Below are 72,089 nucleotides of genomic sequence, written 5' to 3'. Positions count from 1 at the left end.
GTTGAGGAGTTGACATGATTTCCTACTTTATTTGGGTATGCTGGGTTCTTTTCTGTTAGTAAGGGAATTTTGTTTTGCTAATATGCTTTGTTAGTAGGTGCTGATTTGATTGATGTTTGAATGGTTTGCCACGGCTTGGTTAGTTTTGGAAAATCTGTATTTTCTCCTATCTAGGTTTGGCCCCGAATTAGGAAAAATGAGTTTGATTAAGTTTAACTAAATTCGATATCTACCAGATGGTTGTCTCTATGTTGAGTTTGATTCATTTGCATCGGGGTTGGTTGGTTAGAGAGGGACTAATCTCAAATTATCCTCATCTTGTTTCATGTCGATTGACGCTTGTTTAGTTTTTGAATTGATAGATTAGGACGGTTTGGATAGTTTTGGATTGTTTGGATTGATTTCAGCTACGGTCTTCTTTGATGGCATTGTTATAGGAAGCTAATCTATTGCCCTGGTTGGATTTTTTAAATAAAGAGGATAATTTTTTCCAATGTTTCTATTTTATCGGTTACGGAATGATGGTTTGGGCCAGCATGAAATGGTTGTGTTGATTCAAATTTGGGTTGGTCATGTTCGCTTTTGTTAGTGCTCTGTTGTAACAGACTGTATTGGGTGGATTCTTTTAAAATGCTAAGAGTGATCGTTCTTTGTAGTTTGGCACTAATAGTTTAATGTGTTTCTCGTTAGGATTTTTCTCATTATGAAATTGCCGGTGTTTTGAAATATTTCGATATGAAATACGGAAATTTCTTTTTTTATCATTAAAAGGTTATGTTAGTTGGTTTGGCACATCCACATTTACATCGCTGGAAATGGATTAGTTGGAATCGGTTCCTATAAGTTCTGTTTGGCACTTACAAGTCCGAGTGAGTGGATTTAGTTTATTTAGGGAGATTTAAAATTCGTCTAAGTGAAAGTGGTGATTTTAGTGGGGTAATATGCTTAGTATTTGTTGGTTGATGTGATTTATATCAAGTTTTGTCTCAATTATTTTGTAGGTTGTTTAAATGGGATTGTCTGGATTGGTCGTTTTTTATTTGCTTTGTTTTGATTTGAGTAGGAAAGGTTTCACTTTTTGATGGAGTTGAATTGATTTTCCAAAATCTCTAAATATGATGGTTTTGTTTAACTTAGATTTGGGAGAATATCCGGCCCGTGGTATAAGTTATAGTGGGTTTGTTTAATTTACAAAAATGTGATTAGAATTTTAATAAGATCTATTCTTGTGGGTTAATTTGATTAAGTAAAATTTATTCTTTTGTTTATTTTAGATGGTGTTGACGGGACAGTTTGGATCGATGAACGTTTATTTGTTTTATTTTTCCCTCGAATTGGTCTATTTTATTTTGTTGGGGACTTGACCCGATTTCCTACTTTATTTAGGTATGCCGGGTTCTTTTCTGTTAGTCGGGGGATTTTGTTTTGCTAATATGCTTTGTTAGTGGGTATTGATTTGGTTGATGTTTCAATGGTTTGCCACGGCTTGGTTAGTTTTGGAAAATCTGTATTTCCTCCTACCTAGGTTTGGCCCAGGATTAGAAAGACTGGGTTTGATGAAGTTTAGCTATATTCGATATCTATCGGATGGTTTTTTCTATGTTGGGTTTGATTCATTTGCATTAGGTTTGGTTGGTTAGAAAGGGAATAATTTCAAATTGTCCTAACCTTGTTTTGTGTGGATTGACTCTTGTTTAGTTTTTGAATTGATAGATTAGGACGGTTTGGATAGTTTTGGATTGTTTGGATTGATTTCAGCTACGGTCTTCTTTGATGGCATCGTTATGGGAAGCTTATCTATAGCTCCGGTTGGATTTTTTAAATAAAGTGGATAATTTCTTCCTGTAATTCTGTTTTATCGGTTACGGAATGATGGTTTGGGCCGGCATGAAATGGTTGTGTTGATTCCAATTTGGGTTGGCCATGTTCGCTTTTGTTAGTGCTCTGTTGTAACAAACTGTATTGGGTGGAATCTTTTAAGATGCTAAAAGTGATCGCTGTTTGTAGTTTGACACTAATAGTTTAATGTGTTTTTCTTTAGGATTTTTGATGACTTTTCTCATTATGAAATTGCCCGTGCTTTGAAATATTTCGATATGAAATACGGAAATATCTTTTTTGATCATTAAAAGTTTAGGTTAGTTGTTTGGCACATGCACGTTTACATCGCCGGAAATGGATTAGTTGGAATCGGTTCCTATAGGTTCCGTTTGGCGGTTAAAAGTCCGAGTGAGTGGATTTAGCTTATTTAGAGAGATTTAAAAGGTTCGTCTAGTGAAAATGGTGATTTTAGTGGGGTAATATGCTCAGTATTTGTTGGTTGATGTGATTTATATCAAGTTATATCTCAATTATTCTGTATGTTGTTTAAATGGGACTATTTGGATTGGTCGTTTTTTATTTGTTTTGTTTTGATTTGAATAGGAAAGGTTTCACTTTTTGATGGAGTTGAGGTGATTTCCCAAATTCTCTAAATATGTTGGTTTTGTTTAACTTAGATTTGGGAGAATATCCGACCCGTGGTATAAGTTATAGTGGGTTTGTTTAATTAACAATAGTGTGATTAGAATTTTAATAAGCTCTATTCTTGTGCGTTAAATTGATTAAGTCAGGTTTCTACTTTTGTTTATTTTAGATTGTGTTGACGGGACGGTTTGGATTGATGAACGTTTATTTGTTTTATTTTCCTTCGAGTTGGTCTATTTTATTTGGTTGAGGAGTTGACCTGATTACTATTTTGTTTAGGTATGTCGGGTTCTTTTCTGTTAGTAAGGGGATTTTGTTTTGCTAATATGCTTTGTTAGTGGGTATTGATTTGATTGATGTTTGAATGGTTTGCCACGGCTTGGTTAGTTTTGGAAATTCTTTATTTGATTCATTTGCATCGGGGTTGGTTGGTTAGAAAGAGATTAATCTCAAATTTTCCTCTATCTTGTTTCGTGTGGATTGACTAGTGTTTAGTTTTTGAATTTATAGATTAGGACGGTTTGGATAGTTTTGGATTGTTTGGATTGTTTTCAGCTATGGTCTTTTTTGATGGCATCATTATGGGAAGCTAATCTATAGCTCCGGTTGGATTTTTTAAATAAAGTGGATAATTTTTCATATGCTTCTATTTTATCGGTAACAGGATGATGGTTTGGGCAGACATGAAATGATTGTATTGATTCCCATTTGGGTTGGCCAGTTTGGATTTCGTTAGTGCTCTGTTGTAACATACTATATTGGGTGGATTGTTTTAAGATGCCGAGAATGATCGCTGTTTGTAGTTTGGCACTAATAGATTAATGTGTTTTTCGTTAGGATTTTTGATGATTTTTCTCATTATGAAATTGCCCGTGCTTTGAAATATTTCGATATAAAATACGGAAATTTCTTTTTTGATCATTAAAACTTTAGGTTAGTTGGTTTGGCACATACACGTTTACATCATTAAAACTTTATTTAGGTATGCCGGGTTCTTTTCTATTAGTAAGGGGATTTTATTTTGCAAATATGCTTTGTTAGTGGGTGTTGATTTATTGATGTTTGAATGGTTTGCCACGGTTTGGTTAGTTTTGGAAAATCTGTATTTCCTCATACCTAGATTTGGCCCAGGATTAGGATGAATGGGTTTGATTAAGTTTACCTATATTCGATATCTACCACATGGTTTTCTCTATGTTGAGTTTGATTCATTTGCATCAGGGTTGGTTGGATAGAAAGGGAATAATCTCAAATTATCCTCTTCTTGTTTCGTGTGGATTGACTCTTGTTTAGTTTTTGAATTGATAGATTAGGATGGTTTGGATAGTTTTGGATTGATTGGATTGATTTCAGCTACGGTCTTCTTTGATGGCATCGTTATTGGAAGCTAATCTATAGCCCTTGGATTTTTTAAATAAAGTGGATAATTTCTTCCTATGCTTTTGTTTTATCGGTTACGGAATAATGGTTTGGGCCGGCAGGAAATGGTTGTGTTGATTCCAATTTGGGTTGGCCATGTTCGCTTTTGTTAGTGCTCTGTTGTAACAGACTGTATTGGGTGGATTCTTTTAAGATGCTAAAAGTGATCCCTGTTTGTAGTTTGGCACTAATAATTTAATGTGTTTTTCATTAGGATTCTTAATGATTTTTCTCATTATGAAATTGCTAGTGCTTTGAAATATTTCTATATGAAATACGGAAAGTGGTTTGGCACATGCACGTTTACATCGCCGGAAATGGATTAGTTAGAATCGGTTCCTATAATTTGCACTTACAAGTTTGAGTGAGTGGATTTAGTTTATTTAGGGAGATTTAAAATTCGTCTAAGTGAAAGTGGTGATTTTAGTGGGGTAATATGCTCAGTATTTGTTGGTTGATGTGATTTATATCAAGTTATGTCTCAATTATTCTGTTGGTTGTTTAAATGGGATTGTGTGGATTGGTTGTTTTTTATTTGCTTTGTTTTGATTTGAGTAGGAAAGGTTTCAATTTTTGATGGAGTTGAATTGATTTCCCAAATTCTCTAAATATGTTGGTTTTGTTTAAGTTAGATTTGGGAGAATATCCGGCCCGTGGTATAAGTTATAGTGGGTTTGTTTAATTAACAAAAGTGTGATTAGAATTTTAATAAGCTCTATTCTTGTGGGTTAAATTGATTAAGTAAAATTTTTCTTTTGTTTATTTTAGATTGTGTTGTCGGGACGGTTTGGATCGATGAACGTTTATTTGTTTCATTTTCCTTCGATTTGGTCTATTTTATTTTGTTGAGGAGTTGACTCGATTACTACTTTATTTAGGTATGCCGGGTTCTTTTCTCGTTAGTAAGGGGAAGTTCTATTCTTGTGGGTTAAATTGATTAAGTAAAATTTCTTCTTTTGTTTATTTTAGATTGTGTTGACGGGACGATTTGGATCGATGAACGTTTGTTTGTTTTATTTTCCTACGAGTTGGTCTATTTTACTTTGTTGAGGAATTGACCTGATTTCCTATTTTATTTAGGTTTGCCGGGTTCTTTTCTCGTTAGTAAGGGGATTTTGTTTTGCTAATATGCTTTGTTAGTGGGTATTGATTTGATTGATGTTTGAATGGTTTGCCACGGCTTGGTTTGTTTTGGAAAATCTGTATTTGCTGCTACTTAGGTTTGGCCCAGGATTTGGAAAAATGGGTTTGATTAAGTTTAGATATATTCGATATCTACAAAATGGTTTTGTCTATGTTGAGTTTGATTCATTTGCATTAGGGTTGGTTGGTTAGAAACGGAATAATCTCAAATTGTCATCATCTTGTTTCGTGTGGATTGACTAATGTTTAGTTTTTGAATTGATAGATTATGACAGTTTGGATTGTTTTGGATTGTTTGGATTGATTTCAGCTACGAATCCGGTACACATCCGATATAGCTACATTTAATTTAGGACAATCTTACAAATCCCATGAAACCGAGTCTAGCCAAACCTAGATACAACCAACTACACCATATCCATAACTATCCAAGCCATCTAATCGACCACCACTCAAATCCCGAACCCCTAGCCGAGCTTAAAAGAACACAAAACCCCGTATTTAATTTAAACGAAACTAGCATGCCTCGAAGAAACTAGGAAATCAACTCAGCTCCTTTAAAAGATGGAACTATCCAATAAACCTGGATCATTCCAAACAATCCAGCCTATACAACCTAAAACAAATCAAAGCAAAAACAAGAACTTATTCACATTAACCAACAAGAACCACACTTATTTCTACTCTAAACTCACTAACTTAAACAAGCCCAACATATTTAGATAAACTAGAAAATTAACACAATTCCTTTATAAGATTAAAACAGACATCTTAAACGAACCATAGATAAACTAAATCCACTCACTCAAAATTATAATTTCAACAAAAACACATACAAATAGGTTCAAAGTAATCCCCACTGGCCGCATAAACGTCCTTATATCAAACAAAATCTCCTTGTCTTCTAACAAGCATATAAAGAAGTTTCATTATTCAAACAACTTATAATCACTCAAACCGAAGAATTATTAAAAGCCAAAGGATATTATCAAATTATCAGCTGAAACTTAGAAACGAATCCAAACCGAATTCATTACAACACAGCCTAAACGAATCCAAACATGGCCATTGCAAAGTAGAACCTATACAACCACACATTGCCGGACCAATCTGTCATTCAGTAACCAATCCAATCAAAGATACCGAGACATTGCCAAATCAAAACCATCGAAGCAAAACATAGATAAAATCAATCCAAACAACCCAAGATTATCCAAAGCAACCTACCTATCAAGATAATGATAAATCAAACTCAGCAAAATTGTGACTAAATGCTAACAATTTTATAGTACTTGCTTTCATCGAAACCTCTTACAAAGCTTAACCAATCCGGTGCACGTCCGATATAGCAAAACTTAACCAATTTGTTGGTTCTAATTTGTATTGTTCATGTTTGGTTTCGTTTGGGCTTTGTTGTGATGGATTCGATTGGGATTGTTCTGTTAAGATTTTGGGAATCAATATAATTTATAGGTTGCAGCTGATAAATTGATAACTTTGGTTTTGGAGAACCCTTGGGTTTGAGTGTTTATAAGTGGTTTAAATAATTATCGATTTGCATAATGAAACCTCTTTATAGGAATTCAACTTTGACCAGGACTAGGAGACTTAATTTGTGTTGAATTGGGAATTTGCACTGAGAGGCATTGAGGGGGCTGAATTATAAAAAGGACCATAGACTCAAGGCAAAGACACACTTCCCTAGAGAGAATTCGGCAAAAGAGAAAAGAAGAGACAGTTTCAGCATGCTTGAGAAGGAGAGGAAGAAATTGAATCTACAAGGGAGGAAAGCTTAGTTGCTGCATTTGTCTTCCACCTTCAAAGGATAAAGTTTTCTTGTTGTTCTACTCATTCCTTGATGTGTTTTTGCTGGGTTCTTCTTTTAAGATTCTTGAGTGTTAAATTTAATTATATCTAGATAAATTCTCTTAGCTAGGGTTTAGATGGATTTTGATCTTAGGATTACATTGTTATTTGTTTAATTCAATTCAAGACATTATTATTTGCATGAGGAGTTTTTATTGTTGTGCTTAATGCTTTAAAAGAATTGGCCAATCTTTTATTAATTCGATGATTTATGCATGATTGACTAAAAGATTGTAATGAATTAAATCCCTAGGCAATAAAAATCGCATGCTAGACTATGATATTGAAAGATGATTAGCTCATGTATGGGAATTAAGGAAGCTTAGTGAATCAAATCTCCTTCTAAGATTAGAGGTTTCCAAAGAACTTAATTCTTATTTTTCCTTTTGACAACCACTTAGAAATTTGATGGTAGAATTGGATTAATAAAGGATTAACATGACTTGAGAAAGCTTATTAATTAATTTAGGGAAATCCACAATCACATGCAAATAACTTTAATATACCTTAGTGTAATTTTGGTCTTGAGTTGGATTGAATAAGTAATTATATAACCTTGATTTAATGAAATCTAAACCCTAGCCGCATTCATTCATTGATTTAGTTTTTATTAAGTTTTAGATTTGCATTAATTCTTCTTAGTTTTTATTCACTCAATTGATTCATGGGTTCAACTTATGTTATTTTAAAATTGATTTAGTACTGTGATCTAGTCTCTATAGGATCGACACTCATCTCATTGTTATACTCATATTTGACTAAGGTACACTTGCCTGAATTAACTATGCATAAATTTCACAATAAAGGATGGAGCCGCGCTTCAAGACCTATGATCAAGAAAGATGTCGGAGGCCCAAGGAGTTATCCTTGAGTAGGTACTCCGACGCTCAATTCAGTAGGAGGTAGCAGAAGGTCGGGCCAAGCAATGAGAGTTCTGGGTTGAGCAAAGGGAAAGTCCAAGTTCTAGAAGTCCGATGTCCTTACCTCGAGCGGGGAATAACTTTTTATAGCAGCAAGTCTGTTTCCTAGTTGGATTAGGCTTTTGGGTTTGTAGGGGTGAGGTTTTCTGTCGAGGTCTTAGGGATAGGATCCTAATCTCCAGTGGAGTTATCCTCATCCTTCTCCTATTCTTGGTCATACTTATCTCGCATGTCGTGGGGCTGACGTGGATGAGAGGATAAGGTAGAGGGGGTACAGAAGTAGGGTAGCACGACCCTTGCTATGGGGTGTGTGTATGCCATAGATCGAACTGCGGTGGCCCATATGCCACCATATGCCAATGTTGGGTGGCCAGTGTTGGGTAGCCAAAGTTGGGTGGCTAGTGCCGGGCTGCCTGTGTTGGGCAGCCGGTGTTCGGTGGCCGGTATTGGGCAACCAGCGTTGGGCGGCCAACATTGGGCGACCAATGTTGGGCGGCAAGTGTTGGGCGGCCGGTGTTGGGCAGCCAGTATTGGGTGGCCAACATTGGGCGGCCATGTTGGGCTGCCAATTTTGGGCAGCCGGTATTGGGAGGCCAGTGCCAAGATGCTTGTGTTGCACGGCCTGTAATGTGTGTGTATGCCGCCGTATGCCCCGGAGCTTACTAGGCAATGCCGATGTAGGCAAGATTATTGGTTGATGATTGGGCGACGTGTCATCTAAGGCCAAGTGCACACATACTTACCCTAGCCAGTTCTAGGATGTCATGGTCAGTTCCACGATGCTGCATGCTCCATGCGAAGGCCCTGGAAACCCCAAGCACACACATACTTATCCTGGTCGGTTCCAAGATGTTGTGACTAGTTCCACGTTGTTGCATGCTCCATGCGAAGGCCTTGGAAACCCCAGGTGCTCACATACTAACCCCGACCAGTTCCAGGATGCCATAGCCAGCTTCTATGATGCCGCATTCTCCATGCGATGGTCCTAGCAACCCCAAACACATACATACTTACCCCGGCCGGTTCCAAGATGTTGTGACTGGTTCCATGATGCCGCATGCTCCATGCAAAGGCCCCGGCAACCCAAGCACACACATACTTACCTTGGCCAGTTCCAAATTGTCGTGGCTGGTTCCACAATGTCGTATAATCCATGCGAAGGCCCCGGCAAACCCTAGGCGCACACAAACTTACTATAGGTACATAGTGCTTGCTCAATCCTTTAGAGCACAGAAGACACTAAATTGATACCATATGAACGCTTGCGATCGGTTTGTAGTTCATCGGTCGCCTGTGATGAACTTATAATGCATCGCAAGCTCACGACGAATACATGGTAAATCACACATTTGCGATGGACTTGTGTCCCGATACGAACCCAAAAACAAGTTTCAATTGAACCCATGATGAATTTTATATGCATGCATTATGGCGATGAACCGTGGTCGTATACAGCTTTGCGATAAACCTCATATACATGTAGTCTTCAATGAACTTCGAAGGAGTACAGTCTTGTGATAAACCCAAGACCATTACAGAAGCCGCGAGTCACTGAGAACTAGACTCAAACATCGACTGCACGTGCAACCTCAAGTTACACGCAAGGTGAAGTGCCACGAAGTTTTAATAAAGGGACCACCCATTGTGCAATGACGTAGTTGGTGCCATGCCAGTTAAGTAGGATGCAAAAGGTAGTAGCACACAGTGGATTATGAGGATCCTCGATTGAAAGGTAAGTAAACCTTTGAGAGAACTCATATGACACGTGGCGAAATCCTAGTAGTGTTCCCTAATGACCGATAACAAATCTAATATTGTCTTTTCCCATTAGGAATCGATCACTTTTTGACTCCTTTCCTTCTGGAACCTCGGGATCCCTTCTTATAAATAGAGATCATCCCCATAACGGAGAAAATTCATTCGACCATTGATTCACTCAATCATTGGACTCCCTGTTTAGTTGTCTCAGTCACTCCCCTTTCTTGCCCTAGCCTTCCCGGTTGATCCAGATGTAGAATTTTTATCATCTAGGTCTGATTGGAAATTTCCTTTCTTGGAGAGAGTGACTCCGTGCCTGAAAGGAACATTTCCTTTCTTGGAGTTTTCCATGTTGTATCTCTTAACTATTTTGTCAATGTAAGTAGATTGGGATAATCCTATTATCCGCTTCGATCTATCTCTATAGAGTCAAAGACTCAGTATATAGGAGGCTTTTTCCAAGATCTTTCATGGAGAATTGCTATGATAGCCATACTTTCACCGTAGTTAACATTTCTACATCATTCCAAATGAGTAGAATGTCATCTACATACAGAACCAAGAAGGATAACCATATCTCCATTGTACTTCCTGTAGACACAGGGTTCATCTGGATTCTGCCTCGAAGTCAAATGATTTGACAGCAGAATTAAAATGGATGTTCCAACTTCTAGAAGCTTGCTTTAGTCCATAAATGGATCTGTTAAGTTTATATACCATGTTTTCCTGTCCTGCAGCAATGAAGCCTTGCGGGCTGCTGCATATAGATATCTTCAGTAAGATCTCCATTCAGGAATGCAGTTTTGACATCCATCTGCCAAATCTCATAATCATGGTATGTTGCTACAGCTAGCAGGATCCTAATGGATTTAAGCATGGCCACAGGTGAAAAGGTTTCCTCATAATCGATGCCCTCTTTCTCAGTGTACCCCTTTCGCCACCAGGCGAGCTTTTGAAGGTCTCAACCTTACCATCGGGGGCCTTTCTTCCTCTTGTAAATCCATTTGCAACCAGTTGCTTTTACCCCGGAGGGGTGGATCTACTAGAGTCCAGACTCCATTGGTCTCCATTGAGTCCATCTCTGCTCTCATGGCCTCCACCCACTTCTGGGAATCTATGTCCAACATAGCTTTCCGCGTAAGTCACGGGATCCTCCTCACTAGTCAAGGTTTCACACTAGGGTAACTATCCTGGTCCATAACCATAACGGATTGGTGGCTTGGATACCCGAGTGGATCTTCTAGGTTGGGTCACTACCTGGGAACCTTGTGGGACATCTCCCACTGCTCCTGAGCTCTCCTCATCAAGGACAACTTCCCTGACGATGGGTGTCCAAGATATAATCGGTTTCCAAGAATTGTGCATTTCGACTGCAGAACACTTTCTGCTCACTTGGGTCATAGAATAGATAACCTACAGAGCCTTTTTGGGCTAGCCTACAAATAGGCAACGGCTGGTCTTGGATTCCAATTTGTCTGCACTCGTTCTTTTAACGTGTGCTAGACAACCCCAAATCTTCAAGTGTCTGACACTTGGCTTCTTTCCGGTCCAAAGTTCATATGGAGTATTCGAAACTGATTTGGTTGGAACCCGATTCAGCACATAGATCGCAGTCTCCAATGCGTAGCCCCAAAAGGATGTGGGTAACTCTGAGTGTATGAGAAGCGACCAGACCATATCCAATAAGGTCATATTCCTCCTCTCTGAAACACCGTTAAGTTGTGGTGTAGCAGGAGGAGCTAATTGTGATACTATCCCATTGTCCTTTAAGTAGTCCCTGAATTCGTCAGAGAGATACTCGCCACCTCGATCTGATCGAAGGGTTTTAATTTCTCTCCCTAACTGTTTCTCGACTTCTTGTCTAAACTCTTTGAACTTTTCAAAGGATTCAGACTTGTGTCTCATTAGGTACACGTGGGCAGATGCAAGATTAGCCCATCAGGTATTATCCTCAATGGTCTTACACTTAACCTCTCAGCCCATAATGATCATACACTGCCCGACAAGAGAGGACCTCTCCCTAGGCTACAAGGAACAGTGTTGCACTCTCTACTTATATGGATCCTAGGAATTAAAACCTTCTTGCAAACATTTTAGAAACCATAATATATATACTTTTATATCTCATATAAAATATACTTTGCAAAACAAATCTCAACGGTTGAAATCCCCGATCATTACCTTTGTCCGACAAAGGGGCTGATCCTGTCACTATGATCACCCACTCGGATGAATTCTCGGACAGTCCCAACATACCCAGGTTTTGACCCCCGCTAAGGATCTCATTGATTGGTACATCAAAGGCAGCCCAATCCAACACCTAGTGCAGTATCATAATCGAGTGTAGGGGTCGGGTGTAACTTTCCAGTTTTGCCCATCAATCTCCAAGGTCCAGGGCAATACTGAAAATCTGGTCCAGTTCAAAGATTCAACTAATCCTACACTGTATGTGCTTAGGGTCTCACCCTAGTAGCTGATACAGGCCTCCCCAACCGACTTGGTGGCACCACAGTGTCAGCCTTGTCAGGATAGGTCTCCCCAGACCAACCCACTGGCTGTGAACATTCTAAACTAACACGAATCTCATTAAGTGTCCAGTTTATGGGTAATACACAGAAACATACCAAAGGAACATGAATCATATGCACTTTTATTCATTTACAATAAACTCATAAAGTACATCATTCTGATTGAAGCTAAGGGCATATAAAACTGTCTAACAACAGGATCAACCTTGAAGAACACAGCACTGTCCCAAAGGATGCCAACCCAAAAGTTGGAAACCAATACGATATAGAGATGGCCGACCAGGTCGACATTGAGATGCTTTCAAACAAGGTTTATGAATTCGAAACCCGATTCGAGACTTGGTCCGATAGATTCGAGCATATGCAAAACAAGACATAGGCCACCCTGTAGCTCCTCCAACAGATGGGCCCGGACTGAACAATCTCCCTTCACCCCAGCCGCCGCCCCCACAACCATCATGCCTCCAACCCGATCCCAACTACACCAAAACAGCCTAGCAAAAACCCGTAATTGGGCCAAACATTCAGTCATCTTGCAAAAATCCTATTCAGACCAAATCTTGTACAATCCCTACCCTGCCAGTTACGTTCCTCCGCTACAATGGTCGCAATATGATGGGCAGAGAGGAAGCCCGTATGAGCATATAAGCAAGTTCGAGGATTCTCTGGGATCCTTTGCCCTTGACGGGGACCTAAAAGTCCAAGAATTCTTGAAGTCTTTGATAAGACCGGCATACATGTGGTTCGTTAACCTTACTACTAGGAGCATCGATTCATGGGCCAAACTGGCCAAGGGGTTTCTATCAAAATGGTTTACCCTAGAGAGGAAGTTGACGATGGACGACTTGAGGAACATGGAGCAGCATCTAGGAGTGGACCTTTTGGCATATGTCATGAGGTTCTAGAAATTGACCCACTCTATCTTCGACGAGCACACCACGGAGAAGGGCATCGCCAAGCAATGCATACAAGGGATGCAGCCTACCTATAGAATAGGCACTGATAATGTAGAAGTAGAGACATTCAGTCAGCTATGGTGGTGCACAGAGAGGACAGCATGCACGGTCAAGAATACCACATCCCAGTCCATGTTGATAATAGGACAATATGGTAGGAACTGAAGGGATGAGAGATCCATCATATGGATGGCCGAACCCTACAGGAAGGTTGGGTGAAATTTAAAAAATTTCTCTTTCTCCCGTCTAGGAATCGCATTCCCTATTTTAGAAAACTGCATTTTCAATGATCATTCTTGAAACAAAAACGGACCAGATCTGAAACCAAAGGGAGGAGAGGGATATACCTGATACGAAGTAGCAGTAACTCCCAATGAAGGTGTTCACGCTCAAGGAGAAAACCAAAACCCGCTTCCACTGAAGATGACACAGTGCATAGTGAAGCAGGATCAACAGGACGAATCTTCAGCAAGAATGGAGTAAAGGGCTGGTGAGCACTACTTTAGATTGTTTCCTCAGCCAAGAAACAATATCAAGAACTCTTCTTGATCAATTCCACAGGTGGAGATCAAACTAGGTAGGTATAGCAAGAATAAGGAGAGAATTCTGCAGATTGTTGTGTGATGAAACTGAGGAATGCGCCCCCCTATTTAAGTCTACAGGTACATGCTACCACATTAGACCTAATTCGTTGATAACCCATAAAATAAGGATCCAGAGAAAGAGAAAAATAAATTAGTAATTAATTTATTAAACTAAATAATAAAATCTATATATAATGACTCAATTCATTAAGTAAAATTAGAAATAAATATCCAATCTATCTAAAACCAAGCCCGGCCCATTGATAACTCAAAATATTAGACTCAGGGAGGGAGAGATATAGTGAAATAATTTTTTGATAAATATAAATAGTTTAGCAAATTAAATAAATAAAAATTTTAAATTAGTAAATACAATATAGAAATAAATTGGTGAGGAAAATAAGAGAGTAATAAACAATAACACTTCCCTCGCCGGGCTCGACTCAAGAGAGTAATAACTAAATATTTATTTATTATTGGGTGTTGGGTTGAATCAAATAAATAAAAATTTATACATAATAGTTTATCTAATGTATTAAAATATATAAATGAATAATTTGGTTTAGTAAAATAAATAAATAAAATGTCATTTATTATTGGGACGGGATAGGTACATATCCCACTCTAGACTTAACTCGTTGATAGCCCAGAAAATAAGGATCCAAAGAGAGAGAGAGAGAGAGAGAGAGAGAGAAATAATAGGTTTATAATATAATTTATTCATTAATTATATAATTTATTAAGCTAAATAATAAAATCTGTAGATAAAGATTTAATTCATATAGTAAAATAATAAATAAATAAATAAGTAAATATCCAAACTATCTAAAACCAACCCAAAATACTGGACTCAGGGAGAGTGAGGGGGAGATAGAGGGAAATAATATGTTGATAAAATTAAATAAATAAAATTTTTAACTTACTATATTAAATATATAAATTAATTGGTGAGGAAATGAGAGAGTACTAAAGAATAACAATTTCCTCGCTAAGATTGACTCAAGAGATAGACCTGATGGTTGGGTTGGGCTTGAAGTTGGGCTTGAATATATTCTATTGATATAAAGACAAAGCCCTTCCCGAACATGGCACTACCCGTGAATAGGTTTAATAGAATAATTTATTTAATATATTAAAACAAATAAATGAATAATTTAATTTAGTAAAATAAATAAATAATTTTTCAGTTATTATTGGGACAAGACATGTACAGCGTATTCGACACCAGAACTAATCCGTTGTTCATAAATTAAATCATTAATTAGATGAATAATTTAGTTACGTAAATAAATAAAACATATGAATAATAATTTACTAACTTTTGGAAAAATAAATAAATATCCAAACTATCTAGATCTAAACCCAATCCATTGACAACCCTAAATATGTAACTCAGGGGGGAGAGAGAGAGAGAGAAATAATTTGTTTATAAACTAAAATATTTAGTAAGTTTAGTAAATATTTTTTTAACTTAAAAGCATAACTATATAAGTAATTAGGTGAGAAAATGAGAGAAAACAAAGAATTTCCTCACCATGACTAGGCTCTATATGAAATTCAGGCTCATGCTCAAGATGTAGGCCCGAAGTTCAACCTGGACTCAGACCTGCGCATAAATATGTTCTATTGATCTTGTTAATAATTTCAATCCAAGCTGAGACCTAACATACTAATAGCCCTAAATATTAGGCTTAGGGAGAGAGGTTCAAATAACTAAATAGTTAAATAAATTATTAATTACTTGAGTAATTTAGTAAATTAAAAAATAGAAATCTATGGATAATATTTTACTTAATTTTGTAAAATAAACAAATCAACAATTTAATTTAATAAAATAACTAAATACTCATTTATTTTTGGGTGTCGGGTTGATAAATAAAAATTTATTCATAATTGTTTATCTAATGTATTTAAATATATAAACGAATAATTTAGTTTAGTAAAACAAAAGTAAAAAAAAAAATCAATAATTATTGGGACGGGATAGGAGCATGCTATACCACACTAGACCTAACTCGTTGATAAACCAAAAAATAAGGATCCAGAGAAAGAGAAAAATAAACTATTAATTAATTTATTAAACTAAACAGTAAAATCTATATATAATGACTCAATTCATTTAGTAAAATAATAAATAAATATCCAACCTATCTAAAACCAAGCCCGACCCATTGATAACCCAAAATATTAGACTCGGGGAGGGAAGGATATAGTGAAATAATTTTTTGATAAAATTAAATCGTTTAGAAAATTAAATAAATAAAATTTTTTAACTTACTAAATTAAATAAATAAATAAATTGGTGAGGAAATAAGAGAGCAATAAACAATAACACTTTCCTCGTCGAGCTCGACTCAAGAGATAGGTCTAATGGTTGGGTCGGGCTTAAAGTTGGGCTTCAATATATTCTATTGAATAAAGACAAAGTCCAACCCAAACTTGGCACTGCCTGTGAACAAGTTTAATCCCAACCACCTTAACTTGTTAATAAATTATTAATTAATGAAGTGAATTAGTTAATTAAATAAATAGAAATCTATGGATAATAATTTTCTTAATTTTGTAAAATATATAATTTAATAATTTAATTTAATAAAATAAATAAATATCCAAGCTACCTAGACCAATCCCCACCTGTTGACAACCCTTAAATATTGGACCCCAAGCAGTAAGATAGAGAGAGTTATAATTAAATAATCTAGTAAATTAAATCAATAAATCTTTTAACTTTTTCAAATAATTATATAAATAATTACGCAAGAAAAAGAGAGAGTAGTTAGCTCTTTATTAATGGCATCATTGTAAATAGTTACATGTTAGCAACAAATACGGAAGAGAGATTTCTAGAAAATGAGAAAGAGACAAAGAACAAAAATTTCCTTATCGCAATCCGAGCTTTATATGATGGTCAGGCACATCCCAAACCAGACGTGGCCCAACCAATGAATAGGTTTAACCCCAATCGATACCTATCCAATTTATAAACCTAAACATTTTGCTCGGGTTGGGGGGGGAATCTATGGATTATTAACTACTTGAACAATTTAATAAATTAAATAAATAGGAACCTATGGATACCAATTTAGTTAATTTTGTAAAATAATTAATGATTAATTTGGTTTAGTAAAATAAATAAATAAAATTACATTTATTTAAACATATTAATTTGTTAGGAAAATAATTAATTAATTAGCTAATTAAAGAATTCAATAAATTAAGTAAATAGAAATCTATGGATAATAATTTACTTAATTTTATAAAATAGATAAATCAATAATTAACTTTAACAAAAAAATATAGATAAATATTCACTTTTGATTGGTGCAAGACTAGTCCAAGCCATCCCCAACCAAACTTGCATCATTGACAACCGTAAATTTTGGTCACAGGTTTAATTAAATAAATAAAACTTTATGGACAATAATTTTTTTAATATATTTAAAGAAATAAATGAATAATTTAATTTAGTAAAATAAATAATAAATTTTCAGTTATTATTGGGACAAGACATGTATAGCCTATTCGACACCAGAACTAATCCGTTGTTCATAAATTAAATCATTAATTAGATGAATAATTTAGTTACATAAATAAATAAAATCTATGAATAATAATTTACCATCTTTCGGAAAAATAAATAAATATCCAAACTATCTAGATCTAAACCCAATCCATTGACAACCCTAAATATGTAACTCAAGAGGGAGAGAGGGAGAGAGAGAGAGGGAGAGAGAGAGAGAGAGAGAAAAATAATTTGTTTATAAACTAAAATAATTTAGTAAGTTCAGTAAATATTTTTTAACTTAAAAGCATAACTATATAAGTAATTAGGTGAGAAAATGAGAGAAAAAAAGAATTTCCTCACCATGATTAGGTCTGTATATGAACTTTAGGCTCATGCTCAAGATGTAGGCCCGAAGTTCAACCTGGACTCAGATTTGCGCATAAATATGTTCTATTGATCCCGTTAATAATTTTAATCCAAGCTGAGACCTAACCTACTAATAGCCCTAAATATTAGGCTTATGGAGAGAGGTTCAAATAACTAAATAGTTAAATAAATTATTAATTACTTGAATAATTTAGTAAATTAAAAATAGAAATCTATGGATAATATTTTACTTAATTCTGTAAAATAAACAAATCAACAATTTAATTTAATAAAATAACTAAATACTCATTTATTATTGGGTGTCGAGTTGTATCAAATAAATAAAAATTTTTACATAATAGTTTATCTAATGTATTTAAATATATAAACGAATAATTTAGTTTAGTAAAACAGAAGAATAAAAAAAAATTCATTAACTATTGGGACGGGACAGGTAAATGCTATACCACACTAGACCTAACTCGTTGATAAACCAAAAAATAAGGATCCAGAGAAAGAGAAAAATAAATTATTAATTAATTTATTAAACTAAATAAAATCTATATATAATGACTCAATTCATTTAGTAAAATATTAAATAAATATCCAATCTATCTAAAACCAAGCCTGACCGATTGATAACCCAAAATATTAGACTCGGGGAGGGAGAGATATAGTGAAATAATTTTTTGATAAAATTAAATCGTTTAGCAACTTAAATAAATAAAATTTTTTAACTTACTAAATTAAATATATAAATAAATTGGTGACGAAATAAGAGAGTAATAAACAATAACACTTTCCTCACCAGGCTCGACTCAAGAGATAGGTCTAATGGTTGGGTTGGGCTTAAAGTTGGGCTTCAATATATTCTATTGAATAAAGACAAAGTCCAACCCAAACTTGGCACTGCCTGTGAACAAGTTTAATCCCAACCTCCTTAACTTGATAATAAATTATTAATTAATGAAGTCAATTAGTTATTTAAATAAATAGAAATCTATGGATAATAATTTTCTTAATTTTTTAAAATATATAATTGAATAATTTAATTTAATAAAATAAATAAATATCCAAGCTACTTACACCAATCCCCACCTGTTGACAACCCTTAAATATTGGACACCGAGCAATAAGATAGAGAGAGATATAATTAAATAATCTAATAATTTAAATTTATAAAATCTTTTAACTTTTTTAAATAAGTATATAAATAATTAGGCAAGAAAAAGAGAGAGTAGTTAGCTCTTTATTAATGGCATCATTGTCATGTTAGCAACAAATATGGAAGAGAGATTTCTAGAAAATGAGAAAGAGACAAAGAACAAAAATTTCCTTATCGTAATCCGAGCTTTATATGATGGTCGGGCACAGGCTCAAAATCTGGGCTTGATGGTTGGCCTAGGCTTAGACTTGGGCCTTAATAAGTTCTGTTGAGATAAAGGCAAAGCCCAAACCAGATGTGGCCCAACCAATGAACAGGTTTAACCCTAATCGATACCTATCCAATTTATAAACCTAAATATTTTGCTCGGGTTGGGGGGGGGAATCTATGGATTATTAACTACTTGAATAATTTAATAAATTAAATAAATAGGAACCAATGGATACCAATTTAGTTAATTTTGTAAAATAATTAATGATTAATTTGGTTTAGTAAAATAAATAAATAAAATTACATTTATTATTGGGACGGGACAGGTACATCCTACCCCACACCTCACTAAACATATTGATTACCCTAAAAATAGCCTCCGGGAGAGAGGGAGAGAGAGAGAGAGAGAGAGAGAGAAATAATTTGTTAGAAAAATAATTAATTAATTAGTTAATTAAAGAATTCAATAAATTAAGTAAATAGAAATTTATGAATAATAATTTACTTAATTTTATAAAATAGATAAATCAATAATTAACTTTAACAAAAAATAAAAATAAATATTCACTTATGATTGGTGCAAGACTAGTCCAAGCTATCCCTAACCAAACTTGCATCATTGACAACCGTAAATATTGGTTACAGGTCGAATTAAATAAATAAAACTTTATGGAGAATAATTTATTTAATATATTAAAACAAATAAATGAATAATTTAATTTAGTAAAATAAATAAATAAATTTTCTCTTATTATTGGGACAAGACATGTACAACCTATTCGACACCAGAACTAATTCGTTGTTCATAAATTAAATCAATACATAATAGTTTATCTAAAGTATATAAATATATAAACGAATAATATAGTTTAGTAAAATAAATAAATAAATAAAATTTCATTAATTATTGGGACGGGACAGGTACATGCTATATACCACACTAGACCTAACTCGTTGATAACCCAAAAAATAAGGATCCAGAGAAAGAGAAAAATAAATTATTAATTAATTTATTAAACTAAATAATAAATCTATATATAGTGACTCAATTCATTTAGTAAAATAATAAATAAATATCCAATCTATCTAAAACCAAGCCCGGCCCATTGATAACCCAAAATATTAGACTCGGGGAGGGAGAGATATAGTGAAATAATTTTTTGATAAAATTAAATCGTTTAGCAAATTAAATAAATAAAAAATTTTAACTTACTAAATTAAATATATAAATAAATTGGTGAGGAAATAAGAGATTAATAAACAATAACACTTTCCTCGCTGGGCTCGACTCAAGAGATAGGTCTAATGGTTGGATTGGGCTTAAAGTTTGGCTTCAATATATTCTATTGAATAAAGACAAAGTCCAACCCAAACATGGCACTTCCTGTGAACAAGTTTAATCCCAACCTCCTTAACTTGTTAATAAATTATTAATTAATGAAGTCAATTAGTTATTTAAATAAATATAAATCTATGGATAATAATTTTCTCATTATGAAATTGCCAGTGCTTTGAAATATTTCGATATGAAATACGGAAACTTCTTTTTTGATCATTAAAAGTTTAGGTTAGTTGGTTTTGCACATTCACGTTTACATCGCCAGAAATGGATTAGTTGGAATCGGTTCCTATAGGTTCTGTTTGGCACTTACAAGTCTGAGTGAGTGGATTTAGCTTATTTAGAAAGATTTAAAAGGTTCGTCTAAGTGAAAGTGGTGTTTTTAGTGGGTAATATGCTCGGTATTTGTTGGTTGATGTGATTTATATCAAGTCATGTCTCAATTATTCTATATGTTGTTTAAATGGGATTGTTTGGATTGGTCCTTTTATATTTGCTTTGTTTTGATTTGAGTAGGAAAAGTTTCACTTTTTGATGGAGTTGAATTGATTTCCCAAATTCTCTAAATATGTTGGTTTTGTTTAACTTAGATTTGGGAGAATATCCGACCCATGGTATAAGTTATAGTGGGTTTGTTTAATTAACAATAGTGTGATTAGAATTTTAAAAAGCTCTATTCTTGTGGGTTAAATTGATCAAGTCAAGTTTCATCTTTTGTTTATTTTAGATTGTGTTGACGGGACGATTTGGATTGACGAACGTTTATTTGTTTTATTTTCCTACGAGTTGGTCTATTTTATTTTGTTAAGGAGTTGACCTGATTTCCTATTTTATTTTGTTAAGGAGTTGACCTGTATTTGTTGGTTGATGAGATTTATATCAAGTTATGTCTCAATTATTTTGTAGGTTGTTTAAATGGGATTGTCTGCGTTGGTCGTTTTTTATTTGCTTTGTTTTAATTTGAGTAGGAAAGGTTTCACTTTTTTATGGAATTGAGTTGATTTCCCAAATTCTCTAAATATGTTGGTTTTGTTTAACTAAAATTTGGGAGAATATCCGGCCCGAGGTATAAGTTATAGTGGGTTTGTTTAATTAACAAAAGTGTGATTAGAATTTTAATAAGCTCTATTCTTGTGGGTTAAATTGATTAAGTAAAATTTCTTCTTTTGTTTATTTTAGATTGTGTTGACGGGACGGTTTGGATCGATGAAAGTTTATTTGTTTTATTTTCCTTCGAGTTGGTCTATTTTATTTTGTTGAGGAGTTGACCTGATTACTACTTTATTTGGGTATGACGGGTTCTTTTCTGTTAGTAAGGGGATTTTGTTTTGCTAATATGCTTTGTTAGTGGGCATTGATTTGATTGATGTTTGAATGGTTTGCCACGGCATGGTTTGTTTTGGAAAATCTGTATTTGGTCCTACTTAGGTTTGGCCCAGGATTAGGAGAAATGGGTTTGATTAAGTTTAGATATATTCGATATCTACGAAATGGTTTTGTCTATGTTGAGTTTGATTCATTTGCATCAGGGTTGGTTGGTTAGAAAGGGAATAATCTCAAATTGTCCGCATCTTGTTTCGTGTGGATTGACTATTGTTTAGTTTTTGAATTGATAGATTAGGACAGTTTGGATAGTTTTGGATTGTTTGGATTGATTTCAGCTACGGTCTTCTTTGATGGCATCGTTACGGGAAGCTAATTTATGGCTCTGGTTGGATTTTTTTAAATAAATTGGATAATTTCTTCCTATGCTACTGTTTTATCGGTTATAGAATTATGGTTTTTTCCGACATGAAATGGTTTTGTTGATTACAATTTGGGTTGGCCATGTTGGCTTTTATTAGTGCTCTGTTGTAACTGACTATATTTGGTGGATTGTTTTAAGATGCTGAGATTGATCGCTGTTTGTAGTTTGACACTAATAGTTTAATGTGTTTTTCGTTAGGATTTTTGATGACTTTTTTCACTATGAAATTGCCAATGGTTTGAAATATTTCGATATGAAATACGGAAACACCTTTTTTGATCATTAAAAGTTTAGGTTAGTTCGTTTTGCACATTCACGTTTACATCGCCAGAAATGGATTAGTTGGAATCGGTTCCTATAGGTTATGTTTGGCATTTACAAGTCTGAGTGAGTGGATTTAGCTTATTTAGAGAGATTTAAAAGGTTCGTCTAAGTGAAAGTGGTGATTTTAGTGGGGTAATATGCTCGGTGTTGGTTGGTTGATGTGATTTATATCAAGTCATATTTCAATTATTCTGTATGTTGTTTAAATGAGATTGTTTGGATTGGTCGTTTTTTATTTGCTTTGTTTTGACTTGAGTAGGAAATGTTTCACTTTTCAATGGAATTGAATTGATTTCCCAAATTCTCTAAATATGTTGGTTTTGTTTAACTTAGATTTGGGAGAATATCTGGCCTGTGGTATAAGTTATAGTGGGTTTTTTTAATTAACAATAGTGTGATTAGAATTTAAAAAATCACTATTCTTGTGGGTGAAATTGATTAAGTCAAGTTTCTTTTTTTGTTTATTTTAGATTGTGTTGACGGGACAGTTTGGATCGATGAACGTTTATTTGTTTTATTTTCCTACGAGTTGATCTATTTTATTTTGTTGAGGAATTGACCTGATTTCCTACTTAGGTTTGGCCCAGGATTAGGAAAAATGGGTTTGATTAAGTTTAGATATATTCGATATCTACGAAATGGTTTTGTCTATGTTGAGTTTGATTCATTTGCATCAGTGTTGGTTGGTTAGAAAGGGAATAATCTCAAATTGTCCTCATCTTGTTTCGTGTGGATTGACTCTTGTTTAGTTTTTGAATTGATAGATTAGGACGATTTGGATTGTTTTGGATTATTTGGATTGTTTTCAGCTATGGTCTTCTTTGATGGCATCGTAATGGGAAGCTAATCTATAGCTCTGGTTGGATTTTTTAAATAAAGTGGATAATTTCTTCCTATGCTTCCGTTTTATCGATAACGGAATGATGGTTTGGGCAGACATGAAATGGTTGTGTTGATTCCAATTTGGGTTGGCCATGTTTGATTTTGTTAGTGCTCTATTGTAATAGACTATATTGGGTGGATTGTTTTAGGATGCTGAGAGTGATCGCTGTTTGTCATTTGGCACTAATATTTAATGTGTTTTTCTTTATGATTTTTTATGACTTTTCTCATTATGAAATTGCCTGTGGTTTGAAATATTTTGTTATGAAATATGGAAATTTCTTTTTCGATCATTAAAAGTTTAAGTATGTTGGTTTTGCACATTCACGTTTACATCGCCAGAAATGGATTAGTTGGAATCGGTTCCTATAGGTTATGTTTGTCAGTTACAAGTCTGAGTGAGTGGATTTAGCTTATTTAGAGAGATTTTAAAGGTTCGTCTAAGTGTAAGTGGTGATTTTAGTGGGGTCATATGCTCGATATTTGTTGGTTGATGTGATTTATATCAAGTCATGTCCCAATTATTCTGTATGTTGTTTAGATGGGATTGTTTGGATTGGTCGTTTTTTATTTGCTTTGTGTTGATTTGAGTAGGAAAGGTTTCACTTTTTAATGGAGTTGAATTGATTTCCCGAATTCTCTAAATATATTGGTTTTGTTTAACTTAGATTTGGGAAAATATCCGGCCCGTGGTATAAGTTATAGTGGGTTTGTTTAATTAACAATAGTGTGATTAAATTTTAATAAGCTCTATTCTTGTGGGTGAAATTGATTAAGTCAAGTTTGTTCTTTTGTTTATTTTAGATTGTGTTGAAGGGACAGTTTGGATCGATGAACGTTTATTTGTTTTATTTTCCTACGAGTTGGTCTATTTTATTTTGTTGAGGAGTTGACTTGATTTTCTACATTATTTAGGTACGCCGGGATCTTTTCTGTTAGTAAGGGGATTTTGTTTTGCTAATATGCTTTGTTAGTGGGTGTTGATTTGATTGATGTTTGAATGGTTTGCCACGGCTTGGTTACTTTTGGAAATTCATTATTTGCTCCTACCTAGGTTTGGCCCAGGATTAGGAAGAATGGGTTTGATTAATTTTATCTATATTCGATATCCCCATATGGTTTTCTCTATGTTGAGATTGATTCATTTGCATCAGGGTTGGTTGGTTAGAAAGGGAATAATCTCAAATTGTCCTCATCTTGTTTCGTGTGGATTGACTTTTGTTTAGTTTTTCAATTGATAGATTAGGACGGTCTGGATTGTTTTGGATTGCTTGGATTGTTTTCAGCTACGGTCTTTTTTGATGGCATCGTTATAGGAAGCTAATATATAGCTCTGGTTGGATTTTTTAAATAAAGTTGATAATTTTTCCAATGCTTCTGTTTTATCGGTTACGGAATGATGGTTTGGGCAGACATGAAATGGTTGTGTTGATTCCAATTTGGGTTGGCCATGTTGGCTTTTGTTAATGCTCTGTTGTAACAGTCTAAATTGGGTGGATTGTTTTAAGATGCTGAGAGTGATCGTTGTTTGTAGTTTGGCACTAATAGTTTAATGTGTTTTTTGTTAGGATTTTTTATGACCTTTCTGAGTTGTTTATTTTAGATTGTGTTGATGGGACAGTTTTGATGACTTTTCTCAATATGAAATTGCCAGTGCTTTGAAATATTTCGATATGATATACATAAATTTCTTTTTCTGATCATTAAAAGTTTAGGTTAGTTGGTTTGGCACATGCACGTTTACATCGCCGGAAATGGATTAGTTGGAATTGGTTCCTATAGGTTCTGTTTGGCACTTACAAGTCTGAGTGAGTGGATTTAGCTTATTTAGAGAGATTTAAAAGGTTCGTCTAAGTGAAAGTGGTGATTTTAGTGGGGTAATATGCTAGTATTTTTTGGTTGATGTTATTTATATCAAGTCATGTCTCAATTATTCTGTATGTTGTTTAAATGGGATTGTTTGGATTGGTCGTTTTTCATTTGCTTTGTTTTGATTTGTGTAAGAAATGTATCACTTTTTGATGGAGTTGAGTTGATTTCCCAAATTCTCTAATTATGCTGGTTTTGTTTAACTTAGATTTGGGAGAATATCCGACCCGTGGTATAAGTTATAGTGGGTTTGTTTAATTAACAATAGTGTGATTAGAATTTTAATAAGCTCTATTATTTTGGGTTAAATTGAGCAAGTCAAGTTTCTTCTTTTGTTTATTTTAGATTGTGTTGACGGGATGGTTTGGATCGATGAACGTTTATTTCTTTTATTTTCCTAGTAGTTGGTCTATTTTATTTTGTTGAGGAGTTGATCTGATTTCCTACTTTATTTAGGTATGCCGGGTTCTTTTCTGTTAGTAAGGGGATTTTGGTTTGCTAATATGCTTTTGTTAGTGGGTGTTGATTTGATTGATGATTGAATGGTTTGCCACGGCTTGGTTAGTTTTGGAAAATCTGTAATTCCTCCTACATAGGTTTGGCCCAGGATTAGGAAGAAAGGGTTTGATTAAGTTTAGCTATATTCGAAATCTACCAGATGGTTTTCTCTATTTTGAGTTTGATTCATTTGCATCAGGGTTGGTTGGTTAGAAAGGGAATAATCTCAAATTGTCCTCATCTTGTTTTGTGTGGATTGACTCTTGTTTAGTTTTTGAATTGATAGATTAGGACGGTTTGGATAGTTTTGGATTGTTTGGATTGTTTTCAGCTATGGTCTTCTTTGATGGCATCGTTATGAGAAGCTAATATATAGCTCTAGTTGGATTTTTTAAATAAAGTGGATAATTTTTCCTATGCTTCTGTTTTATCAGTTACGGAATGATGGTTTGGGCAGACATGAAATGGTTGTGTTAATTCCATTTTGGGTTGGCCATGTTGGATTTTGTTAGTGCTCAGTTATAACAGACTATATTGGGTGGATTGTTTTATGATGCTGAGAGTGATCGCTGTTTATAGTTTGGCACTAATAGTTAAATGTGTTTTTCGTTAGGATTTTTGAGGACTTTTCTGATTTGTTTATTTTAGATTGTGTTGATGGGACGGTTTTGATGACTTTTCTCATTAAGAAATTGCTAGTGCTTTGAAATATTTCAATATGAAATATGGAAATTTCTTTTTTGATCATTAAAAGGTTGGTTTTGCAAATTCACGTTTACATCGCCCGAAATGGATTAATTGGAATCGGTTCCTATAGGTTCTGTTTGGCACTTACAAGTCTGAGTGAATGGATTTAGCTTATTTAGATAGAGTTGATTTCCCAAATTCTCTAAATATGTTGGTTTTGTTTAACTTGGATTTGGGAGAATATCCGGCCCGTTTCTTTCACTGTTATGGGGGAGGGGGGAGGGCTATATAGTGCGGTCAGAAGAGGTAAAAGGCCCTGTTTCTTTCACTGTTCAAAGTAACATGATAAGCAATTTTTTTTTTTTATCAGCAACAGAAAAATTGAAATATTAATTTACAATAGAAAGATACAACTAGAGGTTGTAAAAAAAACAGCAAACCCAAAAAGCCAGCCCAAATTTTCACATGAGCCCAAAACATTGGTTGTCTCTGAATTCCTTGTTTAGTTAGGCCATCTGCCATGCTGTTTGCAGATCTTCTAATCCATCTTATTTGGATGAGCATATCTCTAGAAAGCTGTTTGAAGTGCCTGAATTCATTCCTTAGCTGCCAAATTACCCCTTCCTCAGTTTTGATCAGCAACATGTCCAGTTCAGATTTGCCGCACCACTGCGGCTAACCCTACTTCCTGCAGCATTGGTTGTGAATTGCTCGAGGGAGACGATGATAGACCATCGTTTTGGTACATCATCTCCCCATCTCCTTTGGTCACGTGCCTACTTAAAAGGGCACGTGGCTTTTTAAGGTCTGGGTCCACCCGATTTAAAAAAGTCGGCCCAGTCACTTGCCTAGACCCATTAGATCTTGATGGGCCTTGGCCCAACCCTCTATCCCTTTGCCAGTCACGTGTTTACTTAAACAACATGTGACTGGTTGACTAGCCTCGGTTCATTGGACCAAACTGAACCAGCTCACAGGACTGGCTTGAACCCTGAAACCTTGCCGACCTTTGTTCATTTTGTTTTGAAATTTGAACTTGAACAAGCCCGTCTCCATTTAATTCCCCTGTCACTGACTGAACATAGGACCTGCCATCCCTCAGCCCACCTTGCCATGCAGACTTTCCCCAAGTGTTTAAATCATCATCTTTTTTCTCTTTTTTTCTTGGGAACCTCAGTTGCCTTAACTTCTCTTGTAGAGACTACACTGCCTTGCAAACCACACAACCAAGCTTGTTTTGTCTCTTCATCTTCCTCTCTTCTTCCCTCCTTCCATAGCTGGGCTTCAATGGAGGTAGCAAGCCAAACAGGGTAAACTAAACCATCTGAAACAACCTCTATCTTCTTTGGAATATCACTAGGTTTAATACCACCTAACATCACTACAACTGAATGGAGATTACAATCAAACACACCATCTAATATTGCATCACAGACTACAACTATTGACTGTAATACTTCCTCCTTCCAGAGGTTGAAAAGTAACCCAAGCAATCTGACTATTACATTGTCCTCAATCACAAAACTTTTGGTATTGAAGAGAGGACACCATTTCGAGACTGTGGCAGCACCAGCCTCTGAGTGAATAATTAAAGCTGAAATCTCTACTTCATCTTCACCCAGATCTAACAAAGCTTTACAAGAGGCATAAGGAGTAATCACCATCGGCTTTTGTAGGTTTAATTCTCTGAGTATTGCCTACGCAATACCTCCTTTGGTGAACTTGAGGTTTCCACCACAAATTTCTTCCCCCAGTTCTCCTTTTCTACTGATGCTACTAGTTTAGAACTTCATTTTCCTTTTTCTGCAATCAACCAGTTTCTGTCACTGGGTTCTTCCATTCTCTTTTGTATACCCCCTTTCTTTTCCTTTGCTACAGCCTCTACTTGTTTTGTTTTCAGCTGCTGAATAAAGTCACTCAGTACCTGTGCCACTGCCTTCCAACCATTACCCCTTCTACTTTCTGGGAAGCAGACCACCTGCTTCTTTCTTCCTCTAAAGAATTCCTACAGAGTTATGTAACACCTTTTGCATTCTTTTTGCATTCCAACTCATACCTCTTTCTTCCATCAAGGTTGAACTTCGTAAAGTTCATTTGTTTACCTTTAGAACTTGCTTCTAAACAAACTTCTGCATCCATTCGATCACTTCAAGACCTTCCAGCAATATTGTAGTTCTCTCTGCCTCCCTAATCTTCAAGCTCTGCTGGCCTCTGATCCTTACCTCTTCAAGAATGAAAACTTTTGCTTCAATCTTTATCTCTTTCTTCCATTTTGCAACTTCTACAAACCTGTTCTCCATCTCTCTTCTCTCACTCATTGGAATCGACTGATTGAGAATATGGATACTATGTTGGCGGATTGAAAGTCAGAACAATAACTTCCTTGACTCCACCCCTTCTTTTCTTCTTCATACTCTTCTTTTATATTAGTATTTTTTCACCAGCTTTTCTGGGTCTAGAACAGGGCTTCACCCCTTCTTTTCTTCTTCATATTTCTTCTATTATTTTAATATTTTTTCACCAGTTTTTCTGAGTCTAGAACAGGGGCTCTGCCACCTACTTTTCACATTCATTTTCTTTTATTTTAGTATTTGTTCCCTATGTTTTGTTGATCTCAAATAGAGGCTCCACCACCTTCAGTTCTTTTAAGTTCCAACTCCTAAGTTATAAGTTGTAACTCTAATAAATTGTTTTGCCTACTTGAAGCAACACACACAAGCACAAAAGTGCAGAATACATAAATCCAAAGAAACTAGTTCAGAATGGGTAGAAATCCATCAACTTATTATTTTTAAATTCCATTGCCTAGGTGAGGGCTAGGTGCCTAGGTGCCCGGGCGCCCCGCCATGGTCACCTAGCCTTGCCTTGGCACCTTGGAAACTATGAGCAACAGTTCTTTTTCTTTACTTCTTTAAGTGCTTCCATGATGAAATCTAGTTCCTACTCAAACTTTGGTGGACAGCAAGCTGTATCTTTGTTTATTCATATCTATTTTTCATCATTAGTCACCCAAATTACCTTCTGTCACACTGGAAAGTCCACTACTAGATATGGAAGTTGTAGCACCCCTACTTGTCTGCCATAACTTTTAGTGAGGATTATGAATTATGCCATTTTGATGGGACCCTATGATTTCATGAAACATGCACTAATCTAAACCATGATTTGATGTTAGATGCATAACTGAAATCTATAGGCCTAGACATAAGCCGATAGATGCATATGTTACTGAAGTAACAAAAGTTGATTAAGCAAGCCAAAAGAGCCAGGCTATGGCATTTGAATCATATCTACCTGATGAGCACGGCAAATGAGATCTAGATCATGTTTTTGAAGGAATTCAGTGACCTTGTCAGCTCCAAATGTATAAGATACACCTCTGTCATTTTCTCCCCATCCTTGTATATCTTTATTAGGATCAGCCCATAGCAAATCACAGAGAAGTCCCTGATCGGCACATCAACAGGGCGAGCAATATTCCGTATCTGATCCAAGTTCTTCAAGTCAGGGGACAATCCTCCATGCATGCAAAGGATCTTGTCATCAATAAGAGCAGCCACTGGCAGGCAGTTGAAGCAATCTGTAAATGTCTTCCCAAGGCAGACATTAAACCTTCTCTTGCACTCGTCATAAAACCCATATATTCGGTTGATGGAAGCACACTCATGGTTGCCCCGAAGAAGGAAAAAGTTCTCCGGGTATTTAATTTTGTATGCAAGGAGAAGGCAAATGGTCTCTATGCTCTGCTTACCACGGTCCACATAATCCCCAAGGAAGAGATAATTTGCTGCAAGTGGGAGTCCACCATATTCAAAAAGCCGAAGAAGATCAGAATACTGATCATGGATATCTCCTGCCAAAGAGTCAAGTAGTTCAGCAATGGAGATTTCATTATTAAAGCAAATGAATGGAGCTACACTTTTACTCCACACACGATATTTGCAGTTTAACAGAAAATGTGGTAATTGAATTAGAGAACTTGGTAAATATGATAATTATCTTTATGCATTTGCATTAGCTGTGTAGACACATGGGTAGATGCCCAACAAAACAAACAACTTGCTCCTTCCGGTACTTAATAAAATTCAAAATATGGCTGCCTTTGCTCTGAGATACTCATTACTCAATCGAAATCCACAATCATTTTTCTCAAATATCAATCAAAACAATCACAAAAGCATGTAGATAATGGGTGTTGTCATTTTTGTATCTAAGATAACAGGCTTTGGAAAGGCAAACATATGCTGTTACCATGTGTTAGACAATGTCTGTTATAAAATCTGATTAATCTTAACACCTATGATGTGACACATAGGATGAAAACAAAAAGATAAATGCTTAGATATGAATATTTGTCCTCTATTAGTTCTTTATTGGGTAAAAACCAACCTGGTGGAGTCTGTGGATGAGACACTGATCCTGAACATTACAGGAGTTGGTCCATGAGGGTCCCCCATGTTTCATTGATCTCGACTTGTTCAACACTTGATTGTTCTAAACATGTTCACCACATAGTTTGGCTAAGGCAAACAACATCAGGGAAAGAAAGTTGGATGCGAGCGTGAATTCACATCCAGTTAGTCTTCTTGGCTCTATGTTCCCTGCTCTCCCAGGCCATTTGAACGACCATCACCAATCTTGCAGTTCTTTCCATTGGCCCTTTACTCCCAATCTTTTCTTCTCTCTTTTGCCCTTCCATCTCCCTTTATTCTCCTTTACTTTCTTCTAAAGTTCATCATGGATCTTTCCATGCTACAAAATGGAGAAAATCTCATTTCAATTGAAGCTAAAACCTTTCCCTCCATCATATCTCTGACCCTAGTGACTCAATCTTTCAATGAGGGAGAGTAGTAGAGAAAAGTGTGAAAAAGACGTAATTACATGACATTCAGATTTTCTGCTCATAGGCATCTGATCTAATACATCTCCAAAACTATGGGATAAGTTCCTTGGAATCTTGGACAGAATAAGCATTTTTTATGGTAAAGAAAAATTCATTAAATCAAAATGAAGACACAAAAATAGGTTGTAAGGAATTACCCACAAAGGACAAGATAACCAACAAGCATCCTAAACTCCCCATCATGACCAATCAAATAAGAACTTACATAGACTAATGGCGGTATGGCACACTTTGAAAACTATGACCCAAATATAAGAATCATTACAAACAAGAAAAAACAAGGATTCTCTCAGACCTCTATCCAAAAATCATACTCCAGCCATCATAATCGCCCGCATCAGGTATCAAAAATGTGTCTCCAAATATGGTTACCGGTGTCAACTAAACTCCTACCCCATTCTTTTTTTTTCTTTTTGATAATTAACTCCCACCCCATTCTTTTCAATTGTCCCTCACATAGTGTTCTGTTTCTAAAACTTCCCCCGATTTCTGGTCTCTTATTTCCCCATCTTCCAACTGTTCAGAAAACTCCCCTCCTAAATATAACACTCCCAACACTTCCCTCATTTCAACTTGAGTTTCTTTACCAATGACTTTCTTCAGAATAAGCATTTTTTTAAGTGGTATATTTATATTGTTGTAAAGCAGGGAAACTCCTACTTCATTTATAATGGAGTATTGAGATATATACTCAGATGAACAAAACAAAGAACAGAATGTACACAAGACAGCTTGCATCAGAGAGAGAGAGAGAGATGGAATCCCAGTAACACTGGATTGCTTAGCTGTAACCCCAGGAATTGCTGAGTCCCTCTTTGCCAGCAGATCAGGTATCACTCAGTCCTATGCATAACAACCTCTATGATGAAAGCTTTTGAGTCAAAGATCTGGCTGTAGCACTCTTTCCAGATAGCTTAAAAAAGAGCAAATGGTGTTACTTTATTTTAATTTTTGAGAAAGGATAACAAAAATTTGATTAAATAAAAGAGGTAGTATATTCCGATAGGTAGAAGGTTAGAAGTTAGAAGGGTGGGATGTTTTCTGAAAATCTTGATGAGCTTCCCAACTCTGCTGGGTAAGATATAAGAGCTAAGGAGAGTTCCTATGGCGTCTAGGAGTCAGCATGGATTATCTCTTACATAGAAAGTATTGAAATGGGCTATAGTGGCCACTGCCATTATGATAGTTGATGCTCACTGCAGAGATCATCTGAGACCATTTGAAGCAAACAAAACTTTTTTCTTTCCAAATCCTGGTTTTGGCCTTCTAGAAGGGAAGTGCTAGTCATGGAGCTGAGAAATGCATTCTTTACCAAATAAATGCCTGGAAGTAACACGATTTTAAAGCCTTTCTTTCCAGATGCAATCAAGATGTAAATTGTTTGCTTCCCTTTCGACCAGAGGTTGCTAGAGATTTTCACTTGAATCAGGGAACTATATATAGGTATTGTAGGTGTTGGATAGAGCACATTGATGCTCTGTGACCTCAAGATGGATATGATCAGGGTGTCTGGCAACAAAGCTATATCAATTCCTCAGTCAACTAGCTCAGTTCTGTTAAAAATTGTTATCACAAAATGCAATGCCCAATCATCTCTACTGAGACCAAATTTTTTTTATATGACTGCTTAGACATGATCAAATTTAATCATGCCTCAACATATAATATATAAGCAAATGAGTCTAATCTCTTTGGTAAGATTATGCATGTTATAGATGACATAGTAAGACAGAAGGCATTTATACTAATGAGTTCTATTTGCAAATTTCAGGTGCAAATATAATTATCATTTCCATTTTCAGGATTTGACATTGGAGAAAGTAATTTTGCTTTGTTATGGAGAACAAAAAAAGGAACCTCCTTCTAAAACCATTTCCAATAAGTTTCAGATTTATCTTGACACGATGCATTGCAATGTTTTGAGAAATTGGTGCAAAACTGCATCAAATTACTTGCAGAAAATAATGGATTTTTAGCTCCTCTAAAGTGCTACAAGAAATGGAAAAGTGCAAAAGGCATCATCAGGCTGGCATAGAGATACAAATGTGGACAACCAGAAGCAACACCAAAAAAACTTAAAAATTATTTTCATTTGAGTCATAAATCACAGCCATAAAATCTAATAGACCATTCAGGTATTGAATGGTCTTTATATTTATTTATTTTAAAAGCCAATAGACCATTACTACTAATATAAACAACAATAAAAGGTACTTGAGAAGTTGACAAACCATTACAAAGGCATATAACACAAAAGAATCTACCAAACAAAATATAAACAAAGGAAGGCATTTTTAAAATAGGTGCATGCCTTTTGAAAAGGGCAATGCCATGTACCCTATGTTTCAAATCCAGAACAATCATCCAACAAGCCAAATTCTCTGAAAACTGGACTCAACTTGATTCAGTTCAACAGAGACATATACCAATTATACTGGGTCAGCTACATTTATCATATCATAATTCCAGCCCATCCTAGGCCCCTCTGCCAAACCACGAGTCATCAGGTCATTTCTCAGTTTTCACAACCTCAACCCATAGCTTTTGGCATTCTCCTAGTACCTAGATGACCATCAGCTTGCATCAAATAACTCCTTATTGGTGCTCTAGATGGTTTTCGAGAAAATCTCCAAGCCACTTAGTCCACTTCTCATATTTTGTGTAGAAGATGCTTTAGTTCAAGTTATTTTTATTAGCACTTGAATGTACAATGCCCTCATCTGAAATGGAATCATTTATGGTCATTAGGGAAAAAAGTTCATTGCTTGATATCTTGAAGTGATCACATCCCCATCTTGACTTAGAATCCAAAACAATAAAGAATGCAATGAAATCATTTTATTGCAGATGCCAAGCACACCAAGGTTCAAAGTGGTTTTTAGGGTCACTGATACTTTAAATAATAAGGGTTATGTGATTTTAATTGTTTTAAATATTAATAACTGATTAGACATGTCCACTGTCAAATTGTCAAACCAACAAACTTAAAAAAAAAAAAAAAGAGTATTGATAGAAATAAACTCTCTAGAAAATTTAAGTAGCATGTTGCTGATCAAAACTGAGGAAGGGGTAATTTGGCAGCTAAGGAATGAATTCAGGCACTTCAAACAGCTTTCTAGAGATATGCTCATCCAAATAAGATGGATTAGAAGATCTGCATACAGCATGGCAGATGGCCTAGCTAAACAAGGAATTCAGAGACAACCCATGTTTTGGGCTCATGTGAAAATTTGGGCTGGCTTTTTGGGTTTGCTGTTTTTTTTACAATCTCTAGCTGTATCTTTCTATTCTAAATTAATATTTCAGTTTTTCTGTTACTGATCAAAAAAAAAAAAAAATTGCTTATCATGTTACTTTGAATAGTAAAAGAAACAGGGCCTTTTACCTCTTCTGACCGCACTATATAACCCTCCCCCTCCCCCATAACAGAAATATTTTCTTTCAATTCAGTCCTACATCCTAAACATCCTAAAGACCACCACTTTATATTACATTCTATCATTTATGGGCGATAATTGGTGACAGTTGCTGCATTACATACTAATACGATTATATGCCCATTACTCCCTCTGTCTCGGAATCAAAGCATCTACTGGCCAACATAAAATAGAGTTACACATAGTACACCTTTACACATATCATAGAAAGATCATTCGCTATGATCTTTTACAATCTCAACCCAAAACCATAAACTGCATAAAAAAATGAATTCAAATTCAACGTTTACGCATTCAAGCTGCAGATCCTATAATAGTACTCACCCGAAGGAAGACTTCAAAATCCTATACCTCCTCGTCCGTGTCCCGATACGATTCGATCAAACACGCAGCCCTCTCTTCCTCAGTCAAAGACTCTCCAACGGTTTTCAGCTCCGACGTCCTGGAAAGCAAGTTTCTGATTGTCACTCGCCCGATCTCCCTTCTCATTGAGAGGAACTGCAGAAACCAGCCGCCAAATCAAGAAAATAGACAAAACATCGAAGTAACCCACAAACAAGAAAGCTACTTGGGTTTTAGGGTTTTGAGGATTACTCACATAGGAATTCAAGCTGCGAAGCTCCACCTGAGTGAACTGGCTCTGGAGCCATGGATCGCCATTCGCAGGTAAGTCTGAGGAAATCGAGTGGTTTTGTTCTCTGTTTTCTCTTTTCACCCGAAGGAAGACTTCAAAATCCTATACCTCCTCGTCCGTGTCCCGATACGATTCGATCAAACACGCAGCCCTCTCTTCCTCAGTCAAAGACTCTCCAACGGTTTTCAGCTCCGACGTCCTGGAAAGCAAGTTTCTGATTGTCACTCGCCCGATCTCCCTCCTCATTGAGAGGAACTGCAGAAACCAGCCGCCAAATCAAGAAAATAGACAAAACATCGAAGTAACCCACAAACAAGAAAGCTACTTGGGTTTTAGGGTTTTGAGGATTACTCACATAGGAATTCAAGCTGCGAAACTCCACCTGAGTGAACTGGCTCTGGAGCCATGGATCGCCATTCGCAGGTAAGTCTGAGGAAATCGAGTGGTTTTGTTCTCTGTTCTCTTTTCTAAGAAGCACGATATCGAACTCTTGTCTGAATGGACCAACTCTTATATAGAAATTAATCGATGATCTCTTGCTCTCAAGTCGATTGATAAGGATTTAGACCGTTACAAAATCAATTTAAATGACAGGGTAAAGCGTAGCAAAGATTGCAGAATAAATACCACGATTCTTACAACGGTATATTTAAAATTCTAACAGAATTAGTCATCGAGCGGTGGTGGCCTTCGGGAATTACCGTGTCCTTCACCTCCATCCAAAGTAGCCAGACAGAAATACTTATCAAAAAGGGAATAAGCAGCCAGACAGAAAAAGAGAACGGAGTGGGGAGAGGGAATTTTCAGAACGTCCGAAGGCTGTTCATTGGCCGGGCTCGGGCTTGCGTTTTGTCAAAATTCTAATGGGCCTAGACAGAAGCCCGAGTCCGAGATAGTGTAAAGTTGGGACCGAAGTCCGGATTGTGAGAGTCTACGTTTTATGCACTCGTGGGTTTATTGGATACGTGATCCCACCATTCAGAAGCGACCACATTGGCATTTCAACAAAAACACTAATATTAACGGGTGTTCAGCCATTAGCTGAACAAACCCGATTTAACCACCCGCAAAAGGACAAAATTCAAAAACAGGGCTTCTTTCAAAAGTTTTAAGGTCATTCGAATTCTCCCCTCCCCATCTCTTGTCCTCATCTTTTTCGAGCCCCAACCCGAGCATCCCGTTGGCCACTCACCACACACCGGCGCGTTGGACTGTGGAACAGAGTGGTGAGAGGGAATTCTGAGAATGTCCGAACATAAAAGAGGGACTCTATCATAATACAAGGTATGATTTGAGAATTCAGAATATGACGAAAGTGTCCCTTACATAACTGTTTAATTTCTATGACAAGTAGGGGTGTACATTCGGTTTGGTTCGGTTCAAACCGATGACCTAACCCACTACTTAGTTTGGTCATATCCCTCAATTGAACCGAACGAAACAGGGTTTAAACTGAACCAACCCATACCGTATTTAAAAAATACAAGGACTGAGTTAGTAGAAAAAGGGAAAAATCAAACAAGAGTTAGTAATTAGTAAATACTAATTAGTAATTACTCTTTGATAGTTTGACTCCTAACCCAACTCGGGCACTCCAATGTGGTTGTCTTTTGTGTTTCCCACTTACTAGTTACTAGTAATTACTAAATACTAATTAGTAAAGTAGTAATTAATTTAAATTAGTGTTCTTATTTAGTATTGATACTAACAAAAATTCCGATTGGACTCAATGCCTAAAGGGAGATTTAAGAAAAAGAGTAAAAACAATAATTAAATTAAGGGAAATTTTCTAATTAGTACCGTATACTTTGGGCCTAGTGTCACTTTGGTCCCCAAACTTTAAAACATGACAACTCAATACCTTAACTTTCAAAATGTGCCAATCCAATACCTGTCGTTAACCAGCCCATTAAACAGTCGTCAAGTGGCATTTAAAAAGACATAAACACCATTTGAGTGTCATCTAATTGTCTTTAGCAACCATCCAAACGTTGACCAAAAATGAATAGTCTCAAATCATTGTCTCTTCTATTCATGAAAGTTGGGGTCATGTCTTAGTGGGCACTATAGTGACTCCAACTTTCTTGAATAGAAGAGGCAAGGATTTGACACTTTTCATTATTTTATCAACATTTGGATGGTTGATAAAGAGAATTAGATGACACACGAAAGGCATTTGTGTCTTTTTAAATGCCACTTAACGCATGGTTAATGGCAGGTACTGGATTGGCACGTTTTGAAAGTTCGGGTACCGAATTATCGTGTTTTAATGTTTGGGGAGTAAAATGACACTAGGACTAAAGTACAAGGTAGTAATCGAGAATTTTTTCCTTAAATTAGTGAAACATAATACAATTAATATAAATAATTAATTATATAATATACAATTTTATATAGTATAGTAGTTTGGTTTTCTGTTCGATTTTATTAAATTTTTAACACATCAAAAACCGAACCAAACCAATACCTGAATTAGCTTATTCAGCTTGGTTCAGCTCGTTTTTCGGTTTTTTATCCAAATTTGAACACCCCACTTTCCAAGGGAGAGGATTAGAAGTGTAAATCGAGCTGTTCTGGGCCGTAACAAGATTTTGGACCAACCTGCACACGGGTCGTGCTGGGCACAACACAATCATGTGGATCATTCTGGGTTGGGGGTTTCAAGTCCATAAGCCTGCACGGCACAGCCCAACAAGTAGCACAACCTACAAGCCCGCAATGGATCGAGAGTAGCCCATTCGAGAAACTAGCCGTTGGGGCCCTTGGGGGACCCCCCCCCCCCCCCCCCCCAAACATCTAGTTTCAACTTTTTTTCAAGGGGCTTTTACAGACATACCACCTCGATCAACAACTATAAGCCTATAAATAGCTAGTTTGGGACAATAATGCCCCTTCAATAACTATATCCTATAATTATATATCAACTAGTTTGAGACATTCGGGGCATTTGGGTAAAGTGATAGATACTTTACAATAACCAAAATACCCCTCTCAACAACTAAAAAACTGATAGTATTTAGGGTATTTTAGGCAATTGAATTATTTTCAATTCCTATAAATAACCCTATCCTCCACTATTCTCACCACACCAATTTAGCAATTCTTTTCTCAATTCTCATACTCTCAGTCTCATCTCATACAATTGCATACTGTCATACACTTAGCAATTTAGGAGGCTTTGAGGCTTCAACCGTTAAAATCAAGTTGAGATTCTAAACAAGTAATCCGATCATGAAAAAATTGCAATTACATAAATTTTTATTTGTTAGAATTAAAAAAAATGGTTGGCTCCTCCTCCTGAAACCAATTCCCTAACATTAAGTTCACTAGCCTGATTTAGCAAATATTTAAAATAGATAAAGTTGAGGGGAAGAGAAAAAAAGCCATTTGCCAAAAATGTAGGATTGGCTTTAACTTTAGTAGCAAGGGTAGCATTAGGCACTTGGATAGACATTTGCTCTTCAATGAGAAACAAGAAAAATACATCTACTTCAAAGATTATTTGTTAGATGTTAAGGATAAATTACAAGACAAAGGAGGTCATGACACTACTACACTTGATGAAGCTGATGATTAAAGTCATGGAGATGGAGTAATTTTTTTCAATTTTATTTAAATTATTTGCTATTTTTTCAACAATGTAATTTTTTATTTTCAATTTATAATTTTTATATTTTAAATGAAATAGAATTCCTATTTTTTTACAATTTGTTATCCATTTTGTATTTTGGTAATTTTTTTTCATTTCTTTGTTAGATTTTTTGTTTTTTCAAAATAAAATGTCAAAATGACAACAAAAAAAAATCAGTATGGGCCTTTCTGGCCCGATTCGGCCCAGGCACAAAGCCCGACCCATATTCCCAATCGGTACGACTTGTAGCTCGCTTGTCCCAAACTTGCACGGGCTCGAGTTGTGGGTCGTGTCTGGCTAACCCCACAAATTATCCCACGGGAGGGAAGAACGGTCCGGCTCGGCCCACAGGCCAACATGACACAATCTGCTCTTTGTGCGGTCTACATGCGGGTAGTGCCATGCTGGCCCAACATGACCCGATTTACACCTCTAGTTAGAAATCAGTGTTGACGTGGCACTGTCTGACCCGTTGGACCTAGACGCTCGAAACCAGTGACCTATGACCCAAAGGCAAAAACGTTTTAGCCTTCGAGTCGGTTTTTAAAACATTACCTTTTTTCCTATTTTGAAACACTGGTAGATTTTTTTTCTCCGGTCCTCAATCATGACGAATCCACATTTGAGGTTGATGGAACAGGAAAATCAAGGTATAGTGTCACACTCTCAACTCAGATGGATTCTGAGATTAAAACCTTTTGCAAACCTTTTTCATAAAATAATATATACTACTTTAAAATAATAAAATTACATTTATTATTGGGACGGGACAGGTACATCCTATCCCACACCTCACTAAACATATTAGTTACCCTAAAAATAGTCTCCGATAGAGAGAGAGAGAGAGAGAGAGAGAGAGAGATAATTTGTTAGGAAAAAAATAATTAATTAATTAATTAGTTAATTAAAGAATTCAATAAATTAAGTAAATAGAAATCTATGGATAATAATTTACTTAATTTTATAAAATAGATAAATCAATAATTAACTTTAACAAAAAAATATAAATAAATATTCACTTGTGATTGGTGCAAGACTAGTCCAAGCTATCCCCAACCAAACTTGCATCATTGACAACCGTAAATATTGGTCACAGGTTGAATTAAATAAATAAAACTTTGTGGAGAATAATTTATTTAATATATTAAAACAAATAAATGAATAAATTAATTTAGTAAAATAAATAAATAAATTTTCAGTTATTGTTGGGACAAGACATGTACAGCCTATTCGACACCAGAACTAATACGTTGTTCATAAATTAAATCATTAATTAGATGAACAATTAAGTTATGTAAATAAATAAAACCTATGGGTAATAATTTACTAACTTTTGGAAAAATAAATAAATATCCAAACTATCTAGATCTAAACCCAATCCATTGACAACCCTAAATATGTAACTCAGGAGGGAGGGAGAGAGAGAGAGAGAGAAATAGTTTGTTTATAAACTAAAATAATTTAGTAAGTTCAGTAAATATTTTTTAACTTAATAGCATAACTATATTAGTAATTAGGTGAGAAAATGAGAGGAACAATGAATTTCCTCACCATGATTCGGGCTCTATATGAACTTCAGGCTCATGCTCAAGATGTAGGCCCGAAGTTCAACCTGGACTCAAACTTGCGTATAAATATGTTCTATTGATCCTGTTAATAATTTTAAACCAAGTTGAGACCTAACCTACTAATAGCCCTAAATATTAGGCTTAGGGAGAGAGATTGAAATAACTAAATAGTTAAATAAATTATTAATTACTTGAATACTTTAGTAAATTAAAAAATAGAAATCTATGGATAATATTTTACTTAATTTTGTAAAATAAACAAATCAACAATTTACTTTAATAAAATAACTAAATACTCATTTATTATTGTGTGTCGGGTTGAATCAAATAAATAAAAATTTATACATAATAGTTTATCTAATGTATTTAAATATATAAATGAATAATTTAGTTTAGTAAAATAAATAAATAAATAAGTTTTCATTTATTATTGGGACGGGACAGGTACATGCCATCCCACTCTAGACCTAACTTGTTGATAGCCCAAAATAATTTGTTAGTAAACTAAATTATTAATTAATTGAATAATTTATTAAACTAAATGAATAAAATTTGTAGATAGTAATTTAGTTAATTTAGTAAAATAAAAAATAAAGAAATATCCATGGTATCTATGACGTCCATATAATTGGTTATTACAAATCTATTCATTAGTAAAATCATCTAGTGAGTACAGACAACCATAAGTTGTTGAATCAAATTTTTATAATAAAGATACACCACATTCTTGCAATCTGGAAATATGCTTGCAGATCATATGGGTAAAGTATGTGAACTGCTTTCAAAATTCACACTTGCAGCAGATTGGGCACCCATATTGACAAGAAAAGCAATACATACCCCTACCCCTAATGTTTCATTATAAAGATGAGTCTTAAACGAAATAAATCCATTTAAAGTAATCAAATAATAACAGCATTAGAAGATATTTACACTTGCAACAACAGATTGAGTGCCCATATTGACAAGAAAAGCAACCCATATTGACAAGAAGATCTTCACACAACATTAAACAAGAATAAATCCATTTCAAAGCATGTGGTTAACTTTCAAATGTTTCTTTGCTAGTGTTGGTATGGATTAAAATTCTAGTACTTCGTCAACACCAGCATGTGGGCACAAATTCATGACAGATTGCATTTTCTTGGTCTTTTACAAGCCAACAACCAAGTTGAGCATATCTCCAATTAATAACTAATTGCATTCAATCTCATCCAAAAACCCAATGGAAAAGATTTTTGTTTCAATTGGTAATTTTTTGAGGAGTTAGAGTAATGTGTCCAACATTGATTTGTCAGAAAGATGTGAATAAAGTTTTGGACAGGGTCATTATTGCTAAAAATTCATGACTATTAGCAATCCGCAAACCTTTTCCTTCTGAACAATTAAATGACCAATGAAAATTAAGAAGCACCGGTGAGAAAATTGGACATACTGATTTGTACTCAAAAGGGAGCTAGAAAGTTAAAAATCTGCCCCAGGGAGAGGAAGAGAGAGAGATTGCACAAATGAACCAAAATTCAAAAGGAAAAAAAAAACCACGATATTCAAGCATCTAACAAATCCCTAAAACTATCTCAAACATCTATTAATTGTTGCAAAATACAACCAACAACAGTTTCTTTGTCTAATTAGGAAAAAAAGGCTAAAAAAGGTATTATAACAGATTTATTAAATTTAGGCAAAGCACATCAATCTGAACCAACTCAGATTACAAAGAAAGAGAGTACTTCCCTGTCAAAATAAAATTGAGAATCAAAAGCATTACCTGGTAATCTGATTCCATCATCACCAACAAGAGGGTTGGGCTCGTACTTGGGCTTGAATATGTTCTTTTGCAGGGGTGGAGCTAGAAAATTTTCATGAAGGGGCCAAAACGTAAGGTGAAATTTGGGGGTCTGGGGGAATAAATATGGATGGTTAAATGAGGGACACCCCATTGGGGTGGAGAGTGGGGAGGGGAAATTTTAGGGGTGCAAGTCGGATTGTCCCGAGTTAACTATTTACACTGTTTCGGGCTCAGGCTTCAGGTTGGGCCTATTGAAATTTTGACAAAATCCCAACCCTAACCCGGAAAAGTTGCACCCCTAGAAAATTTACATGGAATAGTGGGGATTTTTTGGCCACAGGGGAGCCATGGCTCCCCCGGGTACCCCGCCTCCACCCCTGTTCTTTTGATATAAAGACAAAGCCCAACCTGAACTTGGCCTAAATTAGATAAATATTTTTTTTTAACTTAATAAAATAATAGATGTTTATTAATTGGCATCATTACAAATAATTAGATATTTATCAACAATTACATAAGAGGGATTTTTAGCAATTTTTTTAATAAAAATAAATAAATAAAATTATTTCACTTAATAATATAAATATATAAATAATTATGCAATTATTTATTAATTAATTGAATAATTTAGTTAAGTAAAAAAATAAAATCATTAATTAATTGAATAATTTAATTAAGTAAAAAAATAAAATCTATGGAAAATAATATACTAACTTTTGGTAAAATAAATAAATATCCAAGCTATCTAGATCTAAACCTAATCCATCGACAACCCTAAATATTTAACTCGGGGAGGGAGAGAGAGAGAAATAACTTGTTTATAGAGTAAACAATTTAGTAAAATTCAATAAATAACTTTTTTAACTTAATAACATAACTATATAAATAATTGGATAAGAAAATGAGAGAGAAACAAAGAATTTTCTCACCGTTATGAACATCGGGCTCATGCCCAAGATCTAGGCCTGAAGGCCAACCCAAACTCAGACATGGGCTTAAATATACTCTATTGATATAAACGCAAATCCCAATCCAAACCTGGCCCAACCCATTAATAATTTTAATTCCAAATGAGACCTAACCTACTAAGAGCCCTAAATATTAGGCTCGGGGAGAGAGATTGAAATAACTTAATTTTTAAATAAATTATTAACTACTTGAATAATTTAGTAAATTAAAAAATAAAAACCTATGGATAATATTTTACTTAATTTTGTAAAATAAGCAAATCAATGATTTAATTTAATAAAATAACTAAATATTTATTTATTATTGGGTGTTGGGTTGAATCAAATAAATAAAAATTTATACATAATAGTTTATCTAATGTATTAAAATATATAAATGAATAATTTGGTTTAGTAAAATAAATAAATAAAATGTCATTTATTATTGGGGCAGGATAGGTACATATCCCACTCTAGACCTAACTTGTTGATAGCCCAAAAAATAAGGATCCAGAGAGAGAGAGAGAGAGAAATAATTTGTTAATAATATAATTTATTAAGCTAAATAATAAAATCTGTAGATAAAGATTTAATTCATATAGTAAAATAATAAATAAATAAATAAGTAAATATCCAAACTATCTAAAACCAACCCAAAATATTGGACTCAGGGAGAGGGAGGGGGAGATAGAGGGAAATAATATGTTGATAAAATTAAATAAATAAAATCTTTAACTTACTAAATTAAATATATAAATTAATTGGTGAGGAAATGAGAGAGTACTAAAGAATAACAATTTCCTCGCTGGGCTTGACTCAAGAGATAGACCTGATGGTTGGGTTGGGCTAGAAGTTGGGCTTTAATATATTCTATTGATATAAAGACAAAGCCCTTCCCGAACATGGCACTACCCGTGAATAGGTTTAATCCCAACTCAGACCCTAAACTCTTCATAAATTATTAATTAATGAAATAAATTAGTAAATTAAATAAATAGAAATCTATGGATAATAATTTACATATATTTGTAAAAATATAAATGAATAATTTAATTTAATAAAATAAATAAAATATCCAAGCTACGTAGAACAAACCCCACCCATTGACAACCTTTAAATGTTGGACATGGAGCGGTAATAAAGAGAGGGAAATAATTAAATAATCTAGTAAATTAAATCAACAAAGTCTTTTAACTTTTTAAAATAAGTATATAAATAATTAGGTAAGAGAGAATAGTTAGCTCTTCATTAATGACACATCATTGTAAATAGTTACATGTTAGCAACAAATATGGAAGAGAGATTTCTAGGAAATGAGAGAGAAACAAAGAATAAAAATTTCCTTATCGCAATCCGAGCTTTATATGATCAGGCACGCTCAAAATCTTAGCTTGATGGTTGGCCTGGGCTTAGACTTGGGCTTTAATAAGTTATTTTGATATAAAGGCAAAGACCAACCTAAACATGGCCCGAACAACCGATACCTATCCTATTGATAACCCTAAATATTAGGCTCAGGTTGGGAGAGAGAGAGAGAGAAATAACTTATTAGTTAAATGAATTATAATTACTTGAATAGTATAATAAATTAAATAAATAGGAATCAATGGATAACAATTTACTTAAGTTTGAACAAAAGTTAATGATTAATGTCAGCCCAATCAAGGAAACCAAGTCATTGCCAGATAAAGACACTTGAAGCAAAGCTGAAATCATTCCAAAAGTCCCAAGGTTATCTCCACCGATTATTTATCAAGACAGATAAATCAAAATCAACAAAACTTTAACTAGATGCTAATAATTTTAGAGTACTCACTTTCAACGAAAACTCTCCAGATACAAATGAACCCAAACCAGCATAGCTTAATGAATCTGGTACACATCTGATATAGCTACGGTTAGTTTAGCGCAATCTTCCAACTCCCATGAAACCGATTCTAGCCAAACCTAGATAATCAACCACACCCTATCCAAAACTATACAAGCCTTCCAATCGACCACCAGCCAAATCCTGAACCACTAGCCGAGCTTAAAAGAACACTAAACCCTCTATTCTAATTTAAACGAAACTAGCATGCCCACAAAAAACTTGGAAATCAACTCACCCCCATTAAAAGATGGAACTATACCTACTGAAAGTAAAATAAAGCCAATGAACCTGCATCATTCCAAACAATCCATCCTATATAACCTAAAACAAATCAAAGCTAAAACAAGAACTTAATCAATTTAACCAACAAGAACCAAGCTTATTTTTACTCTAAACCAACTAAATTAAACAAGCCCAGCATATTTAAATAGAGTAGAATAATAACACAATTCTCTTATAAGAGTAAAACAGACCTGTTAAAAGAACCATATCTTGATAAACTAAATCCACTCACTCAAAATTACTTAAAAAATCCCAGCATATTTGGAGAAAGTAGAAAATGAACTCGACTCCTTTAAAAGTTAAAGCATAGCTATTAAAATAAAAAATATAAGCAAATAAATTAGGATCAATCCAAACAATTCCGTTAAACAAATAAAACAAATGAAAGCAAAAATTTACACAGTTCCTTCAACCAATAAGAAAGAAGCATATTACAAGTCTAAACTTATTATTCTAACTTAAACGATCCCATTAAATAAAGATAAACTAAATCAACTCAATCAGAATTATAACTGGCAATAAAAGACATACAAGCAGATTCAAACTAATCCCCACTGGCCGCATAAATTTCCTTCTTTCATACAATCACATAAAGAGGTTTCGTTATTCAAATCCATATTTATTTAAACCACTTATAATCACTCAAACCCAAGGGTTCTCAAAAACCCACATTATTAAATTATCAGCTGCAACCTATATAAACTATAATGATTCTCAAAATCTTAAAAGACCAATCCCAATCGAATCCATCACAACAGAACCCAAACAAAACCGAATATGGCCAATACAAATAGGAACCAACAAAACGACACAATGTCAGCCCAATCAAATATGGCCAATACATAAAAACACTTGAAGCAAAGCTGAAATCATTCCAAAAGTCCCAAGGTTATCTCCACCGATTATTTACCAAGACAGATAAATCAAAATCAACAAAACTTTAACTAGATGCTAATAATTTTAGAGTACTCACTTTCAACAAAAACTCTCCAGAAACAAATGAACCCAAGCCAGCATAGCTTAATGAATCTGGTACACATCTGATATAGCTACGGTTAGTTTAGCGCAATCTTCCAACTCCCATGAAACCGAGTCTAGCCAAACCTAGATAGAACCAACTACACCCTATCCAAAACTATACAAGCCATCCAATCGACCACCAGCCAAATCCTGAACCACTAGCCGAGCTTAAAAGAACACTAAACCCTCTATTCTAATTTAAACGAAACTAGCATGCCCACAAAAAACTTGGAAATCAACTCACCCCCATTAAAAGATGGAACTATACCTATTGAAAGTAAAATAAAGCCAATGAACCTGCATCATTCCAAACAATCCATCATATATAACCTAAAACAAATCAAAGCTAAAACAAGAACTTAATCAATTTAACCAACAAGAACCAAGCTTATTTTTACTCTAAACTCACTAAATTAAACAAGCCCAACATATTTAAATAGAGTAGAATAATAACACAATTCTCTTATAAGAGTAAAACAGACCTGTTAAAAGAACCATATCTTGATAAACTAAATCCACTCACTCAAAATTACTTAAAAAATCCCAGCATATTTGGAGAAAGTAGAAAATGAACTCGACTCCTTTAAAAGTTAAAACATAGCTATTAAAATAAAAAATATAAGCAAATAAACTAGGATCAATCCAAACAATTCCGTTGAACAAATAAAACAAATGAAAGCAAAAATTTACACAGTTCCTTCAACCAATAAGAAAGAAGCATATTACAAGTCTAAACTTATTATTCTAACTTAAACGATCCCATTAAATAAAGATAAACTAAATCAACTCAATCAGAATTATAACCGGCAATAAAAGCCGGACAAGCAGATTCAAACTAATCCCCACTGGCTGCATAAATTTCCTTCTTTCAAACAACCACATAAAGAGGTTTCGTTATTCAAATCCATATTTATTTAAACCACTTATAATCACTCAAACCCAAGGGTTCTCAAAAACCCACATTATTAAATTATCAACTGCAACCTATATAAACTATAATGATTCTCAAAATCTTAAAAGACCAATCCCAATCGAATCCATCACAACAGAACCCAAACAAAACCGAATATGGCCAATACAAATAGGAACCAACAAAACGACACAATGTCAGCCCAATCAAGGAAACCAAGTCATTGCCACATAAAAACACTTGAAGCAATACATAGCTGAAATCATTCCAAAAGTCCCAAGGTTATCTCCACCGATTATTTATCAAGACAGATAAATCAAAATCAACAAAACTTTAACTAGATGCTAATAATTTTAGAGTACTCACTTTCAACGAAAACTCTCCAGATACAAATGAACCCAAACCAGCATAGCTTAATGAATCTGGTACACATCTGATATAGCTACGGTTAGTTTAGCGCAATCTTCCAACTCCCATGAAACCGAGTCTAGCCAAACCTAGATAGAACCAACTACACCCTATCCAAAACTATACAAGCCATCCAATCGACCACCAGCCAAATCCTGAACCACTAGCCGAGCTTAAAAGAACACTAAACCCTCTATTCTAATTTAAACGAAACTAGCATGCCCACAAAAAACTTGGAAATCAACTCACCCCCATTAAAAGATGGAACTATACCTACTGAAAGTAAAATAAAGCCAATGAACCTGCATCATTCCAAACAATCCATCCTATATAACCTAAAACAAATCAAAGCTAAAACAAGAACTTAATCAATTTAACCAACAAGAACCAAGCTTATTTTTACTCTAAACTCACTAAATTAAACAAGCCCAACATATTTAAATAGAGTAGAATAATAACACAATTCTCTTATAAGAGTAAAACAGACCTATTAAAAGAATCATATCTTGATAAACTAAATCCACTCACTCAAAATTACTTAAAAAATCCCAGCATATTTGGAGAAAGTAGAAAATGAACTCGACTCCTTTAAAAGTTAAAACATAGCTATTAAAATAAAAAATAAAAGCAAATAAATTAGGATCAGTCCAAACAATTCCGTTAAACAAATAAAACAAATGAAAGCAAAAATTTACACAGTTCTTTCAACCAATAAGAAAGAAGCATATTACAAGTCTAAACTTATTATTCTATCTTAAACGATCCCATTAAATAAAGATTAACTAAATCAACTCAATCAGAATTATAACCGGCAAAAAAAGCCATACAAGCAGATTCAAACTAATCCCCACAGGCCGCATAAATTTCCTTCTTTCAAACAACCACATAAAGAGGTTTCGTTATTCAAATCCATATTTATTTAAACCACTTATAATCACTCAAACCCAAGGGTTCTCAAAAACCCACATTATTAAATTATCAACCGCAACCTATATAAACTATAATGATTCTCAAAATCTTAAAAGACCAATCCCAATCGAATCCATCACAACAGAACCCAAACGAAATCGAATATGGCCAATACAAATTAGAACCAACAAAACGACACAATGTCAGCCCAATCAAGGAAACCAAGTCATTGCCACATAAAAACACTTGAAGCAATACATAGCTGAAATCATTCCAAAAGTCCCAAGGTTATCTCCATCGATTATTTATCAAGACAAATAAATCAAACTCAACAATACTTTAACTAGATGCTAACAATTTTAGAGTACTCACTTTCAACGAAAACTCTCCGGATACAAATGAACCCAAGCCAGCATAGCTTAATGAATCTAGTACACATCTGATATAGCTACGGTTAATTTAGCGCAATCTTCCTACTCCCATGAAACCGAGTCTTGCCAAACCAAGATAGAACCAACTACACGCTATCCAAAACTATCCAAGCCATCCAATCGACCACCAGCCAAATCCTGAACCACTAGCCGAGCTTAAAAGAACGCTAAACCCTCTATTCTAATTTAAACGAAACTCGCATGCCCACAAAAAACTTGGAAATCAACTCACCCCCATTAAAAGATGGAACTATACCTACTCAAAATAAAATAAAGCCAATGAACCTGCATCATCCAAACAATGTGCTTAGGGTCTCACCCCGGTAGCCGAGACATGCCACCCCAACCGACTTGGTGGCACCATAGTGTCGGCCTTGTCGGGATAGGTCTCCCCAAACCGACCCACTGTTTGTGAACATTCTAAACTAACACAAGTCTCATTAAGTGTCCAGTTTATGGGTAATACACAGAATCATACCAAGGGAACATGAATCAAATATGCACTTTTACTCATTTACAATAAACTCATAAAGTACATCATTCCGATTGAAGCTAAGGGCATATAAAACTGTCTAATAGCTCCCACTTGCACTTAGGTCCAATCAGGTACTAGCCGGAGTCCCATGCTTTCCACGTGTTTCTCAAACACTTTCCGTGATAGTGGCTTTGTCAATGGGTCAGCTACATTTTCCGCCGACGCTACTATCCGAATCAGGACGTCCCCTCTACCAACAATCTCCCGCAGTACGTGGTACTTTCTCTCGATGTACTTTGACTTCGAGTGGGCTCGTGGCTCCTTAGCCTTGAGCAATGGCTCCATTGTTGTCACACAACAATGGGATGGGTGATGTGCTGGACAGAACTACTCCCAACTCGTGAACGAACTTCTTCATCCACACGGCTTCTTTGGCAGCCTCACTTGCGGCAATGTACTCGGCCTCGGCCGTGGAGTCTGCAGTGGACCCCTGTTTGCTGCTTTTCCAGCAAGCACACGACCCTATCGTGAAAACATATCCAGATGTAGACTTTCTATCATCCGGGTCTGACTGGAAATCGGCATCTGTATACCCTTGGATCTATAGTGAGCTACCGTCGAATACTAGACAAAACTCTTTTGTCCTTCGAAGGTACTTAAGTATGTTTTTCACAGCAGTCCAATGCTCCTGCCCCGGGTTGGCCTGAAATCTGCTTACTACACTCACTGCCCGAGCTATGTCGGGACGAGTGCACAGCATGGCATACATGATGCTCCCTACGGCTGAGGCATAAGGAACGTCTTTCATGCCATCAATCTCCTCAGAAGTCTTGGGAGACATCTTCTTGGAGAGAGTGACTCCGTGCCCGAAAGGAACATTTCCTTTCTTGGAGTTTTCCATGTTGTATCTCTTGACTATTTTGTCAATGTAAGCAGATTGGGATAATCCTATTATCCTCTTCGATCTATCTCTATAGAGTCGAAGACCCAGTATATAGGAGGTTTTTCCAAGATCTTTCATGGAGAATTGCTGTGATAGCCATACTTTCACCGTAGTTAACATTCCTACATCATTCCCAATGAGTAGAATGTCATCTACATACAGAACCAAGAAGGTAACCTTATCTCCACTGTACTTCCTGTAGACACAGGGTTCATCCGGATTCCGCTTGAAGTCAAACGATTTGATAGCAGAATTAAAACGGATGTTCCAACTTCTAGAAGCTTGTTTAAGTCCATAAATGGATCTGTTAAGTTTACATACCATGTTTTCCTGTCCTGCAGCAATGAAGCCTTGCGGCTGCTGCATATAGATATCTTCAGTAAGATCTCCATTCAGGAATGCAGTTTTGACATCCATCCGCCAAATCTCAAAATCATGGTATGCTGCTACAGCTAGCAGGATCCTAATGGATTTAAGCATGGCCACAGGCGAAAAGGTTTCCCCATAATCGATGCCCTCTTTCCGAGTGTACCCTTTCACCACCAGGCGAGCTTTGAAGGTCTCAACCTTACCATCGGGGCCTTTCTTCCTCTTGTAAATCCATTTGCAACCGATTGCTTTTACCCCGGAGGGCGGATCTACTAGAGTCCAGACTCCATTGGTCTTCATTGAGTCCATCTCTGCTCTCATGGCCTCCACCCACTTCCGGGAATCTATGTCCAACATAGCTTCCGCGTAAGTCACGGGATCCTCCTCACTTGGGTCATAGAATAGATAACCTACAGAGCCTTTTGGGTAGCCTACAAATAGGCAACGGCTGGTCTTGGATTCCAACTTGTCCGCACTCGTTCTTTTAACGTGTGCTGGGCAACCCCAAATCTTCAAGTATCTAACACTTGGCTTCTTTCCGGTCCAAAGTTAATATGGAGTATTCGAAACTGATTTGGTTGGAACCCGATTCAGCACATAGATCGCAGTCTCCAATGCGTAGCCCCAAAAGGATGTGTGTAACTCCGAGTGTATGAGAAGCGACCGGACCATATCCAAAAAGGTTTCGTTATTCAAATCCATATTTATTTAAACCACTTATTATCACTCAAACCCAAGGGTTCTCAAAAACCCAAATTATTAAATTATCTGCTGCAACCTATATAAACTATAATGATTCCTAAAATCTTAAAAAACCAATCCCAATCGAATCCATCACAACAGAACCCAAACGAAACCGAACATGGCCAATACAAATTAGAACCAATAAAAACGACACAATGTCAGCCCAATCAAGGAAACCAAGACATTGCCACATAAAAACCCTCGAAGCAATACATAGCTGAAATCATTCCAAAAGTCCCAAGGTTATCTCCACCAATTATTTATCAAGACAGATAAATCAAACTCAACAATACTTTAACTAGATGCTAATAATTTTAGAGTACTCACTTTCAACGAAAACTCTCCGGAAACAAATGAACCCAAGCCAGCATAGCTTAATGAATCTGGTACACATCTGATATAGCTACGGTTAGTTTAGCGCAATCTTCCAACTCCCATGAAACCGAGTCTAGCCAAACCTAGATAGAACCAACTACACCCTATCCAAAACTATACAAGGCATCCAATCGACCACCAGCCAAATCCTGAACCAATAGCCGAGCTTAAAAGAACACTAAACCCTCTATTCTAATTTAAACAAAACTAGCATGCCCACAAAAAACTTGGAAATCAACTCACCCCCATTAAAAGATGGAACAATACTTACTGAAAGAAAAATAAAGCCAATGAACCTACATCATTCCAAACAATCCATCCTATATAACCTAAAACAAATCAAAGCTAATACAAGAACTTAATCAATTTAACCAACAAGAACCAAGCTTATTTCTACTCTAAACTCACTAAATTAAATAAGACCACCATATTTAAAAAGAGTAGAATATTAACTCAATTCCTTTATAAGAATAAAACAGACCTATTAAAAGAACCATATCATGGTAAACTAAATCCACTCACTCAAAATTATAAGTTCCACAAAAACTCTTACAAATAGAATCAAACTAATCCCCTATGGCCGCATAAACGCCCTTATATCAAATGAACTCTCCTTGTTTTATAACAAGCATATAAAGACTTTTCATTATTCAAATCCATAATTATTCAAACAACTTATGATATCACTCAAACAGAAGGGTTGTTAAAAGCCAAAGGATTATCAAATTGTCAGCTGCAACTTAGAAACGAGTCCAAACCGAATCCATTACAACAGAGCCCAAACGAATCCAAACATGGCCAATTCAAAGTAGAACCTATACAACCACACAATGCCGGCCCAATCTGTCATTCAGTAACCCATCCAATTAAAGATACCGAGACATTGACAAATGAAAACCATCAAAGCAAACCAAAGCTAAAATCAATCCAAACATCCCGAGACTATCCAAACCGACCTACCTATCAAGGCAAAGATAAATCAAACTCAACAAAATTGTAGCTAAATGCTAACAATCTTATACTACTCACTTTCAACGAAACCTCTCAAGCAAAGCTTAACCTATCTGGTACAAATCTGATATAGCTATGGTTAATAAAAGGCAATCCTTCAAATCCCATGAAACCGAGTCTAGCCAATCCTAGGTAGACCAACTACACAATATTCAAAACAAACAAAGCCCTAGCATCTAGTCACCCTCCAAACATATACCCATAACCTCCAACCAAGCTAATAGAACACTGGACCCTCCATTCTAATTCAAACAAAACTAGCATGCCTAAATAAACTAGGAAATCATCTCCACTACTTTATAAAAGGAAGTTAGACCTACTCAAAGTAAAATAAAAGCAACAAATCTGGATCACTCCGAACAATCCTACCTATATAACCTAAAACAAATCAAAGCAAAAACAAAGTCATATTCACTTCAAATAAGAACAACCAAGCTTATTACAACTCTAAAATGACTAACTTAAACAATCCCAGCAGATTTAGAGAAAGTAGAAAATGAACTCAACTCCTTTAAAAGATTAAAAACATAGCTATTGAAGTAAAAAATAAAAGCAAATAGACTAGGATCAATCCAAACAATTCCGTTAAACAAATTAAACAAATGAAAGCAAAAATTTACACAGTTCCTTCAACAAATAAGAAAGAAGCATATTACAAGTCTAAACTTATTATTCTAACTTAAACGATCCCATTAAATAAAGATAAACTAAATCAACTCAATCAGAATTATAACCGGCAATAAAATCCATACAAGCAGATTCAAACTAATCCCCACTGGCCGCATAAAATTCCTTCTTTCAAACACCACATAAAGAGGTTGCGTTATTCAATTCCATATTTATTTAAACCACTTATAATCACTCAAACCCAAGGGTTCTCAAAAACCCAAGTTATTAAATAATCAGCTGCAACCTATATAAACTATAAGGATTCCCAAAATCTTAAAAGACCAATCCCAATCGAATCCATCACAACAAAACCCAAACGAAACCGAACATGGCCAATACAAATTAGAACCAACAAAACGACACAATGTCAGCCCAATCAAGGAAACCAAGACATTGCCACATAAAAACCCTCGAAGCAATACTTTAACTAGATGCTAATAATTTTAGAGTACTCACTTTCAACGAAAACTCTCTAGATACTTCTGAACCCAAGCCAGCATAGCTTAATGAATCTGGTACACATCTGATATAGCTACGGTTAGTTTAGCGCAATCTTCCAACTCCCATGAAACCGAGTCTAGCCAAACCTAGATAGACCAACTACACCCTATCCAAAACTATACAAGGCATCCAATCGACCACCAGCCAAATCCTGAACCAATAGCCGAGCTTAAAAGAACACTAAACCCTCTATTCTAATTTAAACAAAACTAGCATGCCCACAAAAAACTTGGAAATCTACTCACCCCCGTTAAAAGATGGAACTATACTTACTGAAAGTAAAATAAAGCCAATGAACCTGCATCATTCCAAACAATCCATCCTATATAACCTAATACAAATCAAAGCTAATACAAGAATTTTATCAATTTAACCAACAAGAACCAAGCTTATTTCTACTCTAAACTCACTAAATTAAATAAGACCAGCATATTTAAAAAGAGTAGAATATTAACTCAATTTCTTTATAAGAGTAAAACAGACCTATTAAAAGAACCATATCATGATAAACTAAATCCACTCACTCAAAATTATAAGTTCCACAAAAACCCATACAAATAGAATCAAACTAATCCCCTCCGGCCGCATAAACGCCCTTATATCAAACGAACTCTCCTTGTTTAATAACAAGCATATAAAGACTTTTCATTATTCAAATCCATAATTATTCAAACAATTTATGACATCACTCAAACGGAAGGGTTGTTAAAAGCCAAAGGATATTATCAAATTGTCAGCTGCAACTTAGAAACGAATCCAAACCGAATCCATTACAACAGATCCCAAACGAATCCAAACATGGCCAAATCCTGAACCACTAGACGAGCTTAAAAGAACACTAAACCCTCTATTCTAATTTAAACGAAACTAGCATGCCCACAAAAAACTTGGAAATCAACTCACCCCCATTAAAAGATCGAACTAGACCTACTAAAAGTAAAATAAAGCCAATGAACCCGCATCATTCCAAACAATCCATTTCATTATTCAAATCCATAATTATTCAAACAACTTATAATCACTCAAACGGAAGGGTTGTTAAAAGCCAAAGGATATTATCAAATTGTCAACTGCAACTTAGAAACAAATCCAAACTGAATCCATTACAATAGAGCCCAAACGAATCCAAACATGGCCAATTCAAAGTAGAACCTATACAACCACACAATGCCGGCCCAATCTGTCATTCAGTAACCCATCCAATTAAAGATACCGAGGCATTGACAAATGAAAACCATCGAAGCAAAACAAAGTTAAAATCAATCCAAACATCCCGAGATTATCCAAACCGACCTACCTATCAAGACAAAGATAAATCAGACTCAACAAAATTGTAGCTAAATGCTAACAATCCGATACTACTCACTTTCAATGAAACCTCTCAGTAAAGCTTAACCTATCCGGTACATGTCTGATATAGCTACGGTTAATAAAAGGCATTCCTTCAAATCCCATGAAACTGAGTCTAGCCAATCCTAGGTAGACCAACTACACAATATTCAAAACAAACAAAGCCCTAGCATCCAATCACCCTCCAAACATATATCCTAACCTCCAACCAAGCTAATAGAACACTAGACCCTCCATTGTAATTCAAACAAAACTAGCATGCCTAAATAAACTAGGAAATCATCTCCACTACTTTAAAAAAGGAAGTTAGACCTACTCAAAGTAAAATAAAACCAACAAACCTGGATCATTACGAACAATGCTACCTATATAACCTAAAACAAATCAAAGCAAAAACAAGACATAATCACTTCAAATAACAACAACCAAGCTTATTACTACTCTAAAATGACTAACTTAAACAATCCCAACATATTTAGAGAAATTAGAAAATGAACTCGACTCCTTTAAAAGATTAAAACATAGCTATTAAAATAAAAAATAAAAGCAAATAAACTAGGATCAATTCAAACAACCGTTAAACAAATTAAACAAATGAAAGCAAAAATTTACACAGTTCCTTCAACTAATAAGAAACAAGCATATTACAAGTCTAAACTTATTATTCTAACTTAAACGAACCCATTAAATCTAGATAAACTAAATCAACTCACTCAGAATTATAACTAGCAATAAAAGCCATACAAGCAGATTCAAACTAATCCCCACTGGCCACATAAAATTTCTTCTTTCAAACAAACCCTCATTGTCTTATAACAACCATATAAAGATGTTTCATTATTCAAATCCATAATTATTTAAACCACTTATAATCACTCAATCCCAAGGGTTCTCCAAACCAATGTTATTAAATTATCAGCTACAACCTATATATACTATAATGATTCCCAAAATCTTAAAAGACCAATCCCAATCGAATCCATCACAACAGAGCCCATACGAAACCGAACATCGCCAATACAAATTAGAACAAGCAAAACGATACAATGTCAGCCCAATCAAGACAAAGATAAATCAGACTCAACAAAATTGTAACTAAATGCTAACAATTTTATACTACTCACTTTCAACTAAACCTCTCAGCAAAACTTAACCTATCTGGTACACGTCTGATATAGTTACGGTTAATAAAAAGCATTCTTTCAAGTCCCATGAAACTGAGTCTAGCCAATTTTAGGTAGACCAATATTCAAAACAAAACAAGCCCTAGCATCCAGTCACCCTCCAAACATATCCTAACCTCCAACTAAGATAATAGAACAACACTAGACCCTCCATTCTATTTCAAACAAAACAAGCATGCCTAGATAAATTGGGAAGTCAACTCAACTACTTTGAAAAATGAGGTTAGACCTACTCAAAGTAAACAAACCTGGATCATTCCGAAATCCTACCTATATAACCTAAAACACATCAAAGCAAAAACAAGACATAATCACTTTAAATAACAAGAACCAAGCTTACTACTACTCTAAACTAACCAACTTAAACAATCCCAGCATATTTAGAGAAAGTAGAAAATGAACTCAACCAAACAATTCCGTTAAACAAATTAAACAAATAAAAAAAAAGCAAATAAACTAGGATCTATCCAGTGGAGTTATCCTCATCCTTCTCCTATTCTTGGTCATACTTATCTGCATGTCGTGGGGCTGACGTGGATGAGAGGATAAGGTAGAGGGGGTACAGAAGTAGGGTAGCGCGACCCTTGCTATGGGGTGTGTGTATGCCATAGATCGAACTGCGGTGGCCCGTATGCCACCATATGCCAATGTTGGGTGGCCAGTGTTGGGTAACCAGCGTTGGGCGGCCAGTGCCGGGCTGCCTGTGTTGGGAAGCCAGTGTTCGGTGGCCAGTATTGGGCAACCAGCGTTGGGCGGCCAACATTGGGCGACCAGTGTTGGGCGGCAAGTGTTGGGCAGCCAGTATTGGGTGGCCAACGTTGGGCGGCCATGTTGGGCTGCCTATTTTGGGCAGCCAGTATTGGGAGGCCAGTGCCAGGTTGCTTGTGTTGCACGGCCTGTATGGAGTGTGTATGCCGCCGTATGCCCCGGAGCTTACTAGGCAATGCCGATGTAGGCAAGATTATTGGTTGATGATTGGGCGACGTGTCGTCTAAGGCCAAGTGCACACATACTTACCCTAGCCAGTTCTAGGATGTCATGGTCAGTTCCACGATGCTGCATGCTCCATGCGAAGGCCCTGGAAACCCCAAGCACACACATACTTATCCTGGTCGGTTCCAAGATGTTGTGACTAGTTCCACGTTGTTGCATGCTCCATGCGAAGGCCTTGGCAACCCTGACCAGTTCCAGGATGCCATAGCCAGTTCTATGATGCCGCATTCTCCATGCGATGGTCCTAGCAACCCCGAACGCATACATACTTACTTTGGCCGGTTCCAAGATGTTGTGACTGGTTCCATGATGCCGCATGCTCCATGCAAAGGCCTTGGCAACCCAAGCACACACATACTTACCCTGGCCAGTTCCAAATTGTCGTGGCTGGTTCCACAATGTCGTATAATCCATGCGAAGGCCTTGGCAAACCCTAGGCTCACACAAACTTACTATAGGTACATAGTGCTTGCTCAATCCTTTAGAGCACAGAAGACACTAAATTGATACCATATGAACGCTTGCGATCAGTTTGTAGTTCATCGGTCGCCTGTGATGAACTTATAATGCATCGCAAGCTCACGATGAATACATGGTAAATCACACATTTGCGATGGACTTGTGTCTGATACGAACCCAAAAACAAGTTTCAATTGAACCCATGATGAATTTTATATGCACGCATTATGGCGATGAACCTTGGTCGTTTACGGCTTTGCGATAAACCTCATATACATGTAGTTCTTCAATGAACTTTGAAGGAGTACAGTCTTGTGATAAACCCAAGACCATTACAGAGCCGCGAGTCACTGAGAACCAGACTCAAACATTGACCACACGTGCAACCTCAAGTTACACGCATGGTGAAGTGCCACGAAGTTTTAATAAAGGGACCACCCGTTGTGCAATGACGTAGTTGGTGCCATGCCAGTTAAGTAGGATGCAAAAGGTAGTAGCACACGTGGATTATGAGGATCCTCGATTGAAAGGTAAGTAAACCTTTGAGAGAACTCATAAGACACGTGGCGAAATCCTAGTAGTGTTCCCTAATGACCGATAACAAATCTAATATTGTCTTTCCCATTAGGAATCGATCACTTTTGACTCCTTCCTTCTGGGACCTCGGGATCCCTTCTAATAAATAGAGATCCTCCCCATAATGGAGACGATTCATTCGACCATTGATTCACTCGATCATTGGACTCCCTGTTTAGTTGTCTCGTCACTCCCCTTTCTTGCCCTAGCCTTCCCGATTGATCCTTTACTCCCGGTCTTCCTTTGTCCTTCAAGGAGACCACCCCCCACCTTGCCTGACCACCTCCTACTTACATTAGAATCTCTGGTTCCGTCCTTCATCACAGAGGATGGTCGCCCACAGGTGAAGGGATGAGAGATCAATCCCATGGACGCCCAAAGATTGTGGAATAAGGGGGCGAATTTCAAAAAGTTTTCTCTCCCTTCAACTGGGAATCACATTCCCTATTTAGAAAATCATATTTTCAAATATAATTCTTGAACCTTAAACTGAATCAGATCTAAACCAAAAGGAGTAGGAGAGAATTATACCTGATACGGAGAAGTAGTATCTCCCAATGGAGGTGTTCACGCCCAAAGAAGGATCCAAAGACTGCTCCCACTAAAGATGGCGTAGTGTGTAATGGAGCAGAATCAGTAGTGTTCTTCTCCAAGAACTCTGTCCTTCGCAAGAGTCAGCAGGATGGAACGTGAGCACAGCTTCCTTTCAATCCTTTCTCAAAGGACTGATGTCAAGATCCAATCTTGACTTCTCCCACAACTGGAGATCGAACTGGCAAACAGGGCGGCAAGAACAGGGAGGCGGCAAGAGAGTATTCGCAGGGTGCAGAATTCTCTCTTCTTGTTTTCAGCACTAAAGGAAATCTGATGTGTGTGTGATTTAGGCTGCCGCCCCCTTCTTTTGTTAACCTAGAAAGATCAGCTCCTAATGAGATTAGGAGCTGCTTATCCAAATCATATTTGGATCAGCCTTCTTTTCAGGTGATAAGGATAAACCCTTATCTTATCTTCAGATTAGATTAGCTTTCACCTAATCTCATTAGGAGGTTTCTAAATCTGAATCACATTCAGATCTGGACTCTCTGAGTGGATAGGGTCTTGACCCTATCCTATCTGCTAATCCATTTCAGAATTCACCCCATTATTAACTAAATAAATAGCCCAGTTCGAAATGGGCTTTAGGCCCATTAAGCTTATTTGCTCACTTAACCTTCCTAACTGCTGCCCAGTTGGGCTTCCTTGTATGGCGTGGGACCCAAGCATTGATCTACACATCAGCCACATGGGTTCGGCCCAGCCTTTGTTACAAAGCCTGGCCGAATACACTGTTAAAGACAGTACACCCCCTAAAACCCATCGAATGGGCTCTATGGGCCCAACACTTACCCTAAGTGGTCCCTAGGCCAAGCCACCTTGTAACACCCAGGGATTGTGGGCAGATGCAAGATTAGCCCATCAGGTATTATCCTCAATGGTCTTACACTTAACCTCTCAGCCCATAATGATCATACACTGCCCGACAAGAGAGGACCTCTCCCTCGGCTGCAAGGAACAGTGTTGCACTCTCTACTTATATGGATCCCGGGAATTAAAATCTTCTTTTAAACATTTTACAAACCATAATATATATACTTTTATATCCCATATAAAATATACTTTGCAAAACAAATCTCAACGGTTGAAATCGGCTGCCGGCAGTCTTGGTTTCCATCAGTGAGAGTGCATCCCCGATCATTACCTTTGTCCGACAAAGGGGCTGATCCTGTCACTATGATCACCCACTCAGATGAATTCTCGGACAGTCCCAACATACCCAGGTTTTGACCCCCGCTAAGGATCTCACTGATTGGTACATCAAAGACAGCCCAATCTGACACCTAGTGCAGTATCATAATCGAGTCTAGGGGTCGGGTGTAACTTTCCAGTTTTGCCCATCAATCTCCAAGGTCCAGGGCAATACTGAAAATCCGGTCCAGTTCAAAGGTTCAACTAATCCTACACTGTATGTGCTTAGGGTCTCACCCTGGTAGCTAAGACAGGCCACCCCAACCGACTTGGTGGCACCACAGTGTCAGCCTTGTCAGGATAGGTCTCCCCAAACCGACCCACTGGTTGTGAACATTCTAAACTAACACGAGTCTCATTAAGTGTCCAGTTTATGGGTAATACACAGAAACATACCAAGGGAACATGAATCAAATATGCACTTTTATTCATTTACAATAAACTCAAAAAGTACATCATTCTGATTGAAGCTAAGGGCATATAAAACTGTCTAACAGCTCCCACTTGCACTTAGGTCCAATCAGGTACTAGCCGGAGTCCCATGCTTTCCACGTGTTTCTCAAACACTTTCTGGGATAGTGGCTTTGTCAATGGGTCTGCTACATTTTCCGTTGACGCTACCTTCTGAATCAGGACGTCCCCTCTACCAACAATCTCCCGCAGTACGTGGTACTTTCTCTCGATGTGCTTCGACTTCGAGTGGGCTCGTGGCTCCTTAGCCTGAGCAATGGCTCCATTGTTGTCACACAACAATGGGATGGGTGATGTGCTGGACAGAACTACTCCCAACTCGTGAACGAACTTCTTCATCCACACGGCTTCTTTGGCAGCCTCACTTGCGGCAATGTACTCGGCCTCGGTCGTGGAGTCTGCAGTGGACCCCTGTTTGCTGCTTTTTCAGGAAACAGCACACGACCCTATCGTGAAAACATATCCAGATGTAGACTTTCTATCATCTGGGTCTAACTGGAAATCGGCATCTGTATACCCTTAGATCTGTAGTGAGCTACCGTCGAATACTAGACAAAACTCTTTTGTCCTTCGAATGTACTTAAGTATGTTTTTCACAGCAGTCCAATGCTCCTGCCCTGGGTTGGCCTGAAATCTGCTTACTACACTCACTGCCTGAGCTATGTCAAGACGAGTGCACAGCATGGCATACATGATGCTCCCCACGGCTGAGGCATAAGGAACGTCTTTAATGCCATCAATCTCCCGCGATGAGGCCACATCTAAAACAGGAGCTTGTGGCTCTGGTATGTGATACACCCTCACCGTCCTAGGCTTCTTGGTTATAGGAGGGCAGCTACTCTCCCCCTCCTCAAAAACTATGTGTTTCCCCTCTCACCTTGTGCTCACCTTCCTTGGAGAATGCGATGGAGGAGTGACTGGACTCTGACCCTAGTTAGCCGCATGACCCTCGAGTGGAGCCAAGACATGGCGCAGGTGAGGGTTTGATGTCATTATCATTTGAAAACCCCCAAGCAATGCACAAAGATGAGCAAAGTGGAGGGAATTACAGTTCTACACCCTCAAATACCCTGTGATAAGGAATTGCGAACACCCTAGAAATGCAAGGTCATGGTTTCAAATCCAGAACACATCTTCTCCTGAGGACCACAAGAATTGGGCACCCATGTCATCATAACCAAACTGTCAAAGTACCCGGTCCAGGCGGTAAACAGTCAGCTGATCCTCGTCGGTGCGATCAAGGTACGCTATGACACTAGGCTAGGTTATTAGTCGTGTTATGCCTGCATCAGGACTCTTGACCCCCACAGTGCATTGTTAATCACCGCCTTTTGGAATCGAAATGCCAATACATAACGGCATTGCGTGACGCACAGCTTGATCATACGGCCTCCATACAAACCCATCGAGGGAAGCCATCTTCTAGTCAATTTCACTTATTTTGAATTGGTTATGCCTATTAGCATGAAGGCAGTGTTTCCCCCTATAGACCTCGATCACTTTATTTTCAGACTCATCTCCCTCCATGGTGGAAACAGCAACATGCATCGGGGAAAGAGTGCAAGATGTGACGCTGAGGTCAAGCGCTCACACAAAAACATCCACAGGAAGGGGGGCACAGATGTAGCAAATATGCCTCTTGCAACTTGGGTCCATTATCTGCTAGATGGTGTTGTCCATTTGCTCGTACAAATAACCCAGGAACATATAAGCTAAGGGCAGTTGGTGGCCACTGGCAACAAGGACGGTGAGGGGCACCAAAATGGTGCACAATCCAAAATCTGGTAACCTCGAGAAGAGGAAATGATAGACTACATAGAGAATGAAAGTGGAGAGGTGACACTGGCTATCGGGTCCCCGCACCATTACATCCAGCCTACCGTGGTACTCGAATCAATATTCCAACCATGCTTCCGATGGCATTTTACCCCAGGCAAACGATTGGTCCACTAGTGCTTTCAACACGGAAATCTCATTGAACAGTTCATCGCAGAGCTGCCTACTTTCAACAAGAATAGATTCTAGGTGTTGGAGATGCTGAGCAAACACAGACCCACCTATGGGCAATGCCAGCAAGGCAACACCATCCTCCACGGTGACAGTGAACTCACCGAACACACCCACGAATGTGTGGGTACGACAACACCAGTGTTCCAAAAGGGGTTTTACATACTTTACCCTTTCTCTGCTGCAAAGACCTGTGTAGCAGTCCATGAACCGAAGAAGACCAGAGTCTTGTAGGATTTGACAATACATTGGATTTTCCAAGATGTGTTGTGTCCATGTGGTATAACTATTAGGGGACTTCGAGTTGTCAGTCCTAGGTTCCTAACATTTATGCGAAACTGACCGATCTGGCCGGCCACAAAGACACATCAACTCGGTGCCATCAACAACGTCGAATGCACCACCTTTACCCCCTAGTCACGAGCATCGGAGGCCCGAAACCCCGTCCTCCATCGGCCTCTATGGCCAATTCGTGCACTGACAACAGCTCTATTTTATTGACCTCTCTGACAAAGTAGATGAAGGGACACTCAGTCTTCCTTTGGCAAGGAGCCATAGTTGGTAGACAATAGCTAGACTGGAAAACAAGAATAAAAGCACAAAGAGGGTTGTAGGACAGACAAAGCAGGCACAGAGAATGAACAGAAAGATGATAGCAAGAAGATGAAGTAGAGATTTGAAGGGGCTCACTGTCTTTTTATACATGCCTCTCACATGTCGGGAATGACAAATAGCGCAAGGGAGGATGAGTAGGCATGAGTACAGGTCTTCAGCCGACGCTTAACAAGAAAGCAAAAGGCGGGAGGACAAAACAGCACATTAATTTAAACACAGTGCTATGACATCAATCGTCACTTTAAATATCAGATATCATGTTAGGGCCACACGTGTGAACGGATCGCATTTAATAAGATACGACGGTTAAAAGAGGCGCTAATGATAGTTGCCACATTATCAGCGCCTGATTATCCTTCCCATTCCTCAATGGTGACAGCATAAGAAAGGACACCAAGCACTCGAATAGGAGTAAACCGGGTATAGAAACAGTGCCCCTATACACAAGGGGGCTGAACGCCCACACCTAAAGAGCACCTTGTTTGTCTTCTGATAATTCCCTTCCTGCCAGTGGGCAGGAGGCTGAGATTCACAAATTCAATGACGGTTTACCCATTGGAGGAAAACAAATTATCAAAAGACAAGGGGGCAAAATCATACAATGGGTAAAAACTAATAGAGAAGAAACATCCAATTCTTGCCCAAAATCCATTAATAGGCCAAACACATGGCTGCCAAACTGACCAACTCTCAGCTTGTCAACAAGTAGGGGGCTGACTAAGACCTAAACAGACTTCTCTTCCCACCATCAATTAGGGTCAATCTCCTGACCCAATAGACCAATTCACACATCAATTCATATCAACCTCAAGGCAAATCTAAGGACAAAAATGCTTATCGATAAGATTCCACTTACTGATAGCAAGGGGCTAATGTAGGTACATAGTGCTCGCTCAATCCTTTAGAGCACAGAAGACACTAAATTGATACCATATGAACACTTGTGATCAGTTCATAGATCATCGGTCGTCTGCGATGAACTTATAATGCATCGCAAACTCACGATGAATACATAGTAAATCACACATTCGCGATGGACTTGTGTCTGATATGAACCCAAAAACAGGTTTTAGTTGAACCCGCGATGAATTTTATATGCACGCGTTTCAGCAATGAACCTTGGTCGTGCATGACTTTAAGATAAACCTCATATACAGACAGTTCTGCAATGAACTTTGAATGAGTGCGGTCTTGGGATAAACCCGAGACCATTACAGAGCTGCGAATCGCTAAGAACCGAACTCAAACATCGACTGCACGTGCAACCTCAAGTTACACACATGGTGAAGCACCATTTAGGATTAGTAAAGGGGCCACCCGCTGTGCAATGATGTCATTGGCAGCATGCCGGTTAAGTAGGATGCGAAAAGAAGTAGCACGCGTGGATTATGAGGATCCTCGGGTGAAAGGAAAGTTAAACTTTGAGAGATCTCATAAGACATGTGGCGAAACCCTAGTAGTGCTCCTTAATGACCGACAACGAATCTAATATTCTCTTTCCTGTTAGGAATCGAGCACTTTGGACTCCCTGTTCAGTTGTCTCATCACTCCCCTCTCTTGCCCTAGCCTTCCCAGTTGATCCTCTACTCCTGGTCTTCTTTTATCCTTGAAGGAGACCACCCCCCACCTAGCTTGACCACCTCCTACTTACACTTATGCTAGATAGTTCCAGTATGTTGTGGCTAGTTCCACGATGCTGCATGCTCCATGCAAAGGCCCTAGCAACCCCAAGCGCGCACATACTTACCCTGGCAATTTCAGGATGTCGTGGCTGGTTCCACGATGCTGCATGCTCCATGCGAAGGCCCTACCAACCCCAGGCACACATATACTTACCCTAGCCGATTCCAAGATGTTGTAGCCAGTTCTACGATGTCGTATGCACCATGCAAAGGCCCTGGCAACCCCAATCACACATATACTTTCCCTGGATGGTTCTAGGATCTCGTGATCGGTTACACGATGTCGCATGCTCTATGCGAAGGCCCAAGCAAACCCAGGTGCTCACTCATGTACCCTACCAAACGCAGGAGCAATGGCAAAGAAAGATAGGTACATTACACCTTGTGATGAGTCACCCTGGCAGTCCTAGGAAAAAGCATGTCAGACACAGGTATGATGATAAATTCCGAGTATATTACCCTTGTGAATACATATGATTACCCTGGAAATAGGAGAAATCTAACCGCATTGCACATGATAAGGCATCTTAACAATAGAACTTTCTTATGCGCAACAGACTACCCTGGAAAATCCAGGAACGACTTGATCTATACCCCGCATACTTGTTGAACCTCATCTATATTAATTGGTTTATGCAAATGCGCCCTCCCTGAGAGCGCATGAAATATAGCGATTAACTTCACGTAAACAATGAAACATATATGACTGATTATGCATATGCAATGACATTTTAGTAGACCCAAACACGACAAAACCCGACTTCTGCTAATGCGGAGGGATTTAACTTTCTCAACTACATTGGAACTTAGCAAGCCCAACTGCAATGAATTTTTTTCTGAATGCGATGATATTTAGTTCTCGCGTGCATAATAGGTTTTATTTCCCCATAAAGCGAGGAAGCTCTATTTTCCTTTCACATGGTAGCAAACTTTAACAGGGTGACAAAGTTTGGCCGATAATCGATTCTCGCAGCGGCACGATGACATCTTAGCATGCGACGAGGTCTAACCGACGCGTACATAGCTAACTCCTTTTCTTTAAATTACTGTGATGACTCTTTCACACTCGATGACACTTAGACGCTTGAATGATGTTACTTAACCCTTTCGTTATGACAGGCTTTACATTTTGAAATTGTTCTTTACTCGCCTAAGAACATAATTTGGGCTTTTGCAATGACATTTGCCTCGACTTACACAAATGCTTAACCTAAGCATTTGCGGTAACATTCATCTTTCCTTACAAAATAGTGTTTGCGCTGAACTTTATACTTAACTACATGAGATGGTGTTTACGCAACTCGTCTTACATGATACTTATGATTCATCACATGCGGCAACCCTTAATTTTACTTTCGTATGTGTTGATAGAGGTGATGTCCTCGACAAAGAAGATACTACTCAAGTTTATTGTCTGCAACGAGTTTTAATCTTTTCTTCACAACTAGTTATCCTTTCAAGTATATAAATAGTTACGCGCAACAATTGCGTTGAAACAACAGCCATGACGAGGGACCTTGCACAAGGCTGCCAAAGTGAAAATTAAGGAACTCGCACTCATGAAGCATATAGAGTCTACAAGCGCTGCTAGTAGCCCACCAAGGATTACTAAAGCTAAGGTTCGACAAGCAAACCCACCCAAACCCCTATGTTGATAAAATTATAATTAACAAAAAACTCGAAACAGACTACATAAAAATATAACAAAATGATCTTTCATTACATAATTCGAGAAATTTACATCAATTCGTTATACACTTCATGCCCCATACAACTCTTTCCTCATTTCGTTTATATCTGCTAGATTCTGCTTTCGCTCTTCAAAATTTAATAGGTCCTTTTGTTCTGCCTTGTATTAAGACACTATGACGACCACACTCATTAAGTAGAGCATTTAACTTTTCGATCGCCTTCGAGAGGTTCGCTTCAACCACCTTGAGACGCAAACGGGCATCCTTTAGAGATCGAGTGGAAAGGGACTATGACCCCCTGAGACCAGCCTTCCATAACACATGAGATATTAGTACAACTCGCTCCTCGACCTGATCCATTCGAAAACCTAGTGCGGCGAAGGACTCACAGGTCCTTAACCATTGGGAAAATGTAGACCACGACAGCTCTTCTATGGATTGGTCCATGGTGCAGTTCATCATGGCCGTGATTGTATTCGACGACGCTCCTATAACCACCGGAGGAATGTCAGCAGATGGCAGTCTGCCCTTTTGAATAATAACAAAAGTGGCCTTTGAAACGGAGCTCAATACAACATACTTGTCCTTTCTACAGAGGCCCTGGATAACGACTAGGTCCACGACGGAATAACCGAGATGAGCGACCTCATGCTTCTCACAATACTCCCTGACTTCTTGCCGCACTAATGTGAGTTCCTCATCATGCGACAGAACCTTGCGTGGTGATGCTATGTCTGAGCTCACAGATTCAACTTCGGGTTGAGTCCCCATGTCCTCTACAGGTGCAGCCCCAATGATATCCTCGGCAGGAGCGGTAGGCGTAGCTTCTTCATCATGACTAGTGACTATTGTCGTTGCTTTGTGCGCAGGCTTAGGCAGCATTTCCATTACAGTTCGTTCCTGTCCCTCCTTGGTAGACTGCCCTAACCCAAAAATCGGCTCTTCATGTGTCCCAATCGCTAGAAGACCCTTTTCAATAAACTTCGTTTGGCCCACGAGCTCGCTAGGGGGCTGATTTTGTAGACCTACAAGTGTCTCTACCCCTTCTCGTGCGTCGGAGACAGGCGCAACGTTGTTAACAGCGGCAACGAGGATTGCAACTCACACACCAGCCGCCTGATAATGGACGAAATTGGCACCGTAGAAAGATTCACATCGAAAATCATCTACGATGAGATAAACCACAAACGATTAGTACAATGAGATAATCGTAATAAGAAAACTATACAAATTCCCATATTATCCATACCTTTTCACCCACAACACCTTCAGATGAGACTTATGGGGTCTTTGCATCAAGCTAAGCGCCATCGGCTCCACTCACTTCAACACAAACGACTGTAAATAGATCAGTATAATCCATGGTAATTGCAATAGTAGTAAAACAAATGCATCAAAGATATAAATTATTACTAAATCAACTTTCTTGAGCTCCCTTCTATACGGACGAGGAGCCATTTTCTTCACACGTTCGCCTGAGACACAAATAGAAACAACTTTGGCTAGGGGACCGGCACTATGGACTGTATTTTTGTTGTATCCACGACTCTGACGAACTCAAGAAATGGGCATTCGGTTTTCATTTTGTGAGGGGCCATGGTAAAAAGATAGGGAGTAATGGAGGAAATGGATTGAGAACGGTTGTTATAGCGGTAAAGACGGAAACAAAGAGGGCAAACTGACTGAGAATAATAGAGAACGCAGAAAAAGAAGAGTTGAAGGCGTAGCGCTCTTTTATAGAAACATCGCACGTGTCCGAAATGCTAAATAACATCGTGGAAGACGAAACGATATGATTACAAATCTCCCCACTGATGCTTAATAGAAAAGTAAACTATATAAAATTGCAGTCATACCCCTAGTCGGGCGAGACAAACTGGCACATTAATTTAAAAGTAGCGTCGCGTTGGCAACCACCACTTTAAAAGTTACATCCTCCCTTTGAGCCACACGCGTGAACACAATGCATTTATGTGGAGACGATAGTTACGAAAAGCCCTAATGATAACCGCCACATCACAGGCGCATAACATCTTTCTTATCACTTCAATTGTGATTGAATATGAAAAGCCACCTAAATGGAATACAACCAACTCAAATTGTATATTCACAACGGGCAATACTTCGCCAAAGATAGGGGGCTGGATGCCTATACTCTAACGTTTCATATTTGTCTTTTGACAATTTACTTCCTGTCAATAGGCAGGGTGCTGAGAATTTCACTAACAAACTAAGCATAGAGTTGCCTACTAACAAAAAGCACAATGTCAAAAGACAAGGGGGCTAAATCACAGAACGAACGAAAAGCTAGCCCAAAAAGAACACCTCAATTCCCATCTGAAGATACTACTAAGCCGAATGTATGATTGCTTGTTGACTAGTTCACAGCTTGTCAATAAACAAGGGGTTGACAACAGATCCAAATGAATTTTCCCTGGTCGCGAAAGATCCAATCAAGACAGGAACGATCACTGGACTTAACACACAAAGATCAATGTGCCACAATGCATACTATCCCTCTCCATCACAAAATTTGAAGACAAATCCGAAGACAAAGATGCTTATCAATCGCTCAGACCATCAGAGTGCAGAGGGTACCAAATTAATACCATACAGACGTTTGTGATGAGTTCACAACTCATCGGACATCTGCGATGAATATATGACTCATCGCATGACTACGACAAACTCGTACCCAAAACGGGTCGTGATGAACTTTGGCTAGCATAAACCTATGATGAACTTTAGACACGCATAAATTTGTGATGAACTTTAGACATGCATAAATCTATGAAGAACCTTAGACACACACAGATTTGTGATGAGCTTTAAACACATGCAGGGATGTGATGAATTCAAAGCCATTACAAAGTCGTGACAAATGTAGAATCACTATAGACAGGGAATAAATATTAGTTACATGTGTGTCTTTAAATTATGCACATTACAGGATGCCCTGTGGATCTAGTAAAGGCGCACCCACTAAATGATGATGTCACTCGTGCCACATTGGTTAAATGGAACACGAAAGGAAGTAACACACGTGGATTATGAGAATCCTCGGACAAAAGAAAAGTTCATTCCAAGGATATCGCATAGTACACGTGGTGAAACCCTAACAATTGACAGCAAATCCAATATTCCCTTTCCTAGTAGGAATCAAATGCTTTTGGATCATTGCTTTCAGGACCTTGGGATCTCTCCCTATAAATAGGGGTCCATCTCATAACAATGGGATCATCTTGTCATCCACGTTTGCCCTAACCTTTATCCCATCTCCTGCATCTGGTCTTCCTTTGTCCTTCAAGGAGACCCTCATACATAGCCTCACCACTACAATTACACATGAATATCGGTAAAAGAAAGCCCTTAGCAAACCCAAGGGAAATGGAATATTTCAAACCTAGTATTCCCAAAATGCGATGAAAATAACTTGATTATGCTCGCAATTGTGATGATAAGCTAAGCTACCTGCTATGCCAAGGTAGTAAATTGTTGACAGCAAAGTGACAATACTACAAGCAACAACCTACTACAAGATAGCTTCAGCGCTCAACTTACTGCTACAGACAAACAAATACAAACTAGGTAGAGACACCAAGCTGCTACCCTAAATATACTACACATCCAATAAATGGTGCACACTTTACTCATCACAAATACAAAACGTCTCAAGGTCACACACAAAGCGAATCCATGGGCCTCATCATCACTAAATAAGTTCATTGGTTTGTTTGATTAGGTTTGGGATTCCAACTTAGACGAGTTGATTGTTTTCCTATGTTGTATAGGTATGCTGAATTCGTTAGTGTCAAAGTAAGTATTGGACCGAGTTTCTTTTGATATTCAAACCAATGAGATCCGCTTAGGGTCAAATACTTAGTTATGTTGGAGCAATTTGAAGTAGTATTTGAGTGGGCGACCATTGTGATAGGATCAATCACTTCATCAAATAAAGAGATACACTCTCCCTAATGGAAACCTAAAATCATCGATAATGGATTTTAACTTGTTTTGAGACTAGTATTGCAAATGTATTTATATTCATAGTTTATTTTATAAAGAGTTTGCACAAGGTTTTAATCATAGGATCTATTTGAGTAGAGGGTGTAACAATGAATATTGTAGTTAGAGAGGAGGTCCTTCCTTATTAGTAGTGTTCTGATATTATTGGCTAAGAGGTTGGGAACATGTGATGACTAAAACCCAAACCCCACTTATTAATTAGGTTTTGGGCTGAATTAAGCCCAACTTAGTTAGGGGTGGTTCACTAAGAAACCCTTAGTGAATTCATCCCATGTGCTTTTGCATATGGCCCAAACCTATGTGGTTTAACTTAAGAGCTTAGTGGGTCCCATGCCATACAAGGATCAAGTCAAAGGCTGCTAGCTAAACACCAATGTTTTAAAAACCAACCCAGAGGCCAAACCATTTTTACCTCTGGGTTGTAGGTCACCGATTTTATTGTCTAGATTGTACGGGTTTGACATTCCACATTAACATTTTAAAAAGTTAGCATAGTGGGGAAAGACACCGATGACCCTTGGGACACATAGATCTCAAAAAGTTACCTAAAATAAAAAAAAAAAAGAATCACCCCAATCAATCGTCAGAGAACAAAGCTATGGTCTTTGGAAGTGTGCATACATATTTAATGTGCAACCTGTGATTTGGTCAACAGTTTTTAAACAAATTCCAGGACCCAGAATAGATAATAGATATTACTTAAGAAGTAGGTTGAAAACACTGGTAAACAAATGTGAGAATAGAGATTACTTAAGAAGCAATACTGATTTCCAACAAATTGACTCTTTAGTTATTTAGCTTGATTAGGTAGTTTAGTTGTTGGATGCTTTGGGTAGAATTAGAAAACTTTCTATTTCTCTCAAATTCTTAATACAGTTACAATTTTTTCCTAATTAGAAGCCTTCTAAACCAGTTGGAAAACTAATTGGAACTTTTAGTTTTCCTAATTAGAAGCCTTCAACCCCTAAAATTTTCTAAAAAATTTTAACTTTGTTAGCCACCAGAATTTTTGAAAAACTTTTAATTTTATTAGCCCCCAAATTTTTAGAAAATTTCAACTTCATTAGCCCCAAAATTTTGGAAAATTTCAACTTCATTAGCCCCAAAATTTTGGAAAATTTCAACTTCATTAGCCCCCAAAATTTTAAAGAATTTCAACTTCATTAGCTCCCAAATTTTCAAAAAAAAATTA

At 37.0% G+C, this 72,089-nt stretch overlaps 1 long non-coding RNA gene and 1 pseudogene across 2 annotated transcripts; both read right to left on the bottom strand.

Annotated features, from left to right (window-relative positions):
• Window positions 1–28,493: 28,493 nt before the first annotated feature.
• LOC148801334 (serine/threonine-protein phosphatase PP1 pseudogene) lies at window positions 28,494–30,352 on the bottom strand (annotated as a pseudogene). The gene is made up of 2 exons (XR_016083833.1): window positions 30,349–30,352; window positions 28,494–30,085 (listed from the first exon to the last, which is right to left on the bottom strand). The product of XR_016083833.1 is annotated as a serine/threonine-protein phosphatase PP1 pseudogene (transcript).
• A 64-nt stretch (window positions 30,353–30,416) lies between these two features.
• Window positions 30,417–36,036, bottom strand: LOC148801333 (uncharacterized). The gene is made up of 3 exons (XR_016083386.1): window positions 35,562–36,036; window positions 35,171–35,461; window positions 30,417–35,070 (listed from the first exon to the last, which is right to left on the bottom strand). It is a non-coding gene; the product is annotated as an uncharacterized LOC148801333 (long non-coding RNA).
• Window positions 36,037–72,089: the final 36,053 nt, after the last annotated feature.

Source organism: Nelumbo nucifera, chromosome 3, assembly GCF_055504915.1.
Source record: "Nelumbo nucifera cultivar China Antique chromosome 3, China Antique-T2T, whole genome shotgun sequence".
Lineage (NCBI taxonomy): Eukaryota > Viridiplantae > Streptophyta > Magnoliopsida > Proteales > Nelumbonaceae > Nelumbo > Nelumbo nucifera.
This window is presented reverse-complemented; position numbering and strand designations above follow the sequence as displayed.